Source organism: Cyclopterus lumpus, chromosome 9 (assembly GCF_009769545.1).
Source record: "Cyclopterus lumpus isolate fCycLum1 chromosome 9, fCycLum1.pri, whole genome shotgun sequence".
NCBI classification, from domain to species: Eukaryota; Metazoa; Chordata; class Actinopteri; order Perciformes; family Cyclopteridae; genus Cyclopterus; species Cyclopterus lumpus.
Genome location: NC_046974.1, coordinates 17,342,950 through 17,415,038, shown reverse-complemented (window position 1 = coordinate 17,415,038; position 72,089 = coordinate 17,342,950). Strand labels below are relative to the sequence as shown.

The following is a 72,089-nucleotide window of genomic DNA, read 5'->3' as shown; positions in this document are numbered from 1 at the left end:
TGGCCTTGGTGCTTCGGCAGAAGGGGGTGGGGAGGGGGGTTTGACCTCTGAACCATCTGTGGGGAAAGAGCTCTATCCATCCAGCTGAATTATTCTACGTGTCTGTTCAATAAATATTTAAAGACATGTAAGGGTTTTTACATCACGTTTGTTTCTCCCAAGGAAATAAAAATGATTGATTTGCCCCACACCCAACGTGTCGAAGGGTCGCTATATCGATGCAGTCCGGTCCTTCGCCGGTCCTTCGCCCAGGCAGCGGTGCGACCTCAAGCAGCCCCCCAGGCTCCTCCGAGAGCATCCACTGCGAAGGGCCAGCGGCATAACAAGTATTCCCCTCAAGAAGGGACCCGGTCTGACCAACCACCCCACACCTCCGCTAAAGGGTCATGGAGGAATAAATGACCAGTCCTATAGCCAACCTGGATGGGATGTCTCCATCCGGCCTTCGCTCACGCCAGCGGCCCAGTTCACAAGCAGTTCCACAGAGCTCGGTTCTACTCGGCGTTTGGACCACGGGACGTTGCCGGTTCCCACTGACCCTCAGTGGTCCCATTGTTCCACAAAATGCACCGCGGGCGCAGTTAATACACAAATAAAATAAAACCTTTGGTCCCTTATTCCCCAGAGGGAGTGACCCCTCTCTCGGGCATAGATGAACTTCTCGTGAGTGTCCCGTCTCACTCATGCGAAGTATCGAACAAGCGGTGCTACGTCCGTATGCCACTAGAGGGATCTCTAACTCCTTCTATGAGACTGGTCTGTCATCCCTCTGTCTCTGAGAACAGAGAAGTGGGTGTTGAGAACATTAAGCAGGGGATACAGGCTTCAATTCGCCTAACATCGCCACCGTTCAAGGGGACAATTCAGTCACAAGCCCCAGGCGAAGCCACCCGTTTTCTGCAGGAAGAGATTTCCTCCCTGCTAGAGAAAGGAGCGATAATAATTATTCCTCTCAAACGTTTCCCTTTGTGTGTGTTGACGTTTCAACTATTCCATGGTGTCCGTCGTGCTTCTGAGTCATTACCACATGTATGTGTGCACATACATGGGATTTGACTCGTACAATGATCATTATATTGACTATTGTGTTAGTTTGTCCAATTACTTGAACCTCTGAAAATGTGGGGAACTGTGTAAAAATGGCTCTAATTCCTAAACAGTCAATGGCATATTGTTGTTATACCCATTGAAATAAAGCTGAACGTCTACAATTCAACCACATATTACTGCTTTAGTTAAAATCCATCGCAGTCATGTAAATAGGACAAATTAGAAAAATTGTGTCACAGTCCAAATACTTATGGCCCTGACTCTACATTGACGGAACCAAAGGTTATAAAAGGGACCAGCTCTTTGTGTCTTGGGCAAAGAACCACTTGGGTAAGCCAGTCTCAAAGCAGCGGCTCTCTCACTGGGTTGTGGGGGTATTGCTTTAGTTTAGCCTATAACTCTAAGCAACCAGAGGGGCTGCATGCTCATTATACCAGGGTCTCTCTACCTCATGGGCCCTTTTCAGAGGGATCTCCATTTGGGAGATTTGTGTTGGGCCTCACCACACACCTTCACAGGTTCTACAGGCTTGATGTTACAACTTTCCTATTAGCCCTTTCGGTGCTTAGTGGGGCTAAACCACGGTAAGGCAAATTACAAGGCAGCCCTGTCGGTATGATGATATGGTAAAATAATTTCATAGAATTTAGTTCACTTATTTGACCATATATTGCTGCTCCAATGTGGACGGAGTTATACAAAACTTTATTCCAAATGTTTTAGATTTTAATTAACTAACAGTACATATTACTTTAATCTTTATTGTTTTTAAGAAGAATGATACACGTATTATTATTTTTACTTTGTATATCATATTATATAGCGACGGAAGGAACAGTCTGTTTGGGCCATGGTTTGGGTGCTTGGGAAAGGATAGTCCTCACATTGCCCTCTTGTGGTTTCATTAATACATGCATATCCTCCACGGGAAGGATGCCACCAAGTTTAGTTAATGTTTCTAAAACGCTAAGCAGCATTAAGTAACGATAGTACACGTCGCCTTTTGTAGAACTGGCTACCTCGGTTGTCGGGTAACAAAACATCCAGATGAAAATCTGCTGTCTGTTCACCTGGATGTGTCAAAGGATGCCTCATTTGAATATTTTCCTACAACATTTGAACGCAACACATTTGGACACGTGGTCAATGACGTCGGCAGAAGCCTTATTGGAATTGATGTGCACACACATGTAATCATTGCCGCCCGCCCGTGAAAGCTTCATTCTCGCCGCCACACTGCGAGCGGACCCGGGACGGTCATCTTCCGAGTGCTGAACAATCAACACCTTTGGACGACTTGGTTTTCGGGCCCGGGTGCCTCTGTGGAGACGTCGGTAGCTAACTTAGCTAGCTTAGCTGGTGAACTTTACCCATCGCTGCTGAGTGAGTGACGTACGACTTTATCCAACTGGGGAAGCTGTGGCCAAATACTAGGACGGGTTTGAACTCTACGATTTCAGTGTTGCTAACTGTCGAAGAGTTGCTACTGGCTGACCGGTCGGCCGACTTCCCCGCTTCGTTCGAGGTCATTCCGTTGCGTCTATCGAGCCAGCTGTTACCGGGAAGCTAGCGCGAGTCATGAAGAGCCTTCCGTATTTCAGCCGGGGAGAGGTCATCCGAGGCTTCGGGAGAGGAAGCAAGGAGCTGGGAATCCCCACTGGTGAGTCTGCCATTAATCTGTGTGCACTTCCGAGTAACGTTAGCCTACGTAGATGACGTCAGTTCAGTAACTTCGTGGGTAGCATTGGCAGTCTGCGATGTGACCGGAATGTCCGCCAGGCTCTACATGCTTTACTATATCGATGACGGTTGATCAGCCATGCGCGTTGCAGAGACGTGTGCGCACTCTCACTGGTTAAAGACGACACCTGTTTACGCAACAAGCACGCACTGTTTTTTGGGACTGTAAAAAGTGACGTATTCAGCCCCAGAAAAGACATGCAGTATAAACAGCTGTTTATAGGTGGGACCCTCCGTGCTAGAAGGCATTGCCCCTCATCAAATATGGGTTCAGACTATTTGCATGTTAAATTGGGCATAAGTAATAATATTGAGATGCGGTTTACATTTACACAATTGAAACAAAGTCAAACCGGTTCCTTGACTTGCATCTCAACAGAGATACATACATTCATGAAATGTAAAGAATTTGTAAAGACATTTTAAAGTAAATAATATTTGCTTTTAGGTTTGTGTCTATTCATGAGGAGCTTCCAAACGGTGGAGACATTGCCAAAAGTACTCAGGGTGTTACCCACAATTAATTTCTATCAATTTGAAGAAAATTCAATTTCTAGCCTTGGATATCTTAACAAGCTTCTCTGGTTTATAAAATCCCTCTCTTTCTCTCTCCCATCTCCAGCCAACTTTCCTGACGCAGTGGTGGACAATCTTCCAGCAGATATGGGCACAGGGATCTACTTCGGGTGGGCCTGTGTCGGTAATGGTGACGTCTATAAGATGGTGATGAGCATTGGCTGGAACCCTTACTACAAAAACACCAAGAAGTCCATGGTCAGTACAGGAAAAGCAACATTTACTGCAAACTGCTTGGAGCTTAATCAGAAATTAAGCGTGCACGTTGCAAATCTATTCATAAGTTGTTTAATAGTCTTTGACTGTATGGTCCCAAGGCCATGGTCACACTAGGAATTATATTTCCCTCAATTATGTTTCAAACCTGCAACTCATTTAGAGACATTTCTTGCAACAATGTTGAAGTTAAAGTGAAAACAAGTGAAATGAAGAATTTGTTTTACAAGTATTTGGCTAAGAAATGGCATGTCTTTTAAAAAAAAAAAAGTCTTACGGCTGTTTTCAACATGGTTGTACACACTTTCCTTTTATTTTGAAACTCCCTTATTCTGTTTTCATATCCCTTTAATTGCATTCTGGTTTGACACAAGCAGTATTGACCATTACATGTGACAGTTGCAGTACTCTTATTTGTATTTCTTTTTCTAGGAGACTCATGTGATTCACACATTCAAAGAGGACTTTTATGGGGAGATTCTCAGTGTTGTCATGGTGGGCTACATCCGTCCAGAGAGAAGCTACAGCTCACTGGGTAAGACACCCCTCCCTCCCTCCACTGTATTGGCATGACCATAACAAAATACAGCATTTCCAAAGCACTATACGAATGTTGACTATTTTTGCTCGCCAGCTCCTATATCTTGTCATTCTCCCCCCCCCCTCTCCTCTTCACTTGTTGTTCTTCTCTTTACACCGGCCTTCTTTTCTGCATGGTTTTTATCTCTCTACAGAAGCACTCATTGAAGCCATAAACAACGATATTGAGGAGGCCAAGATGAAGCTGGAGCTCCCAGAGCATCTCAAACTGAGAGACGATAACTTCTTCACCAGCGCTCCCAGCTCGTCGTCAGATTTGCCCCCCACCAGCGCATCCACATCACAGACTATTATGAATGGTCACTGACAGCTGGCTGTGACTGTAGCACTTTGTTCACACATCCGCACGCACCAGAACAACATCCATTAAACGACAAAGCCTCATTCTGAGCCATTATTGCTGCACATGGCCATACTCTAAAACAATCCATCTTTTTTTAAATTTTCTTTGTCTCAACTGTTTAACTTCCTGTATTGCTTTGTTTCAGACAGCCAATCACTTATTAGATGTTCATTTGTATATATCCACAGCAGATTGCCTCTGTATATAACGGAAGACACAAACGGTCCATGCTACACTCTAGCCAAGGCCGAAAAAAAGCTACTTATGTGACACTTTTTTCTGTATCAGAGAGAAAGTCTGGGCATTATTATCTGTAACAAAAACACTGGTCAAACTGTTAGATGAATATGCAACAATGTAGCTAAATGCAAGGCATGTGTGACGACGGGGACATTAAATTATTAATGTAAATTTAACGGTGTTAAAGTGTTTGTCGTCTCATTTCCCTCAAGAAAATGTATTTCCCATCTTGTGAGACACACACCCTCTACTGTTTATCACTGCCCTACAATGGATGACCCTATTACTTTGGACCAGAGATTGAGAGGGTGCTTGACTCGTATGCAGAAATAATAATCTCACAGGAATTAATAACTGTTACAAAATGGTTATTTATTGAATGATTGTTTTGAAGAATAGGATATTTTCAACGTGTTTGAGCGGTACTCTCGACAATCTCTTTCCATTATTAGTCAAGGAATGCAGGCTGGCTGAGAGAGCATGTTCTTATGCACATCTGTTACGTTGTTCATTTCTTTCTTCCTTTGCCTGATGCTCAGACCGACAGTCCACTAGTCTCTGTGGGTTTGTTACAGATAGTAAAACATTGATATGCTTGTGTACTCTGTGCTGATCTTTGCAAAAGGCTTTGAAATGTATAAACTCTGATTTCTAACATAAATATTTGAAAGGAGGTTCATGCAGAGTAACCACCATTTGCATAATATTCTTTCTTTATTCATTAGTTTCCTTTTTACGTTCATGGGGTCTTTTCAAAAGAAAATTTAAAAACATGATGGTGCTTTACAGGGTTTGCTTAGGTCGCTGTGTGCCTGCACCACTACATTTTACAAAGAAAATGACACCCAACACAAGTATGTTAAATTCTTCAAACCCTTGTAAATAATTGTTATTAAATGACATCTGAGTCTAGCTATGTAATTTAGGATTTGGTCTATTTTAAATTAGTGTTATTTAAGGAGAAGGATATGACTACCTTTCTATTCTGTATGGTAGTTTTTCAGAAGTTTTAACTTGCAGGAAAATGTATGAATTAATGAATACAGGAAGCAGTACATCACTAATCATGTCAAATGCACTGCTGTAAAAAGCTTTAATTTCATGCTGAATGCTACATATCCATTATATTCATCCTCTAAAGCACTTAATGTACAAAAATTGTACAATAAAAATGAATGTAACTTTGAATTGTGATGTCTTGATTCTTCAAACCTTTCGATGCCTTTAAGAGGGCCGTTTTCATTACACCAACACTTGTGATTGCACTGCATTGCTGCGGTAGGGTTGAATGTTTTCCAGGGCCATTTGTTGCACTTATTTATTCTAGTTTCCAGAGGAACCAGGGTTACTGCATGTTTTCATTTTTTTTGCCATCTAGAAATTTAATCGAATAAATTGTTTTATCAAGATAAAAAAATGTCTGGTCTTTTTTATTTGTTTTGGCAGCCGAGGGATCTCTTTGTGACTGACATCGTTGGCTGATACCTGCATACATATTGTTATTGTGCACACCATGTGAAGGACAGTGGCATATGTCCCAGAGTCAATGTTTTCTGTTTTTGTTAAGTTTTAGCCTGATTTAATAAACTCAAGGTAATAATCAGATAAATATTGTTTTGAGCGGATCTTATGTCATTCTCTTTTCAAACAGTTCTTCAAACATTCAGGGCCAAAAAAAAATCAATCGAATTGTAAACAGTAGTTTCTATCTCAAAACCATTTCCATACACACTTTAGATCATTCACATTTCAAAAGAGATCCATTTGATCAAAACAAAGAATTACAATGTCCCATTACTCAATCCGACGAGTATCAGATACTCTTTGCACAAGTGTCAATAGTCCAAATGTCCAAAATGGAGTTACTGATTATGTAGGTTCAGGGTTCAGGGTTGTGTGAAGAGTGTGTGCGTATCGAAGAGGTCAAGAGGAAATGTAATGTCCAACAGAGGGGTAAATATGAGACAGTTCTGTGTTCTTCAAGTGGGAAGAGCGGAGCAACAAGCAGTTCCAATCAAATATCACAGGAGCCAAAAGGGGTCAATAATCCCCCTCTGCTTGCTGGGGCTCTCCCACTCTCACTCACATGTCAGTAATCCTCTGCTGTGCCGTTAAAGAGCTGACTGTGGTTGTTTTTGGCTGGCTGCTACAAAGTCTAGAATGAGATAAGACACTGGACTCAACCTGCTCTGCTGGGGATTCAGGGTAAAGGTCGTGATCAGAAGGCAACTTCACGTTGATGAGTCATGAGTCTGGTGATGTCGGTGCTTAAGCAATTTAGAAATTAGAACAACTCGGAACCTTAAAAGCTGTCTTTCGGTAATTTCTGTAAGTAAGTTCAGATTAATCTCTAAAGGCTCTTCCTTTTCAATTTGTGTGAGAATACTAAATTACATAGAAAACAATAGTAGGGATGGTATGATAGCCCCTTGGGACAGATGAGGAACCATTAAACATAGATCCAAGAATGATTTAAAAGTAGTTTAGACTAATTCAACTCTGTCACGTAACACAATCACACACAGAAGCCAATACCAACATGTTACTAAGCTCAACAATTACAGGGAACAGCTCCCCCAAATCACTTCAACTCAGCTCGGTGCATCAGCAGGTACATTCACGACACAAATGTTCATCAAAAGTGCACTCAACTTTATTATGAAACAATAATTCAGAGCAAATTTCAACTCAACCAAGTACAGAGACCGATCTTAATTGTTTACTCTTTCGGTGGGTGGGATGCAGACCTCTTATTGTCCTGGTGAGACAGCAATAAAAGGCAAATGCAAAAACGTAACTGGTGGAGACCTAAAAGAACAATGTCCTGCTAAATTAATTTGTTTTGAGTATTATTCTGGACACATGCACAGACATGCAGATGCCAGCATTTCACTGTGGCTTAAACAAGACAAAACCAGTTGGAAAATATCTCTCTTTGTGTAAACTAACCCAAACAGAACCCCCCCAAGGTACAGATTTTACTTCAGTGAAAAGTTTTCTTTGTATATTTTGGTGACTCCTGCAGTGCGATACAAAGTCCAGTTTACAATTCAAACACAGAAAGAACTGACAGTAATGTTACGACTGATTCATTTGAGCTTCATACCAGATGATGCAGAAACAGAGGAAGTATATTACGCTAACATTCATTCCAAATGTTAACTGGGTTGTAATAACAGAATGCAATGTGCAATTACATGTAGTATTTAATGTGTCACTGTGTTGAACATTCAACATGCTAATTTTAACTAACATGAATGCCTTTTGTAAGCTTGCTTTTTCTCTTATATCAATGGAGAATGATTTCTATATCATTTTATGTTGTTCTTCAAATTATATTTGTTCGACAATAAAATGTTTTCTAGAAAATGTAAACAAACACATGAATATGATTGTCAGCACATATAGAACTTTCCCAGAGGTGTGTGGCTCAACAAAGAAACCAACTCTTCATACCAATCAAAGGAATAGGTTGCATCATCCAACAGGAAACCCAAATGATTGATGTTGAGGCTAGACCACTAGTAAGTCTACATCCAACTTGACCCAGCAGTCATATTTTGTCAGACGTTTCAGACAATGGTCACAGAACTTCATGACCATCATAAATGTCATAACATATTAACATATTGATTAGGAACTGGCTGGTGCGACTAAAGTGTCTTTGAAATGTAATATAATTGAAAAACATTGCTGCGAAATTGCCACCCTCCTTCACCAAAGACTGCTCCGCCTGCTGATTGTGCCAACATGATCTGAAGAGATCCAACTCTTAAAAAAATAATTAAATGGACATTACATGTCTGAGGAATGGGGAAAAACAACTTTCACAACACGTTTAGACTGAAATGATGCATCAGGCAGAGCTACTTCCCTGTCAATAGCTCTCGTCATCGTACTCTAGCTCAATCTCGTCCTCATCCAACAGTCCGTACTTGAACTTCCGATACACTGTCCCATCTTTTCCCATGTACACAATGTCATCATCATCTTCCTCATCTTCCTCACATTCAATGATTCGGTCGCTGTACTCCCCAAATGAAGAGGTGTGGTGTTGTGAGGCAATGCCCCCATTGGTGCCCAGTTTCTCATAGCCTCCCGCTTTGGTTTTGGGTGCAATGGCAAGTGATTTAGATCGAGCATTGAGGAAGAGGAAGAACCCACCGCCCACAGAGAGGATAAGCACAACACAGGCCAGGACAAGGAGTTTGGCGGTGCTGCCTTGAGACTCCATGTCTTCAGCATCTCTCATCACAAAGTTTACACCAATGATGCACTCCTCTGAGAAGAAAGATATAGAGCACACCATTAGGTTACTCCAAGTAAGAAATGTAATCTGTATACTGGGTTTGTCTGGCATGAGTGTCTTTTACAAGAATGTTGTTTTAGTTGAATGCTGTCTTGTCTTTCATGGCCCTAAGGCCTTTTTTGTAAAAGCAACATATTTCCATTGTTTACAAGTAATGGAATCTATGTTTGGAATGGGAGATGAAACTCATGTCTATGTAGTGGGAAGGCTATCAATTAGATCAATTACAAAGGGTGGTAACCATTGCCAATTATATGTCCTAAAGGAGGAGTGTGACTGATGACTCCCAAACAAGTAAAACACTATTGTGGGTTTCAAAAGACTTTTCTAGTGTGGGTTCTGGTTTACCTCGTGAGGCCTTGCAGTCACAGCACTCCCTGGGTATTGGTTGATCATCATGGCGTGTCTCATTTCCACAGCAGGACAAGCAGCGACCATCAAGCAGGATCTGGAGTGCGGGGCACACTGTGCAGCTCGACATGCTGGGACCACGGCAGTCAATGCAGGACGGGTCACATGCCTTGCAGTTTGGCTCATCACTCTCTGACTCAGAGCCCTAAAGCAACAGAATAATTTGTTACACTGCAGACTGAATGTCACACATTTTATCTCCAACTACTGCTCCAGGACTTAAAGAGCAGCCTTGATAAACTGCAGCTATATGTCCAATATATTATAATTTTTTCCCGAGAGCAAATTCAGCAACACACAAGCTTTCTCACCTGGGAAGTGGCATAGTAGCCTACGAGACATTTGGATAAACAGATGCCTCCCATAAACGTGTAGCCTTCAAAACAGGACTGACAGGCCAGAGCGCCCTTATCTGGAAGGAGATAATGTCATCAGATCGCTGAGCTGGAATTTACAGATTAAAATCATATCAATAGGTGCAGCAGAAGTTCGTCGTAGCTTGGTGGGAGGGTGTTGGCTATGAAAATAGTAGTCTAGGGGTCTCGGAAACTGTGACATTATTCATACTCAATTAAAGGGAATATTTTCAAAACACAGTCCACCACACAAAAAGAAACACGGCAGAAATAAGCCATGACAGGCTTCCTTTACCACTGCAGGTTTTGCAGGTGGGGTGACACTGGTGGCAGGTCTTGGAGCGGCTGTGTTGGTAGAAGCTCGGAGGGCAGCTCAGCAGGCACTGTCCCCCCCGCCTCAAGTAGACGTAGTCCTCCCGACAGCTCAGACAGTTTCTGTTACCACGACCCCCACACTGGCTACAAGAGGGGTCACATTGCTCACAAACCATGGTGGTGGTGTTGCCAAAGTGACTGACGAGGAGAGAGGATATCAGTTTAGTTTGTGATGTTCTTTGATGAAAAATAAGATAGCATTGTTTGTGTCCGTGTGCTCTTTTAACCTCTCTGAACAGGTTTCGACGCAGTTGCTTCCCTGCTTGAAAAATCCAGATTTACAGTTGACACACTGCAAACTGTGACGACCAACACATGACTTACAGCTGAAGTGACAGCGTTCACACACACGTTTGTCTTTGTCCTCTGCATAGTAACCCACAGAACACTCCTGCACACATGTGTTGTCTAATGGGAACAAAGTTACACATTTTAAAAACGAGAAGTTTACATTAGATGGATAAAAAGCTATTGGTCGAACTTACTCATTAGGAAGTGTGGCTCATTGCAGCTGAGGCAGTTGTCTTTGCCCGGTCCAGAACAGCGATGACAGAGTTTGTGACACTGTTGGCACTGCCCATTATGGTCCATATATGAGCGCAAAGAGCACTGAATGAACCACACACAGTGCCCGCTGGCATCTTTACGCCTGTGGGTATCGCAGCTGAGGCACGATGAGGGCTGATGCCCTGAGCAGGTCTGACATGACATGTCACAATCTAGGAAAATAAAAAAGCAATGAGACACAGGCAACGAATAAACCCTTAAATAATAGAGTAGAGCTGCATTTGATTTTTGCATGATTAATATAAACGTCCACCTTCCCTACCTCTGCATTCATTGGTAGTCGCGTCATAGTAAGTGCTGTTGGGACACTTAGCCAGACACTCTCCATTGTAACGGACAGCTTTTGGGTTGCGACACACATCACAGTCATCAAAGCTCGGCCCGTCACAAGAGGCACAATCAGCATGGCAATGCACACACTCCTGTGGCTTCTCGCTGGCAAAGTAGCCATTGGGACAATCATCCACACACTTACCCTCATGGAGGAAGTAGTACTGAGCACACTCTGGAAGAGAAACACATTGTAATCTCTTCATCCCCTCAGACAGCCCTAACTATTCCTCATACTGGCTTGTTCTTCTCATCCACTTCAATAACAAGAAGCAGTCATGAATAAAACACTTGTTTGTGTTTAACAACGATGCTAACACTACATACATAATCAAAAACTATATATCTAGGAAACAATCTTGTCATGTCAATTTAGGTACTACTACTAAAGATACGTTGACCCAATGTTTCCATCACTCTTCAGAGTCTTCTCCCAAATATCTCCTGTATTCCTCCATCCTTCTTCTCATCGGATTCTCCTCTGTCAATCTTAGATGTAAGCATCATGGCTGAACTATTTGTAGTCTAGTGAGCAGAGAACAATATCTCCTTCCTCCTCATATCCCTTCTCCTCTGTTCAGCTACTTCAACACTAAACTGAGTCACCTTTCAAAAATGCTCTCTTCAATCCTCCTCCATTTCTCTACTCTCCACTGCGACAGCCAGCGTACTTACTCTTACACAGGCCATCTTGATTGCACTCTCCACAGTGAGCTGGACAGTGAATGCATTCACGGTTCTCGGTTGCGTAATAGTCCTCTGGACAGTGAGACCTGCAGGAGCGGTCCAGCAGAAGATACTGTTTCTCACAGCTCAGACAGTGAGAGGAATTTCCCTGGCAGGATGCACACTCTGGCACACACGGCTGGCATACACCACCTTGAGAAAACCCTCTGGGAAGGAAAGAGAGAATACGGTATCATTAATATAGTATGATGGTGTGTGTGCAAGCCAAGAAATGTGAAAACAGAAGAAGCACCTCTGACAATCCACCACACACACTCCATTGTGGAGGTTAAGCCCACTGCGGCAGCGCTGGCACTGCTGGGCATCCTGACACATGACACACCCTTTTGAGCAGTCTTCACACCGGCTGGACGCCTGGTTGGCAAAAGTACCAGATGGACAACGGGGCAAGCAGGTCTGATGGGAAGTCAAAAAACGACCTGAAGGCAGAAAGACCAATCGCAGCACTGACAAAAGAAAACGAATGGCCACAAAGATCGTCAGTGGTCTAAAGCTTATTTAGATTTAAGGTAGATTCTAAATCATCTCGTCCTTCATCGTCTACTTCCGAAAAAACATATACTTGGATGGCAAGTTTGCCTAAAACATCAAAGAAAAGGCCACTCAACATTTAGTAGTGTCAGGAGCTAGTAGTGGCATAGAAGCAGCAAATGCTTACCAGAATAGCAGCTGTTGCAGTCCTCCTTCCCCGCAGCAGAGCAAGTCTTACAGGCGGCGTGGCACAGCTCACATTCGCCCTGACCTGATGGGCAGCAATAGGCAACCAGGACAAAATATTGACATGAATGACAGAGGAGGAAATGAGGGGATGACAAATAGACTGAAGTGTGTGTTGCGGAGTGTCTTATGAAAGATAGAAAATACAAATCTCCCTGCTTGCTTCACCATTTGGGTTTGATGTTTATGTGAGGGAAGTTGTACAAAGTCAGCGTCACATTTTACAAGTAAAGGAAAGGTCATGTTGACAACAATTAGTACTTTTCCATACTGTTTGTGAAGTGTGTCTCAGTGCAGGAAGAAAGCTGTCTGCCCTCTAAACACTCCCCGCTCTTCAGCATGAATCCCTCCTCGCAGGAGTCACAGTCATCATATTGTGGCCCTCCACAGGTACGACAGGTGCGGTGACAAGGCTCACAGTCCCGGCTCTCCTCATCCACAAAGAAACCTTCCTGACAGTGATCCACACACTTGTCATCTGGACATACAAATACACATTTTTACTTTCTCTATATACACAATAAAACTTTTCCTATAATAATAATTTGTCATCTGACACTTTTTCAAACTTGTGATGTTTGTGATCATAGACACCAATAGATGGAGAATTTTACTTTAATATTTACAGTTCTTTAAAAAACATATTAAAACCGAATGCCGATCACAGTTTCTCCAGTTGATATTCACACCACAACCCACAGTTATAAATGGTTCAAATGTTTACCAAAGCCAAAGAAACCCTCTTCACACCAGTAGCACTGGGACTGGTCGCAGATTACACATTGTTGTTCTTCACATGGAGTGCACATCATGGTGTCGATCACACTGTGGGTCCGATCTGGACAGGACTGATGACAGTCTGTGCCTAACCTGATAGACAGACAGAAAGACAGATGGTATCAATGCGAGGACATACCACTATGGGGGTGCAATTCAATGAAACTAAACTGAAGATACTTACTGGTAGTAATCATCTTCACATTTGAGACAAACAGTTCCCTGCTCCTGATCGCCTGAATCCTCTGTGATGAAAAGCAGAATTTAAACGAACCAGATCAGGCATATTGTGATGCCTGGACTTGGTGAAATAGCTTTGTTTGCTATCTCAAGGCAAGACAAAACATTTTTTGCATTTTTGATCAGCCTTGTTATCAGTTGTTGCAGCTTCTGTTCAATGTATATATGATGTAGCACTACTCTTTTTGCAAAACTATCTCACCATACTGAAAACATAAAAAAATATATATATAAAGACAATATTACTGTGGTGGTAAGTGTTAATTTTTTTCTGAACCCAGTTTCCTTTAACACCAGCAGGAGGCACTCTGACAACGCACAATAAAATGTTCAGACGCTGTAGAATCGAGGGGCACTCACAGATCAATCTTCAGCTGAATGTGACTAATGTAAAACTGTCAAACAAATCAAACCCAGAAGTCCTCACAAATGTAAAAGTCAAAGAGTTTCTACAGGCATTACAGTTCATTTATATTGTCTTATCTTCAAGAAGTCAGAAGTCTCATGCTGTCTGTGTAGCTTGCACTGAAGGTGAATTTTGCTGAATGACACAAAAACAAGCATAATGTGAGTGAGGTTATGGAAAAAACTTTTGCTGTTAGTGTATGTTTTTTTATTGGAGACCGGGGAACCTAGGCAGGGGATATTAATATGTAATTCAGGTGTGAGAGAGGCTGTTTTTGTACACAAAAGTTTCCTCCAAACTAATTCACTCCTGCTGTCAATCAAAATCATCCATCCGATAACCGAGGAAGAGCCATCTTGCCCTCCCTTAGTCCAATGATGTCAAAATATCTCCAAGGACAGAAGGAGCAGGAAGAAACGGATCAGACAGGAAGCAGAGAGACGCATAGTAAAAGAAATAGAAGGAAGAGATGGTTTTTTTTAAACCCCCTTCTGCAGACTTTCCCCAGGGACATTCATCCTTTCCATAAAAGCCTCCATCGACCCCCACACCCCATTCCTCTCAGTCTTCTTCCAGCACCCACAACTCAACACTGCACTGGTTTGCACTTCAATGTGGTCGACAAGCCCCTACCTGTGAAACCTATTACTCATACAGAGAAAGACTTTGACAAAGGAAAGGTGGGAGGGACAGATGAGCTGGAAATCATGCCTTCAGGCTGTGTCTATGAGAAGAGAGAAAATAGCTCCTGCATAAATATTAACCATGAAAGCCAGGGGAGATTTCAACAGAATTTAAACTGGCATACACATCCCAAGTATGCACATGTGGAATGTGCAAGCACTCATACACACGCATTTACAGTCTACATGTACTCACAAGCTACATATTACATTCACACGTACAAACAATCACACATCAAAGTGATTCATTCTCAGTCTCAGTGATAAGAGATGACACAGAGTCAGGACTGAGGATGGACAAACTCAGTTTTACCATCACCTCAAATTATTACTGCAGTTTGAGAAAGTGACATGTTTATTAATTGTTTGTGAAGTGGATTGCTGGTCGAGAAAAACAGAATATGTGCGGGTATAATGATGCAAACCCTTCATAAGAAAGACTCAGATATGAGCTGTACATATCACAACAGCAAGGATTGGAGTAATGCAGGGCTACTCGTGGTTCCTCGCGTCTTAAAAAGTAGGATGGGAGCCAGAGCCTTCAGTTATCAAGCTCCTCTTTTATGGAACCAGCTTCCACTTTCAGTCCGGGAGGCAGACACAGTCACCTCATTCAAGAATAGACTTAAGACTTTCCTGTTTAATAGTGCTTATAATTAGGGCTGAATCAGGTTTGCCCTGGTCGAGCCCCTAGATATGTTGCTATAGGCTTATAGGCTGCTAGGGGACGTTTTAGGATACCTCCTCTTCTCTCTCTCCTTTACATCTCTTCATTGCACATTACTAACCCTACTCGCCTCATAGGGTCCATTGGACCTGGATGTGTCTAAAGCTGGTCCTGGGTCCTGACCCCTAGCCCCTGCTTCCTGCATCCAGCCCCTGGCCTGGACCTGGCCTCCTTCCCAATGCCTCCTTCTCTGTGCCTCCTGCCTCAAGGGCCTGGCCTCATTGATCTGGCCTCCTTCGCGATGCCTCCTGCCTCTGTGGCCCGGACTTCTGCCATGGCCCCTGCTGATGCCCCCCTCCTCTCTTCCTCCTTCTGGTTCATAGATTGTGGAGGTCTGGATCGTGGTCCATGCCTACTACTAATTATTCATACATTCTGTCATATTCATTGAATGTGTTGTAACTCTGTAATGCTATTCATCTGTACACATGACATTTATTGCTTCTCTTCATCCGGGGAGAGGGATCCTCCTCTGTTGCTCTCCTGAAGGTTTCTTCCCTTTTTTCCCCGTGAAAGGTTATTTTTGGGGAGTTTTTCCTGATTCGATGTGAGGTCCTGGGACAGGGATGTCGTATGTGTACAGATTGTAAAGCCCTCTGAGGCAAAATGTGTAATTTGTATTTTTGGGCTAAACAAAATAAACTGAATTGGAGGTGAGTTGAGCTTTAGGTGCCAAAAGCCTCTGAGCAGAAAGACTCCAGCTCTGCAGTAAAGGAGCGAGATGAATACTTCTTCCCTGAAGCCAGTATGACCAGTAAAGGTCAATCGTAGTTGATTTTGAAAATAAGTAAACAAATCATGGTGCTATGCAAAGTATGTGTGAATCATCATGTCTTGAACACTGATGGTCAAAAAAGGTGTCAAGCAACCCTCATCAATGAAATGAAAAAAGTGTATGGAGCAAAGTAAAGGAAGTAAGGAAGTAAGGGCACAGATACCCAGAAAGGATGAACGTTCAAAGAAAATCTGAACATAGACGGATTAGAAATGTGTCAGCAGCAATGCTCCCTAACAGAGGAAGTCATGGAGCCATATGCCAAGATAATGAGGGCTTTTTATCAACTGGTGATTTTGCCAGCCTGAGCAACCTTTTATCATCGGGCTAAGTTATACAGAGCCTTGCAAAGTCGAGTACATTTTATTAATATAGCCCACTATCCCACATTTGCCTCAAGGGGCTTTACAATCTGTGCAGCACATAACATCCACTGTCCTTGGACCCTTGATCGGATAAGGAAAAGAAAACTTGGATTTAAAACATGACTGATCCAATTATATTATATTATATTATATTATGTTATGTTCACCCAAAATTGAAACAAAACCCCAACCTCAAGTGCAACTGTTTGGCCTCAGAATGCATGTCGAATTATTTTTGGTTTTGTTTCCTTTTTGGAGCAATGTTTGCATAAACATGCCCGAAAAGATAATAACATTTTGGGTTGAACTTCAAAGAATTGATTTAAGATCCACAAAGTAGCCCCGAAGAAAGTAGAGGGCATCCAAAACTGCCTCAGATGCCAAACATGTCTGACTGTAAATGGCAAAAATGTATCAAAAGCCTTGAAAAGCCAAATAAGGACAACGTGTAAGCATACACACACATATATTAATTGCCAGATCCTACACGTTCTGTTTCATCTTCACTTCCGCCCGTAGCCTTGCGCCACACAGGGAACAATCATCTCAAATATCTTATCTGCTGACTGGCTTGTTTAGCTGGCAGAATTGTGATTACTAAGAGCAAGTGGTGGGAGGGAGGCTGGTGGGGTGAGAATGGAGAAAGATATTCCACCTAGAATGCATAATGATATAATATTACCCGTCTCCACCTCAGACTAGTTCAGCACAGCAGCTTCCTATGGTATGTTGATAAGCATGAGTAGAAATGCGTCGTCTTTATGTGGCTTGTACTGACATGGTGAGGTGTAAGAGCACAAGCAAGGAGATTTATACAGATTTCATACTGTATGGTTTATTTCTCTGTGTTAAAAAACTAATCACAGTCAAAACACCATTCAGAAAAAGAGCCCATAGCGTGTTGTGTTGCTGTACACAAAAGTATGCTGATTTTTTTATATTAACAAACATTGTGGAGGGTTCCGGCATTGAAAATACAAATAATTACCAGAGGCATTTAGCCTGGAGCGGAAAATATTTTAGCCCTTTGTGGGATAGATGACGTGAATTAGATTTCAGGTAATGTTCCTTGTCGAGAAGATAAACATCAGTCTTGTGGCATCTTCTCCTGGTGTCTGATAATTAAGGAAATCTACAGCTAGTTAAGATATTGTCTTTAGTTGGTCCAAATGACTTCCCTAATGAATGAGGCTTATTGCAATATATACAATCTTCATTTCAATAACTTCTTCACATTTAAGTTAATTTATGACGATGTGTCTGCAGTGAAATAGAGCTTACTGTAAAGAGTGAGGTGCATTAACCATCAATGGCAGCATCATAAGTAAGTGCAAGCACCCCAACCTCACGGTCAACACACTTAGTACAGTAAATCCTACTTTATTAAGAGTTATGTTTATGTTACAAGCTTTTCTGACATGTCTGCATCTCACTCCTGGGGACTGAAATAATGTCTCCGATTCTGAAAACAGTTGAATTTGAGCAGTACAAGTTTTCTTATCTACAGCCACGTTGAGTAGTAAGATATTGCGGTGTGCCATATAACTGCTGCTGCTATAACTTGATTATATTTATATTTCTGCGCTTTGATCAATGTAGGTGAAAGAAGTAGGAGGAGAGAAAGTGAGTCGTGAGAGAAGATGTGGTGCACTTACTGCGTTCACATAGCTTGCAGCCCTCGTCACAGGGGACACAGTCCTCTTTCTCTGCATTTGCAACCTTACCTGATAAAAAACAGCAGATATAAAAATACATACAGTAACACAACAAGATGTTGAAATAACATGTCTCCAAAAGTATTGAGTTCATGTTAATTGCTCACTCCTGGATGTATAAAATAAGGTTTTTATAATTGAGAAAAATAAGCTTTATTTTCAAGTTTCTTTGTTTGTCACAACAAATGACTCACAGCTGTTTTTAGTGGGGTGCAGTATATCTTACAGACACTTCAATCAAATCACTACCAGTCTCATAAATAGCCATTGTAATGTTAATTGTTGTCATCAATCAAAAAGATGATGCTAGTTTATTTGTGCTGATCTTATTTTAGAATTACACTCTTTGCCATCTTTTACATTATCGCTTAATTGTTAAACCAAACAAGGACGAGAGTGCTGCCAAACTCAAAGCTTTAGATACAGTATGTTCCACCTACTCCAGAGTTCAAGCGGCCTGTGGGGCGTGTTTAGACCTGCCTGCTATATGATAAGAACTTCGTCTCATCCTCCCTCTCACATATTATATCCTCACTTAAAAACTTCCAGCATCTCAGTCCAAGCACATCAGCTCTTTCTCAATCCTCCTTTGGTTGGCATTCACATTTGACACAATCTCCCTGAGGACACTAAATACATTCAGCACATGTTCTTTAGTTGAACAGGAAGTAGAAGCAAGAACACATTTTGGGCTTTTTTATTGTCTTCTCTAAGAAAAATGTTGTTTCATTACACTGTATTGCTATAATTAAGAATAACCTAAAACACCTGAATCACCTCATGGACATATTTTATTTTATTTTATTCTATTCCATTTGTATATCCCTTATACAGTATGTGGGTATCTTGAGGGATCTAATATATATATATATATATATATATATATATATATATATATATATATATATATTTTAATGGGCAATGAAATATGTGTTGTAAAATGACAAATTAACCTTAAACGTTAACTTCAGAAGCTTAAAATCCCTCCTCTGATCTGCATATGTCACACCTGACTGAAATAAAAGCATAGTATCTTCTTATTTCCTATTCTTTGGTCAATCTATGCATAATATACAATACATGCAATTGTGGCTAGGAGACCTGGGGGTTTGCATATTTTGTATTTTAGTTTTAATATTTTCTTTAGGTCACTGTGCTACATGTCCCTGAGGTGATGTCTGCCACATTAAGACAAGCTCCGTGACAGTGCTGCTGAGCAACAGCTATTATAACATGTTAACCATGTTTATTGTTTGCTATACGTCATTACTTAAAGTAGTGGACTTTATCATAGTGACTATAGTAAATAAGAATGCTGCATGTCTGATGAGGCTCTACCAGCATCTTTCACCTGCACTGCACTCCAACGGGACGCACTGGCCATTTCTGGGCTTGTGTCCTGGGCTGCAGTGGAGGCAGTGGTCTGCTGAGGAACAGAGGATGCAGTCTGCGGGACAGACTTCACACCGTCTTCTTGAAGAGGGGAAGAACCCCTCTGGACAGACATCCCGACACTGACTCTGAAAGAGGTACCTGGCCACGTCAAACCTATCTAAATGGAGAAAGACAAGAAAATGCAATATGTAAAGGAAATGTTGTGAGGGACAAAACAGATATGCAGATGTGTTCAAGACAGCAGGTCATACACAGAAACAGCCCATAGACTTACTTAAACTCATTATATTAACATTGAATGGTCACACAGTTACAACACACAAAACACCTGAAAGTCTCTTTATAGATGTAGATTGTAATATATATATATATATAAAATGCAGGTATTCACAGTGAGGCATTGTTAAAACATTTTTGTAATTTGTAATTTTGGGCTATACAAAATAAATTGAATTGAATTGAACCAGTTTGTGATATTGCAGATATTGAAATGAGCCACTGGCATTTTAAATGAGACTTCACATAAACACTACATACATTGAGATACATGTTTTCAAAGTAAAATATTCCAATGATATGAATTAAGTGATATTTCAATTGTTAAATTGATCAATTAGGTATTCAATTGCTTTTAAGATTGAAATCCTTCTGGCCTGTCTTTGCTTCCATCAAATTTAAATAAACTTCTCTATACTTCTGTAATACAGTCTGTGTGACTGTATTTTCAGGCATGTCTTTGCTTGTGTGTGTATTTTAAAATGTTCTTTTTATCCTCCTTTTGTAGCACTTTTATTCTTTCCCCCCTTTAGAGACAGCAGGGGTGGAAGACTCCCCATTACTATCAACGGCCAGTGTCAGTAATTGTCTGCTCAATATCTACCAGTATACATGTGTGTGTGTGTGTGTGTGTGTGTGTGTGTGTGTGTGTGTGTGTGTGTGTGACTGGCCAAGATAAGAGAGGTTGTTTTGACAGAAATGACACGGGGAGAGACAGATGGAGGGTTTCTGCATGTTATTATTGTTATGTCTCAGTGAGCCTCAGACAGACCTGCAATTAAATGGAACCACATTTGCAAACAGTCTGACAAACTTGCCGGCTAATTGAGTGTGTGCGCACACGTGAGGGTGAGAGAGAGTGTGTGCAGGGGAAATCTGGTGTTAATCTTCTCCATGGCTGTCTGGTATCTTAAAGTGGGTGTGTGCGTAACATAATCTCCCCAGTGTAAATACATTAATTCTGACAGCCATAATACCGTCTGTGACACTGTGATAAACACAGTTATTACTACCACCTTCAAGTTGATATTTCTTCAGCTGTGAGCCTCTAACGGCGTCCGGTTTTATCATACCAATTGTTTCCTCACTGATGAATAAGGTTGTTTTTTTGTATTGGATTCACAAGATCCTAAAACAATTAAATAAGTAAGAACAATTCCTCAACAAACGTAGACACAGCTTGTCCTTTAACTGAACTAAAACCTGAGACTTGCAGTGACCTCTGCAAATACAAACAAATGACTGATTCTCCCTTTTAGCACATCAGCAAGCCTTGGATGAATTACTGCTTTAATTAGATTAATTTTCCTTTAGAGGATTGATAGTGGAGTCTGGCACAAATGAGCCTTGGCTTGATCCATGTGATGTCACAAAAAAGCACGATTTCACTTACATTCCAGTCACAGCTAGATCGATGGGTTTTTAAATGAACACAAGTGCACGCTTGCAAAATTCTACCTGTGTCACTTCAAAGGCTAAGAGCATGCCGGTTTGGGATGAAGGGAAAGAAAAAAAGGAAATTATTTAAATATGTAAGATAATTTCAGTTAGTCATTCAATTGGGATTTACTCATTGAGTAATATATAACCGTTTGTGTCATTATCGAACAAGAGGAATAGTGGCTTTCAAATCTTGATCTCTGTTAGTGTACCTCTGTCACAGCTGGTGCAGTTGTCAGGTCCCTCATCAGTACACTCGTGGCAGGTGTGGTGACAGAGATGGCACTGCCTCTCCATGGCGTAACGCCCTGTCTGGCAGCGGATGTCACAGCGTCCATCATCAAAGAACCTGCAGGTGGGAATGTGGTTAACAATGAACATGCAAAAATAGCTTTCGCTAACATTTGTTAAAATAAGAAGCAGTGCAAAGTGACCAAAAGCTAAATAAACTATGGATAGGTCACTCATTTTAGAATAGACATGACATAAATTGCAGTAACAAGAGTTCTTTTATTAAGCTGCTTTCTACATTTGTTAAAAAGGTTGTTTGAACTATCTAGAAGTGTGACATCACTACTAGTAAGTCAGTGGTTCTGACCGTGTCGGAGGGCAGCTGGTGCAGTCCTCACTCTCTGGACCACTGCACTGTAGACAGGTAGCATCACACAGGTGGCACTTTCCATGACGACTCATGTACTCTCCTACAGACGGATAGCGATAGTGAATGACACATTTAATCATGAGTGCTTTATTTCTATTTGTTTACCTGCTTGTGTATGCTCACTTTTTTTCTTTTTACTTGAGTGACTAGTTGCACCAATTATATCCAACAGTCAGTTGTTATTGTTTTCATTTCCTTGAAGGTCCAGCTCATTATACTCTGGTTCCTGACATCCCGCACAATAACAGTCTTATCTCGTTTTGTTATCTTCTGTATATGTGCAAAAACGTTTCACGGGTTTGAAAACATCTTTGAAAACGGCAAGTTTGAAAATGTCAGTCAGGCATACTTTCTAATTGCGGAGTGCTTTTAGAGTAGTAGACAGAGATATGATTTGGATCTGAGATTGTTTTTTTGGCCCCATATGAGCTTGAAGATGAAGATTACCAAAATAACTCAAGATGTAAACAAACACAGATTATGACTGATTTGAAAAAGTCACAAAAGTTCTACTCCACAGATAACAGAAACATGTAGCCATATATATATATATATATCTGAAGTAATCTGACAGGACCATTTTTGTTGTGGCTTTCATAATTTAGCTTCACAGCAGAAAGTTCCTGCATGAGTTCAAACCCTTTGTGTGGGGAGTTTATATGTTCTCTCCATGTGTGTGCCGATTCCTGCTGAAGTCACTTGCTTGTTTTTCACTCAAGAATAAAATGGCTACATCCTCCACTGTTGAAAATTATGAAAACGTGTGTAGGTTTTGTGAGGTCGGAAAGTTTTTGTTGCAAAATGGAGTCCAGACTGGAAATTGAGTTTTGGGTGCCAGAAATCTCAACACCTGGCAAAGCAATTGTTGAGTCACTGACATTGATAGAGAGCATTATCACACTCCAGGTAGCTACATTATTATAATTCCACAATATGCAGAAATAGAATGTATACTTATTAGACGTGTAACATCATAAACTAACCACGTTTACCAAATAATCATTCCTTATGCCGCATGAATACGTAAACTTCGCTCACTTTCACCCTGGACACACACAATATGTATATGAGCTTTGTGTCCAATGTTGCCAACGTATTGAGAGAGAAGTTCCAAAAAACCATAAACCTTCAGCTTCACACTTAGCAAGATTGAAAAAGTCCATAACAAAAGAGGCATAAACTTTGTCTACTATCCCACCTTTGTATTAGACAAAGGTGACAGACACAGGCTCAGGCATAAGGATGGAGCTGTGTGGTTTTTATGTGTGTGAGCATCCTTCAAGGAAGCAGCGAGATTGTCTGTGCTCTCTGGCTCTCTGTGAAAAGCTCAATTGTTCCTTTCAAAACAAAAGAGCTTCTTTGTGTACAAACACAACAGGCGGTGGCTTCCTATTCAGTAAAGCTCTGCTGAAAACATTCAAACAGCCCCCGAATAAACGCTGTCTCTCACACACACACGCACACACAAATTGTCTCCCTGACTTTCTGTTTGTTTCCCCCTCACTCACACACACAAACAAACAGGGAGCCAAGTTCTCAAGGGACGGAAAGCCGCACAACTCCACTCAGCAAAAGACACTTTGGACTCCCACTGCCAGATGGGAGAAGAATGGAGAGGAGAAGAAAGAGAGCCTGTCACTCAAGGGAGTAAAACTGTTCCTCTGTTATAGACTTAGCTGACCTTGTGAGGACATTGACAGTCTACTCTGTCAGGAGAGAGAGAAAGCTCTGTTGCCAGATATCACACTGACATCCACCACACCTGGTCCTGAATAACAAGTCACTGGCCCTTCCACCTCCCGATACCTGCACATACTTGGTCAAAGAAAGTTGGGGAAATGATATATTCACTACATCACACAAGTAGTCAAGAGAATATAAACCACATGGTGTATCTCATATTGGGTATACATTAACACAGGTACGTGTTTCCTGTGCTTGACCTGTGACCTCAGTATTTCAACCGGCCAATGCCTTGTTCTAGGGCAGTGTCAGGATTATTACCAAATAATGTCTTTTGGGGTGGGAAGTACCTTAAGACAAAAAGCCCACACTGATAACCACTGAGCCACAGTGCTGCTTGCCCATGAGTTACAGCGGGATAGACTAAGATATCACATGGCCCCCCACATGATTTAAGGGCCAGCTGTTGCCAGAAATTGGCGGGATAATGTTATAACTGTGGTGACAATCAGCACTGGAGAGAGCTAAAGTCATGACAAGAGGTGCACTTAACAGAAACGATTGTTTGGAATTTGGTGAGGATCCAAAACAGCATTTATGTGCAGGATGAAGAATCATATAACATTATAATTAATGAGCATGCAATGCAAGTCCAGAAGGATTTTTCCTTACACAAACTCTATCATGCAGAGTTTGTGTATCAATAACACTGGTCACAGTTGGCACTGGCACGAGACACCTGTGTATACCCTGCGAATAACGCAGTTGAGTCACTTACACTTATTCAGGGTGCAAGAAATACAGTGTAACCTTCACAGCATCAATGAGCTCTAGACAAGAATGATCCCAACAGAATAGACTAAAATGTGTGGGCACCCCACAGCCCTTATACATTAAGCGTTAAGGCACCGATTATAGAGCAGCAAAAGCTTGGATCGCTGACCGGCTTTTACCTTCCAGCCAATGTCAGTGCACGTCTCCCTTTAAGTGCCCTGCCCGGGGCATGTGGAACTTTCTTTTAATCAATCTGATCGAGCACTGAAAAACTGAAAGTGTCTGAAAGCAGAGATCTGAATTTCAATTATGTTATCCCTTTCAATACTGTATAAAAATGAAATTTAAAGAAATAGAGTGAGAGGAAACCTAATGTTTTGGAAAGGAAGTGAGAAATGGATGAATGGATATGCAAATAGATGAAATATTACTGATTAATAAAAATAAATCAATGAAAACTGAAAACAAAACAAAAACATGAACAGATTAAACATTTTAATAAGAACACTTAAGTAAAAAAGATTTTCAAAACTAGGACTTTGAGTAACATTAATAATGCATCGTCACAGATATGTCACAGGTAAACAATAAAAACAGCTTTTATACGAGGGGTGTGTATGTGTGTGCATCTACGACCACACAAACTAAAGTCAATTCAAGTCATCTTAAACAATGACCAATAATAAGTTTTTGTTAACCAAAACAGGGGAGTCATCAATCTTTATTACAAATCATCAGGAACCATAACCAGTTGACAGTACAACAATTCATCTAATACTGTAAATGCTCATGGTGCAGGTGTGAAAACCCACACAATTAGAATAAGAGTCTTAAACATTATATTTGCGGTTCTTTATCAGAAACCAGCACCACCAGAATAACCTTCTAGTTTCATCAGGTACGGTTCAGACAGACATACAGACAGACAGGAGGAGAAACCAGACAGCTGAAGGCTGTTGGCTTGAACACGAGTTCAGTTGTGGCCCGATATGATTTAACATTTCAGACACATTCCTGGATCCGCAGTGATGCTGTCAGTTCACTTTCAGTTCAAACAGATATAATGTAAATAAGAAAAATTGATTGACTTGTTTGTTTTCAGATTTTTCTTTGGTTGAATGAACATAAAGTTCTACTCCCAAATGCATTTTAATATCTACATTTTGAACCAAATCCCTTTTCTGAAATAAAGCAAAACTGCCAGAGCTCTGAACATCAGTTTACTGTCCGTCTGTCTGTCGGAGACCTTCAACGTTTACATGATAACGACCGATCACTGACCTTCTGTGTTGAAAGTGTAGAGCAATACTTCAGTTGATATGCATTATCATCAATAATGTAATGGATAATGGAATGACGAAAACTTTATTTGAGAACAGTAAGCTGTAGGGATGCACCGATACAGATCAGATAAAACTATTGGACAAAATTCCCTTAATCAGGGTTACACATGGTATGTGGAAACCAACAAACACATTGAAGAATTGAAGTTCCCTGTAACAAATATGATTAATATTTTTATTATTTGATCTAGTGACAACAAAGATTTCATTGTTCTGTCACAGTAATGGATGGAGTCAATAATCCGTTTTGGGCAAATGTTTAGAATTCATAATAATTGGGCATTGGTGCATCCCCAGTACCACAAATTAATTGTACCTCCCTGCAGCGTATGTTTCCCTGCAGAAAGCTCCGGAAGGAATGACTATCGACTTGTCTTCTCGTACCTCTGGAATGAATCAATGCTGTCTGGGCTTACATTAAGAATTAATATCAGTCTCCTACGCACACCAAAAAAGACAAACACACACACACACTATTCAGAGGGCAGGTTTATGTTTTTAAATAAATGAAATTAGGCGATTTTGGTTAGTAATGTGCATCAGTCTCAGGATACGGTGACACTGGAGTATCTCATTTTAAGTGGTGGCTGATTTATGTGTCCGAGTTCATGTTTATTCTATGTGTGTGGTGCATATGTTTCTTTGTGTGCACGTGAGTGTGTATAAAACTATGCGTGTGCATTTGTCTTCCCTCCCCTGCACAGCCAGTCAGCCCAGACAGACATTATTTTCACATTACTGAGTGAGCTTCTTTTTTTTTTCCTTTCTTTGACATATATTTACAGGCAGAAAAACCAAGGCCTTTCCTACTGTATATTCACTTTCCATCTGTTTATCGTTAACACTGGAAAGAGAGGAGGAAGAGGAGCCAAAACAAAAATGCACACAGACATATTCAGAGATTCACAGGCTGATTGGCTCCCATTTTAAACTACGTTTCCTACACTGGCAAAAAATGAAGAAGGTTCAATTATTTTGGCATCGATGCTTTGGTCACAAAATACCGACACTTTTATTCTTTTGTTTGTTTTCACTTTTGTTTTCATTTGCTTGTTTGTTCTTGAAATAAGTCCCAGTCATTTTACACTCTGACCACATGTGCGTGTGCCAATAAGTACAGAAAAAAAAGGTAGGTTTGTTGTAGTCCTGTCATCGCACCTCTGATGCAGTCCCTTTAAGGAGGCACAGATTCTCTTATAAATTATGTGACTGTGAATGAGTGGGCAGGGGGGGTTGAGAAGGAGGGGTGCCCCCTGTGCCCCCACATCCCCCCCGCACTCCCTTTACGCCCATTGAGTACGTCCCGTCAACCTTTTTGCGAGCACGTTCTGCAGCACAGTTGCTGCAGAACTTTCCTCTGGCAAAGATTGTTCTTTTAACGAGCACGCAGAAACTGCCTTCCGCCCAAGATTCTTCATTTGCTTTCCACAGACCAGGACGAAGAGATATAAGGGGAGTTTGGAAGGAGGGGAGGGGGGAAACATGCACATACACACAAATGCATGTGGAAACACACACAGGGCAGAACCATTAAAAGTGATTGAATGGCCAGTAGAGCAATGTGATTGGTCAGGAGAGGGTTCAGGTGACCGGAAGAGTTTTTTTGATCCAATCACAGGTGATGTTCATCAAGGTGGAAAATGATTGTTGTCCAGGGGAGAGATTGGATCCACGTCGGGGGACAGGGAAATAAAGTAAATAAAAAACAGAGAGAGAGAGAGAGAGAAAACAAACGTCACACAATTAGCAATTTGAAGATTTTTGAAATTCACAACTTGGTGTATCAAAAAAAAAGTAAAGTGGACCACCAGTCTGCAAAAATTGTAAACCAATTATTTTATTTATTAACAGCTTTTAAACATACCAGCTACTTCTGAGCTTTGGTTTAAGAAGGTTTGAAACAGACTGAGTGTGCACTTTAGGTAAAGTAATCATCATCAACAGAAAGGTCTTACAGTAAACACATTGTCCTCAGAGCTTTATCTCATCAAAGGGTGGAAGACTTGTTGGCCACGGGGTCATTTTAACTAGAAGATCATGGCTCAACCACACACACTGCTGTCGAAGCCTCATAATCAGACCATCACCTCAGCCAGTTAGTGAGAAACGGGAATATTTACGCTACAAGAATCTGATGCCAAAAGAGAAGAACATAAAGGAAAGACGAGACCATGAAGCACAGTAATTAAATAAAGAAAATGCAAGCAAAGAGCAAGTAAAAAACAGAAAGTGAGTGTAGATGAGCAGATTATATGGTACACAAAGACCAACGTATAAGAGTATGTCGATGGTTCAAGAAACCTTCCAGACAATTATACAAAGAAATACAGAAAAACCAACCAAGAACAGTGAGTTTACATCCAAAAAAACAAAAACAAGAATGAGTGAGTGAGTTTGTAGTCCCAGAGAGATTTTAAATTAGTAATATTTAAAACATGAATGATAATGTTAAATAAAGCACACAAAGCAACAGCCAGGACAGACTACCCTCCTGCTTTCAGGCAGTTTGATTGAAGAAGTTAGTACGTAGCAAAACAAATGATAAAGAAGGTCATTGGTAAATCCTTAGCATGTACTTAATAGAGTTATCTTCTGCAATCATTTGTCATACCCTGTGGGATATAACAATTTAATTTATCTGGAAATGAAAAATAGTCTCAGGGAGAGTTGAGATGTAAATGTAAACCTATGAGGCCTTTGGCTCTTTGACTGGCTGAGATTGTTTAGACCACAATATGTGTACTTATGCAATTATTTGCAAACCACTGTTGTGAATCCAGTTGCACTATAACATATTTATTCTGCTGTGAATCTGTCCAATTCAATGCTCTTGCTGGTTTAAGCCTTTGCAGAGATTTCCCTCTGGACCATACGAGTATGCATTATGACTGAACGCTGCCTATGGGAGGCAATGCAAGAAGTGTGAAATAAATTGTGGCCATCTTGTAGATAAGAAAGCTGTCAAACTCACCATCTTTGCAGATGGTGCTGACCACACAGGCTCCCGCCTCCAGATTGTAACCACTGACACAGCTGCTGCAGTTCCTTTCACCGGGCCCCGAGCACTCATAGCAGCTATGGTCACACCTGTTGATGGGTGTATAAAGATTTAGATACCAGTCTTTGCAGCATTATACGGGCTCATATATCATATCCATCTTTCACTAGTTTTTGCCCTTTCACCAATTTTATTTTTTTTTTAAAGTCATGTCTTTTCCATTTACGGTATACACTCAAACCACAAAACATTTTGCTGCAATATTAGACGTGTTATTTTAGCAAGCGTGAGCTCGCATAACATTCAGTCATATCCGATATTGTGAAAATATCAACTGCAAGAGAGAAAAACATTTGTGTCAGTAGACATTAAAACATGTATGATATTACGTCATGGTGTGCATCATAAACTGTGCAAATGTGTAAACACAATCAGGGACAAAAGAGCGGAACTACCAAAATAAACCCACATGAATTGGTCCATTTGTATGTATATAATCGCACTTATGTAATCAACATCAACACAAAATACTATCTGCTTGAACAAATGTATACTTTTCATTGCTTTGGCCCTTTCAGTGTGTGTTGGTGAGCAGTGTTTGCAAATAATTGGAAGGTATAAAGTGAAGAGAAACTGGATAGAAACATAGCAAATAATATTCTTTTGGGAGCAAAACAGTTATCACATTTAGTTTGAAAATGGGGAATTTGAATTGGAAATTATGTGACCAGGAGATGCCTTAGGAATTAGGAAATCAAAGAAGGTAAAAAGTCAAGTTGGGAGAAAGACATATCAGGGATGCAAGTTAACCTCAAGGAACGATAAAAAAAGCAGACTAGATGTCTGACTCTATGGAGGAGTGTGACTGTGGGTCTGGTAGGAGGAAAAGAAGTCATCAAACAGTCATCACATATTGCAATAAGAGTCTGTTTACGTGTTCTTTCCCTCCCTTTCCTCCTTATCCAGGTTAATATTGGTGAAGAGTAAGAAAACAGAACTGTGGGAAGATTGCACACAGCTTTAAGATAGAAACAATGACTGCAACACAGGGCAGTTCTGCAAGGCTGTTTAAAATGTACAAGTTACAACAGTGAATCTGTGTCCACAAGCAGCTACATTGTTGGCGGGTTGCTCAATCACTTGTTGACGTAGTTATGATGCTAAATAGCACTGGGAACTGGATAACAGCATTTTTTTTGGGACAGATAAAGAGCAGGGTGAAACAAAAGCATATGGTTATTTGATTTACTTTTAAAAATAGTGTCTGATGAAATTAATTTGAGCAGTTTCTGTTCAAGTGCTTGTGGATGCAATTCTAAGGTAAAACAGGTATTTCAGATTTCTGACTACTTTTACCTCGGCCAAAAGTGAGTGGAGCTGATGGACATAGTTGGCCATGGCTAATTAATGGTGCAGAAAATAGCTTAAAATATAATATTCATTCACTTTAAATCAGTCAGCCGCAGCTGAGCTTGTTGTAGCTTTAAATATCCTTTTATGGATCCTACTATAATATTATTTCAACACAAGATTCACATTTAAACATAGAAAGTAAACTAAATCAGTCAGTTATTGATTCCAAATTGTAATACATGTGTTCAAATATGTTCCTGTGCTAGAAAACTGTTTGGAAATGTGCCCTTCCCTTGCTTAAGCTCGAGATTTCCTTTGTTTTTGTTTTTAATCTTTATAGACTGGAGATCCACAAGTTCACTGTGGTGAAGAGGTGTTGGCAGGTGTACTGACTCACTTCTTACAGGACCTCTGCACCTGCCCGTTGTCTGAGGTCTGCTCTGACAGGTAGTAGCCAGTGCTGCATGTTAACACACACCGCCATTCCTCAAGAAAATAGCTATCTGCACACTTTGTGCAAGCCTCTATACCTGTGCCTGAAAAACACACGTCAGGGATATTGTGAGGAAATTATAAACCAAATGTTAGTATTACAATTTCTGCTGCTTAAAAGGGAAGTACATGCTGACACACATAATAAAAGTAATTCTAATCAATCGTATGACTTCCTACCTGCGCAGGTGGCACAAGCCCGATGACAGGGCTCACAATTCCTTCTGTGGCCATTGTAATAAGTCCCTGGGTCACAGGTCATCTGACACTTGTTTCCTTGAAGACTAGAAAGAGAAAGAGAAAAGAAAACACACACACACTTGTATCTTTATAGCAAATACCAGGAAAATAATAACAAACATAAAATCCATTCCGGTGGTAGCTCAAGTGAGTTTCAGAAAAGTATAACGTGTGAAAGCACTCTCATATCCAAACCGTTTGTTGAAAATGTGTTAAAGTTTGTCTGTTAAAAGCCACCTGCTATAGAGCAATTTTCTTTAAAAGTTTCTTACTGGGCAAATATTTAGGAAGAATGAGAAGAAATACAATTGCAGCACCAGTGATATCATGTGCATGTTCACATTAGCTGCTGTTGGATGAACAGGAATAATTCATCTTCTAGATTCAATTTTGAACAGAGATTTGGCCAGATGCCAGATACAGGGGCAGAAGTAAGTTTGCAGGTTATAAAGTCAGTTCTGTGAAGTCACAGTGAGGACAGGTTGGTGAGCTTGCCGCAGTAAACTGAAAAACAGCTGGTCTGTGTTAACGTTTCCCAGAAACGATCTTGTCTGGTCCGCTCTTCCTCCTCGTCTCCTAACCGACCATGAATGGTGTACTGAAAGGAAGACTGTTGGCGTGTGAGTGCGTGTGCATGTGTGAACATGTGTCTTACTGTGGTCTCACTGGCATTCAGAGGAAATTATGGCTTACTAGTGTCCCCACCTCCACCTCTGGCTACACTGAACACTTAAAGCTGGGTTCAAGACCGCAATATGTTTTAAGTGCTTCACAAGTGTTTCCTTCATGACCTATCAGGAATTCCAGGAGTTTTAAACGCCAAATCCTTTGTCAGGTCAAGTGTAGCCGGGGTTTTTTGAAGCTGTGGAAGTGGCCAGAAAATGAACTGCAACATGTCTGCATGGATAACAACATTGCTAAGATCAGAGGATCTTCAAAGTGAGGACCACAACAGCTCCACTTATTGTGGGTCTCCGCATTACATGAGTGTCTGTGGGCTTTAATAATCCTGGGTCACAGGATGAAACTCTATTTACTCAGTTTGGGTCCCAAGAGGCAAACAGTTGGGAAGCCCTGGTTTCATTGGTTAATGCCTTGAAGTCAAACCACAGCAAAACACAATGTGCTGGTCTAAATTAGCTACACTGTACTGTATTTGTGCAGCGTTGGAGTGGATGAACACAAAAGGATTTCATCCTGAAATCACAAAACTGACATTAAAGCCAAATTAATGCAAAAAGCCCAAACCTGTGTACTAGTACAACTGAGGACTTAGTGTAATGGTAGATCTTCATATGAACAAGCTGTGATTAATATCAGCAGGTCTCATAGCAGCAGGGTCACAATTATATTGACTGTTTAAGGCTTTTCCAAGCCCAGATCCCCATAACCACATAGACACCATGTTACTAATATATTTTTTAATATCATTTCCGAAAAAGGTATTTGAGTGATTCATTTGGTGAGTTGCATCTGAAACCACAGTGTTCATACACATGGGGAACATTGAGGCCAGCTGTGGCTCAATGGGTTCGATCCCCAGCTCCTCGTGTTCACATGCCGTCCTGGGACAAGACACTGAATCCCAAGTTGATCCCCATTGTTAGGTCAGCACCTTGCACAGCAAATTGTGAGTGTTTTGTATAAAAGCATTGTGTAATTGCTTGAAGGTGGGCTGAAAAGTCTGCCGTCAAAGTAAGTGGTGAAGCAAATCATTCAATCTGTTTCTGCGGTAGTTTAGAGGAAATGCAATTATTAATTATTCATATTAAGCACTTCTAACTATATCATTACTATCAACACACTGCAAGTTATAAAAGGTGTATAATCACATGCATACGTCTGCAGCAATAGACAAAGCAAGACTGAAATATCTTTGTGTCAAATGACCAATGCTTTAAAACTCTAATCAACAACAATCAATACCGCATGACTCCCAGTTTACCTCATCCCAGGTTTACATTCTGTGCAGATGTTGGAGGTGGTGCACTTCTTACAGTTCTCTGGACATCTCCGGCAAATGTTGGAATCTGAAAGACACCAGGTGAGCCAGTGACACAGCGGCTAAAAGAAACAAGAAGTCTGGCTGCATTTGAACTTAAGGGAGCTGAGGATGAAGACAATATTGAAGAGGAAGACAATGGGTGAAGTTAACGAGGAAGACCAGTGAGCACAGGAGAGAGAATAAGTCGAAGAAGCGGAAGATGAACAAAACAGGAGGACAGACAGGGAGAGCAAAAATGTCAAAAGGCTAAAGCTGCTGCGATGAAAAAGCAGATTGTCGGGTTGGGGAAGGAGGATAGGAATGTAGATGAATATTTCAAAAGGCAGACTAAAGGCAATGACATGCTTTATCACAATGCACATGTGCAATTCTGCTCTCAGCAGTGATGAGGATTGTGAAAAACATTCATGAATAACATGTTTTATTATTCCTGGGAAACCACAGAGTAGACTATGACTATTAATGAAAACTATTATTTCTACATTTACGATAAACCTTGCTCCTGTACACAGCCATTATGGTTTTCTTTGGGAAGTCACATGGTCAGAGGTGAGGGGAGGAGACAGAGTAAGTGACGATTGTTGGTGAGATTTGCAGGAATCTGAAAATCCTTCCAGGCTTGAGGAGGTTTGTCGACAGGTCACACAAATGAGGGTTGAAATGATTATTGAGTTTATCAATTAGTCAATCAAAATTTAATCAACTATGTTGATGATCAATTATTTGTTACTTAAGAAATAAACATATATTCACAAATGTGAATATGTTCTGCTTTTGTGTGGAATTCTATTGGATTTTAGACAGTGTCATACACAAAACAAGCAAATGTGAAGACACCACTTGTGGCTTTATATATATATTTAACATTGTATTCACTAATTGATAAAGCTTTTAATCCAGAAATAAAAAAAAGACTTGATTCAATTGATAACACGCATAATATAAATCTTGTGGCTTGCTTCACTTTGTCTATAATTAGTCCGGCAACTAAAATAAGAACTGTTCAAAGTTTAAATGTTGTTTGTTGAACTATAAAAAAACGGATGCAAAAGAAAAAAAACTATATTGAAGTCAGATGCAAATCCCAAAAGGTGGGACCAAGGAACGATGAAAGAGTTCTGCAACAAGTTCTTGACTGCAGAGTGTGCGATCATGTGTGCACTCATTAGTTTTTTTTGATATTTCAGAGTCAGTTTGGCCACCGGTAAAAACGTACCATGGTCGAGGTAGAAGCCGTCGCCACAGTTGGCTCCACACGTGTTGGAGCCCTCGTTTAGGTGGAAACCAGTCCTGCATGTGGTGCACTGGTCACTACGGCTACCAACGCAGGTCTCGCACAACGAGGAGCACTTCTTGCAGCGCTTCCTATCATCATGGAAAAAGCCACTGGGGCACTCCGACACACACATCCTGGAGAGAAGGGATTTAAGGGAGATAAAAGAAGAAGGCAGGGTGAAAGAGAGCGCCACAAAAAGCAAAAGAGGAACAAAAAGAAGGCACGATTTATCTCTCTTACATATTTAGGTTGCAGTTTATGCCGACTGTGCAGTGAGTTAAAGAGTCCAAATTGACCTAATTTTTCCACGATTAACAACCTTCATCACACAGCATCAGTATAATGTTAACAGGCAATAAATGTAAAACATATGTATGGCAGAAAACATGCCTCTTATGTAGCGGTACTATTGGAAATATATATCATGTGCAATTATAAATATAAACTTGAGAAAAATATAGTTTTAAAAGAGTACGGCAGAATAGTTCTTCGTAAACTTATTTGTCATTCATAAATAGTTTGGAAAAACTGAAGTAGAGGGACCAAGTGTGTGCGTGCCGGTGCTATATGGTGAACAGGTGTAACATCTGCTGAATAACTTCACAGACCTCCGTCACCCCCTCATTTCACCCTGAGGCTCCCTTCCTAAAGGTGAAAAAGATCTCCAAAATCCTCAAAAGTACAAAATAAACACGCGCGCACACACGCACACACACACGCGCACGCGCACACGCACACGCACACGCACACGCACTCCTTGAGCCTTCATCACACACTCCAGAGTTTTCTGCCAAGAAACACACATTGCATGTGTGAAACACATAATCCACAAGTGCACGTACACTTCCATGTGTTCGTTCTCCAGCTTCAATGAAATCATTATTTAACCAATAACGATTGTAGAAACCCCTTCAATGAACCGTCTACACCAAGGATACCACTAAATGTGAGAAACACTTTCAACTGCATTTTCCTGACCAGAATGTCAGATCTGAGTGAGTCCTTGAATCTGTAGTCGGGTCAAAATATGGTAAAAGAAACATAAAAAGAAAATGTCAAGGTTTTATTGGGTCATTATTCCTATCAGTTACAATATGTTTCAGTCACCAAATACATAACTAAGATCTGAGGATGTCGCAACATTTGCTTTAACAGGGCAAGAAACACGAGTTGTCAGACAACCACAGACACTTAGGGGGGAAGGGGAAACCAAATGCGGGCACACTCAAAATCTTTCATGTCAATAAGAAACCGATATATTTAAAAATGTAGCTAATTGATGAATGCATGAAACGGATTCATACGCTTATGCACACGCTCCCACAATTACAGTGCTTTTGATGAGGACAGGTCCGGACTGGAGCTACCACTGAGGAGGGTCATACCCACATTGTGCGTTTCATGCATTGTGTCGTTTACATTTAATAATTTAAAGTTATACATAGTGAGTTAGAGAAAACACTCTTGGAAACATCCTTTATCATGTGGAGAAACTCTTTGCCAAACTATTAGACTTACAATCTGAATATTTCAAAAGGTCTGTCAATGAGCCTGTGTACAATACAATGCACACATACAAAGTTTCAAAGACCCACACACCTTTTGGTTGGTCTAGACCATCAAACACATATGTAGGGATGTAATTATCTGAACATTAAACACCACCACCATTCCTCCTCCTTCCTCCCACCACTCCCCCAATCTTCATTCATCAATTGCTCCCTGTGGTGGCAGAAAAAGGGCAGCACACCTCTAAAGTCGGCTAATTATAAGGCAGCGCCTAAGCTTGCACACTCTCATGCACCTGCATCGGGTTGCCTTTTATTAGTAGAGACCCGCCGACACAAAGGCAATTAGAACAGACTTTGATCCTAATGGAATCCTAAGGGCACACACAAATGTTCACACACACATATACGCAAATTCACAGTCACACACACACACACAAGCGTAAATATACTTTTAAAGGGGGGAAGGGAGCGACTGGATGCAATATGACCGACAGGAAGCAGCATCTGTGCGATCACACTGGCAAGGTTAAACCTTATTCACATTAAGCTCAACAAATAACAGGGCAGCATTGACCTGTGACCTTAAAAAGGTGTCAAAATGGAAACTCCAAAGGATCCAGAGTAAATCAAAATAAGAAAATCTAATTTTGTGACCTAGACATGACAAAGTGCCAGAATATTACAATAAACTAGATATGATGTAATGTAGTTGTTACACTGAAAGAACAACATAATTGAATGCATTTGAAGTTGTGGCTCCAACTGTGGAAACCTTTGAAAAGCAGCTGAGGCGTTTTACACATTTTTTCTACACCGAATGTCATTATTTTGTCTTCTGTTGTGACGTGTGATCAAGAAAGGTGCTACAGTGATTATTGTAAATCATGTTGAGCCTTTGCCACCTTTATGTTACAAACATACTGACATCATCACAGTATACCGAGCATTCTTTAACCATAGTTAGCTAATTATGTCAATATTAAATGTTCATGCTTGTTTTTGCCTCTCTCCACTCTGGAAGGTGTTTCTTACACTTTAAAGCTATCTATAACCAAATAGATACCACAGGGGTAAAGACCCTTTATTGGCATGTCGAGCCATCACCAGTAATGTGGAATGTCTCATTAACATAGCAAAAACATGCACAGTAAATTGCTATCAAAATGCTGATGATCAAATTTAGTCATGCAAACTGGGTTAAAGAAAGCTTGGGAACCCGATTGGAATATAGCCTTGAACTGATTACATTTAAACAAGTTATCAGCGAATAGATATATGCCAACATTCACTCAGGAGACCATCAGCTAATATTGATCCCTCTCTTTATTTGGCAGTCACTTAACTCCCAGAGGAGTTCACACTCTTAAAAACAATCAGATGTTGACATCACATATGAGACAGACATGTAGCTCAAGTGCACTTTTTAACTTAACTGCTCTGACTCCTCAGACATCGTGCCCAGAGTCCTCTGCCACTAAGAGTGAGGTGCTCTGAATAACCCACCAGTACATTCAAGAGCGCTCAGAGCTGACGGTCCAGTTTGTGACTTTTTATGAAATGTATATTGCATTTAAACCTGCCTCGTAATAAACAGATATAAAAATCTTCTCTTTTTTTTAACATTAAGGGACCTTTAAGCATTCTGACCTGGTGTTGTTCTTGAACTTAAGAAAGTAGTGGAGGCAGTTTATGCAGTGATGAGGTCCAGGACCTTCACAGCCGTTCTCATTGCATTCAGAGTCACAGGGGCCTGGAGACACACAGAAGGAACATATTTAAGAAATGATGACCGAACGAAAAGGGTTTATGGTCTTAAAACGTTGCCAATATCAAAAGGAGTTTATGTACAGTTTATGTACTTACCTTCATTGTGACAGGGCACTAAAGAATGATGTTACTTTTCAATGCTGCTGCTATGGCAAACCTTTCTATGTGCGGCTGTGGACTCATCACTTACCGTTGTACTCCTCTGTGAACTCCTCCTCAGTGGGCGTCAGCATGTCTGTGGAGCGGGGCTTATCGCTGCGCAGAGATGAGTATGGGTGCACAGAGGTGCCATAGAGCACCAGTGACCACTCTTTCAGCTTGCCTGAGGAAAAAGAAGGATTGTAAACATCTTAGACACTTCACTCTGTCCTGATGGCTACCAGCTGACTATACTATCACAAACAATAGCTCAATAGATGTGTAATGGCAGGCAGTTGTACTGCAGGATTAATATAATAATTTTGTCAACCATCTTTGACCATTCTTCTATATTTCAAAGTATTGTGAGCTACCATAAATAGATTATATCACATTATTTTCTCTTAATAACACACATGAGAAAACTAGGCACACGTTACATAGGATTATAGTGACTGCTACTCTCCCTTTGAGACTTTATTGTGTTGTTAAATTAGTGGGTCGTTTGAGCAGTTAAATTCACTGCCTGCATAGCAACATGTGTGCTCCTGCTGTACTTCCTCCTGTTCCTTCCATGTCTACAGTCTCTGTAATTAAACAAATGGGTAAGTAGACGGATGATTCTTTTTTGATTAAAGAAATTAACAACACTGTCATACCGGGTACTTTTTGGCTGCGGAGTTGAGAAGGTGAATCATAGATCTCTAGGACCCAGTCGCCTGCTGCCTTCTCTCCCCAGCAGTGGGTGGTCATAAACTCCCAGTTCTTAAAACCCTCCATGGAGTGATCAAACAACCTGCAAATCAACAACACATGCAGGCACACACGTGCGCGCACACACACACACACACACACACACACACACACACACTTAAATAATGGATGAGGAAACAACTCAAGTACTGCAAATACCAGTACAAACAATCTCAACCACTCAACAGAGTACAATCCTAGTCTCAAATTTACCGTGGATGAACAGGGCTGTGTTTTTTTTTTTAGGTGAACATGGACTAGGTACATTCAGCGCTTATGGTGTTTCAGCCCAAATTTTTTTTAAAACAGCATAGACAAGTGACATTTTTGGCGAAATCGAGGGAATTAATTTAAATGGACAGGAACACCTCATTTAGCTTATGTAAGTATTTAACCCCATGAGTCCCAACATTTGTAATTTAAAAGTATCGTCAGAACTAAAACTTTTCCGTTTTTTTTAAATATATTTTGCAAAAACAGTCAATATAATATATCCCAATGTGAGTTATTCTATTTTAAGACCACATTTTGACAACAAATTATCAATTTCATTGCAGTTTATGTAGTATTACATCGCAGCTGGCGTATCACAACTTGCTTTTTTACCTGTTGGCAAGCAGCTGAGACTTGGTCCCTGAGGGTGAGGTCAGATTGATTGACAGGTCCCCACGGCGAGGGTGTGTGATTGTAATACGTACGACCACGTGCTCCAGGTAGATCACATGGTGGTTGGGGTTGTCAGTGCATCCTGTTGCCTTGTACACCGACCGGACCACATGCTCGGGACGGATAGTTCTGCAAGACAAGATCAATCAAAAGGTAGACAAACTAAGACATAAAAACATAAACATATCCAGTTTGATATTTATTGGAGAATTGACTCATTTAAATTTAACCAGATAAAATCCATTGAGATATCTCTTTTTGCAATGCCGATCTCGCCAAGAAAACAGCAAAGTTAAACGATGTGTAAACGTTACATTCATACATACAATAAAACAAAGCAATATATTACACAGTAATACACAGAAGAGGATGTCAAAACACAGATAGTGTATGATACATGAAGACAAAATGGCAACAAGACAACATTGTAATATTAGGAGGAAAAGATGTACATGTCATAGTTATTAAATACATCTGGCCAATATATTAGTAAATTAACAGATTACATCTTTTTCCTAATAAAGTGTTTTTCAATGATGTTCTTAATTTGTTTGCCGGTAAGAACAAATTTAGGCAAGAAAATATTTATGAATCCTGGATTTGTGTGTAAAACGTTTGTACATACTTAGGATATGTTAGCGAATGAGGCCCCTTGTCTTTAATCTATGTTTAATGTTATCATTCAGTCCACTGAAGGAAACAAGAAAGTCCACTTTTAACCAGCTCCACTGACAAAAAGTGGAAAAGCCATAAAACACATTTTTGGACATTGATTTTCTGGGTGTACTAGTACATTTCATTGCAACAGAGATTTTTTTTAACAATCAAACATCAACAACAACAAAGCAAATAGAAATAGGATATCAGATATTAGAGAAGAGCAGATGGCCAATCAGATTAAAAGCGTGCAACATAGATAAGCTTCAAATCGCTTAAGATAAAACGTGGGCTCTGATTACAGTAGCTTCAGAAAATATACTTGTCTTTCAAAATGACATATCTTTCCTCTTTACAAAGCTGTGATACACATTTTAAAGTTAACTTGTTTACATCTAGTAATTAGCTTATACTGATAATGATATTGATCCGATACAGGCGCAAATAACTGGATCAGGTATCATGACAATGGTCTGGTATCAGATACCCTTATTTAAAAAAATACCAGTTCAGTATCTATATTTGGGTATTCATTTGTTACATTTTCTTTTACAGCTTATTGATTTACACTGGTATCAGATCGATACTTATATATCAGCCTTTGGTTAAAGTTGAATTAATCTGGACATGCTATTCAAAACACAGGATTGTGCTGCTGAATGTAACTCGGCGTGCCCTCAGACATAATGTACCTGTAGTACCGTTTGCTCAACTATATGTTAGTGAATGATGCAACACTCAACATCAAGCTTCAATACATGGAGGCACCTCTCAAAGCAATCACTTGTACTTTGATTTAACCTCCTCAAAAAAACAAAGATCACGCACAAAAGTTTTCCATTTTATAAACCTCGACCTGCCAAAGAAACAAAGAACCATGAGCATTATAAGAAAGACAAAGAGCAGTAAAAAAAAAGGGTCACATGTTGCTGCTGCTCAACATGTTAACTCACTGGCTGTAGTCCTGGTTGACATGCAGGATTTATTCGCTGGAAACTTAAATAGAGCTGGTGAATGACACTCGCTCGCAAAATAACATATAAAAGGATTACTATCATTATTATTTGAAAGACAATTAATGCCAGTGACTAGTGCGGTTTGATCTTGTATTGGAAACAGCGTTATTTCCCCCCCAGTTGTCATGGGTTACAATGATAGTGATGACATTTTTAGGGCCAAAGTAAGAGAGCACAGATGTTGATCATTAGGAGGAAAATTACCCCAAGACAATAATTGGCTTGTAAAGATTGCCTTAAGATGTGCAATGAAGATGAAGCTTTTTCTCTTGGAACAACATATTACTCAAACTTGCCTGAAGAATGAATTGAGACAAACAACACACTGATTTTGATTATTTAAAAAACAAAATGTTTGCCAATCAGACCACATAGTGCCTGTCAAGACCCACAAATATTTTAATTACAGTCATAAATACTTGCTTTAATCATTCTGAAAATCTTTTTTTTTAAAAACTAATATAGGTGATATTGTTGACCTACAGTCAGTGTATGGATTGTTAATTACGGTTAAATATACCAATTTGTTTGTGAAAGGCCCAAACTGTCCGGCAAGATTAAATTCAACAATTTCAATTGAGAAATGTGGTGGAAACATGGTGAAAACTAATTCTACTAACGCGGTGAAAACAAATAACATGGTAAAAACAAATTCCCTTCTCATATCAATTAAATCAGCAAATTATTATTAAAGGAGTCAAAGTGGTTCATTTGTATTTATAGCAGCGCATCATGAATTGTTTTTCTAGAATACTGGCAGGTGAACGATCCACAATTTCTCCATTTGTCCTTTCACTCCATCTCTGATAATTTTTAGAATTATTGAGGGACTTTAATTAACATTAAAACCACTGGAAACTGAAATACACAAGGAAGTGGCATGAGCTCAAGCAGTCATGATGGAATGAATAACAGAGAGAAAACACTGATTGTCTCTTTCGTAAGTAGTTGTTTGGAAAGCGGACAGCAGTAATGGCTGGGGAGTCGAGGGCTGATATCACAGCTTTGGCTTCTCCATGACACAACACAGAAAACTTAACCGTACGCATGGGACCGAGCAGAGCAGATGCACAGCTGATTAACACAATCCTGATTGCACACGGATCAGGCAGTTTTCCTGGTGCGTGCTCCAAGTGGAGTGAGGCGAGCGATTGCATACAGACATTACTAAACACAGTCAGAGAGGCCAACCAGAGGGTATGTGGGAACATACAGCAGAGAGATGATGACTGCACTCATGCAGAAAGTCAGCAGCACCGCACACACACACACACACACACACACATACTCTCAACAACAAAAAGAGACACATATAGACTTGCCTCCAAAACACATTACCACAATCTATGAAAACACAGGCACAATCACACATTCATGACACAAGTGAGCACAAAGTCATTTATAAATAGATTTTTACTCAATAAAGTGGTTGGTTAAGGGAAAGAATGTTTCAGACATTTTAGTGCAGTTTTGTAATGTGTTACACAATAAAATGTCATGACTTTCGTTGCCTTTGTTCCAAAACCAGACCAAACCAAACAAAATAAAGCCTTATGTTTCCTAGTGATTGCCTACTTTTATTTCGCGAGCCTGTCATGTGGCTGGATAGACGAAGGGTAGTTTCTGAATAAGGCTTACGCTCCCAGTAACTACACAAATGTTTGACTGACCACTTCACACATCTAAGACTACTCATAAATACACTACACATGGAAAAAGGAGGCTTAAACGACAGGGTTGTTTTTATTTCATTTACACAACAAACAGTGGTAATCTCTCTATGAGCCAAAACACAATCCATGAGTACAGAGGGCTTAGCACAACTGCCTCGGACACAAGCTGGACTACATAAGCCTCATATGGACTGACTTGTGCACTGAAGCAGAACAGACAGAAGGACACTGATAATGCTGCAGTTGCTGGCCACCGAGCCTGCGACTGAAAGCAAACCAGGGCCCGAGTTCAGCCAGCCAGCCTAACACAGAACAGTGCTCAGGCTTCCAGCTGCATCAAGAATAACAAGCTGTGAAGCCCTGGCTCTCATTCTGTGTGTGTGTGTGTGTGTGTGTGTGTGTGTGTGTGTGTGTGTGTGTGTGTGTGTGTGTGTGTGTGTGTGTGTGTGTGTGTGTGTGTGTGTGTGTGTGTGTGTGTAGTAAAGGTCTTATGTGAAAACCACCCTGCCAGAACTAATGCTTGGCCCCTATCAAGGTACAGCTTGCACAACCGCACTCTCAAACACATGCTGGTGCATAAAACACTAGGGAAGAAGAAAAAAAATGCGAGACAAACTGAGAAAGAAGTTTAGTCACATATGTTGGTCTCAAAGTTGACTCACTTATCTGGCTTTTAACTTTAAACTATGATAGTCTACTACAGTTAATATACCTGTGTAACTATGGAATGGCCATACATTATTGAGGAACTAATTGATGTACACACCCCTAATCCTTATGCTGTTGGTTTGGCCCCTTTAGGTCCAATTAAGGGAAATCCTAATGCTTCAGCAAACAATGACATTAGACAATAGTGTGCATCCAACTTTGTAAAAACAGTTTGTCAAGTTGAACAAAGTGAGGACCATGGGGAAATAGTTGTCCAAGTCTGGTGTGGAAGAACTTGAATTGCCTGCACAGAGAGGTTTACCAAATACATATTGGTATAATATCTAATATAATTTTGGACATTTAGTATAAATGTTCAATGTGATTTCCGGTGAATGAAATTCCTCATTGTGCTCAACAAGTTGCCTGACCACTTGGAAGGGCACTGTTGGCACTGGAAATACTGTATAACACCTGTCCTGCAAGCTAGTATTTCATTGTCCACATTGTATTGTGGTAGTGTGTGTGTGTGTGTGTGTGTGTGCGTGTGTGTGTGTGTGTTCATTCTACCTTATTTGTCGGTCTGCACTCTCCACACAGACGTGCTGAGTAGGGACTTGCTTCCATCGCTCTGCCTCCTTCACCATCGCCTCAGCATCCATTAGACCAAAGCCGTAAAGGTGGCTGACTGTAGAAAACAGTGATAAGTCACAGCTGATCAGACTACTCCAATGCCGAATTTACCGTTTCTCATACTAATGATGGTTTACTCAAAATCATCCTCTTGAAAAATCTGAAATCTGGTCAGAATAAATCCTCTGGACAGGTTTGTAGCTCTCCTTAAAAGGAATCTCGTTTTGTGCAGACTGTTATCGATGTATGTGTCAAAAAGATTCAATATTCTCTAATTTCGGTGTTCTCTACCAACTGAAATGCAAATACTGAGGATATATGGTAGTTGTCTAAATATGAAAAGGAAAGTTTAGAAACTACTTAACTTTTGGGTACAACAGCTCAAATATGAATTCCTTTCATACTTCTCCCACCCCTCATTCCCTGTTCTGTTTCTCTTTAGTTCCTCTTTGAAGAAACAGTCACTTGGAAAATCTCCAGGCACACTGGGCCTGCAGCCTGGCTGACCCCTAGTTCTCACTGTGTTGGTTTCTCTCCCTCGTACACACTCGCATGCGTGCACGCTTACACAAAAAGCAACCCTGACATGGACCCTGACAGATGGCAGCTGGTAGTTCAGTAGTTAAGCAAGAAAGAAACAATTTTTGATTGGAGAAAACAAATTCAGGCGTCAAAATACTGCATGTTTAATTCTCCAACTGTTTGTAGTATTCTTTATAACACACTATATCCCACTATGAATCTTAAATGCATCAGTTGCTTAATTGTTGTGTTGAGATAATGGAAGAATAGATGGATTCAGATATATTGTGTGTGTGTGTGTGCGTGTGTGCGTACCATTGTAACCAGCAGCATTGGTCTTCCAGTCAGGGGCGCTGAGATGTCCGGCTCTTGAGGTCTTTACAATTATGTGCTGAACATCTCTCCATGTTAGAAGAGGACTAGTGGAAAAAACACAAACAAACACACATTACATTACGTACATTAATATATTTATTATGTAAAAAAAAAACCTCAGAGGACAAATCTAAGCAAGAACTAAGTGAATAATAAATACCTTTTTGCTATGCACATGCTCAAACACACAGACATACGCATACATTTTAAATAAAAAAATGTGAACATCTAGACAAATTCACATCCATAAAAGATCCGGTCAAGCTGCACTACAGATTTAAATAACAATTCATTATGTTTTGAAAGGCAAAGCAAAACACAAAGAGAAAAAACAAATGACTAACAAGGGGGATAATGAATGAACAGCAAGATATGAAAAGATAGCTCACTGTTCATTCTGAATACATTCAGAGCATGGTGGAAGACATGTGGAAGATATGTGGGTGAAAAATAACCATAAAAAGTTTAGGATTAAAGGGGAAGGAGGTTAAAAAAACTAAGTGCAAGAAGGAATAAAACAGATGAAATGAAAAACAAAGTACATAAACCGTAGTAATACACAGTCGGTGGAAAATTACTGAGAGAAAAAAATGACAGAGAAGCATAGATGGAGAGCATAGATGCGTGTTCATCCGTCCCTAGTTTCTCTGATCTCACGTGAGATCCATTACAAGATGGCATTCATTTTCCTCAAGTGCTTTGATGTACAAATGCTACATTAAAATGGGAAAAAAAACAGGAAGAAGTGGGTCACCAAGTTTCCTGGGATTCCCTTCCATCTCATATGCCGGCCAGATGCTCCATTCCTTCCCCTCGTGTCACTCCCTCTCCATCCGAGACCTCCAGAATCTGCACTACTTTGAATCAGTTGACCTAAAACTAATATTTAACGTTTGCAACCCAACATTTAGATTAAAACATTTAAGAAGATACGCTGGTAGGATGTGAAAGGGAGAGAGAAAGCAAAATGAGTCTGACCTGAACACCGTGCTTAAAATCCTTAACATCTGGGATATATTGCATTATATATTTAATGGATTTGATGTAAAGCACATTGCGTTTACATGTAATGAAATGTGCTTTACAAAAAATGCTTTGTCTTTTTCCGAAGTTGCACATATGGTGAATGAAAAAACAATTTGTTTTGAGTCAGATCTATCCCTCATGGAACATTCCCAGGTTTATTGCCGAGTGTGGTGATCGCATTCAAACTAGTTAGTCAAATAAAATCCTACGATCACAACCGTTAGGTCTTTTTTTAATTTCAACCATTTCATTCCTCGTTTTACTTACATTAAGAGTAGAACAAAGCTGACCATCTATCTCTGGCAGCACTAGACTGCTATACTTTTCACATTAGCCGTCTATCACTCCTTGGTTTGTAAAGAATAGTAATCAAATGTACTTAATGGAGTTTTGGGTTAGCCTTTTGCAGTTTCCAGGGTTATATTCAAGACTGCTTTCTGATCCTAGGGATGAGATCAGGATTAGACTAAACAAGGACATATTGGAAGATGGAAAGAAAATGTCTGCACTTGCAGTGAACGTGAAATATCAAACCCCTTTAATGCCCTGAAATGTCTTGTAGCATTTAAGCCATTAGTTTACTAATGGCTTAAATGAGCCCACTCTCGTCAAAACTAACTGAAGAACATATACTTACTAAAAAGTTGAAAATAAAATAGTAAGTAAAAAAACAATAAAAGGATGGTAAGTCATAATAAGTACTGTACAGATCATTATTAATAGGCTTAGCTGCCACTGTATAATTATGGTTCCATACATGTTTTATGGTCATTAATTAAAAGTGACTTTGGCATCGTTATCTAGGCCATGACACCCTTCCCATAAACAAGCCAATACTAATTAATGCAGTAGCTTGCATACTGGGGAAAACCAGCAGCAAAAGAGGTCATCTTATATGGGTTTCTTGGTGCTTCTTTTAAGCGTAAATATGGATGAAAACATCTGCAGGAATGAAGGAAGGAGGAAAATGAAGAGTCAAATAAATAAAGCCAATAAAGCTGAAAAAGTCAAAAATGTCCATAGGCCCTCTCCATCTCACCTTCGTTCCGTTCAGGGATGGTAGATTACCTACTGAACTATAATCATCATTTTTCAGTATAATATCTGCTTCTCTTGCTTGAATTTTAAAGCAGACAAATGTAGAAGAAATATAGTTTAATTTTACCTCTTCTGTCCCTGCTTTGGTTGTTAAAAACCTCCAAGTAGATGACATCCTTATGTTAGGTTATCCTTGCTCATTTCTTGTTTATCCCTCCTATATCCCGCATTGAAGAGTCCTGTCTCCATGTTCAATCACTTTACCATGTCTTCACTCAAGGACAACGGAAGGGGGACAGAATACAAGTTTCTGAAGCTCTCAAAGCTTGCAGTTTGCTGTGCCAGACTTATAAAGAGATAAATCATGTGCTGACTTAAAACATCTTAAACTTGGCAAAATGTACAGAGAACGAAGCATGAGACAGTTTTCCGAAGCAACAATTTCCAATGCACTCTCATACCAAGGGTAAAGACCTCACAGCACAGAGTAAAAAGAAGTCTCGGCGTAATGGCGTCTTGACATGTTTATCACAGTGTTGCTTTCATTCACCAGATAAGAGCTGATACAATCAGTATTGCACGGTTTGTCTAAACGTGTGTCCCTCTCCCTTTCATCCTCTCCTCATCCTCTGCTCTACTCTTTGCAGGTTTATCCGTGTTAGAAAGGGAACAGAAGGATCGAAGAAAGGAAAGAGCGTTTGCCTTGGAGGAGGAGGAAAAAAAGGCCATCATGACAGTGGCGGAGGCACAGCAGAGCAGTACCAGAGAGAGCAAGTGAGAGCTAGAAGAGAAGAAAGCAGGCAGGCAAGAAGCAGTGTGTAATAACCTCATTGAGGAAACAGGCTTATGTGCCCAGCACTGCCTGGAAACCGAGAATATTTTCTAGTGGAGGATTTGGATTGGATTATCCAGGTTAAATGAAGTGACCTCAGATTACCGAGCCGCTCAACATGTGATGATGTGGTGAAGAGCAATTCACAGTCTCTGCACTCACTCCAATTAATTAATTAATTATAAATAAAGCACACCAACAGGTTCCAAAGAGAGGCAGGCTGGGCAGGCATCTGCAGTGTCTCACAAAAGAAGCTACCAGAGCATCTAGAAGGCATAAGGGGGAAACCGAGCCATTGAAAATAAAATTATTTTAAAATCTGGTTTGTTTTGTCATCTCCGAAAATGCCAATATTGAAATTGGTACTCCAGAAACCCTATAGCAGAATTGCTTCGACATGTTAGCACCTGGCCACAAATGTCTGTGGGGTAGCCCTGCTTTTTACAGACAGCACGAAATTCTGCCACAAAGGGCATCTTGAAACCAAGATCTAAATTATATGTTTGAAAACAAAAAAAAAGGGAAGAATTGGGCTTGGAATCAATAATCCCAATACTTTGCCCACACTAATGATGACTTCACTATCTCGAGATAACAATCTGACTCATAGTAATCAGCCTATATCTATTCATGATATTGATTGATATTGTATAGACAGCTGAAATTAAACATTTATTGTGCCATGTGCCCTCATTGGAATAGCCATATAATAGCAGAAGGCAGAACAGTTCAGAGTTACTATGTCTGCAGTAAAGGATACAAACACCTCAAGTCTCAGGAGCAGACAAGAACCTGGAAAAACTGTAAAAAGTACTGTATTCCAAAATAGACTGCACATACACTTTAGCTATAGTTTACTGAAAAAGGTATCAGCATAGTGCATCTTTATACCCAAACTCACCTTAACCCCTCTCAGAAGGTGCACTGGAGGAAAGGATTAATCATACAAAGTTTATATACCTGGACAAATGATGGTTTGTCAGTCACATCAACAAACTATCCACTATTGATGTTGGCCTGGCATCCAGAACAATAGTTAAATATTATAACAGCAGATGACTCCTTTAATTCATCACCACAAAGCACCCCTGCCAGCTGCAGATGTAATCAGTAAATGTGAATACATCACGCTATAGGAGGCAAGTTATTTGCAAGTGGTGAAAGTCTATATGTACATGTACTCTTCACATTACATTCTCTCGCCCACCATCCAGAAGAACATTTACATTTGTTGAACTGCTCAGCACGATGTACTTGTGAGAAAAATGCTTCACATGTTCCCCATATAGATCAATGAGGCCAGATGACAAGAGGGCATTAGAAGGTAAACAAGGGGAAAGGGGATGAAGAGAAGGGATGAGGTTAAGTGGATCTTACTTTGCCTCCAGGGCCAGTGCAACAATGGCAGCAGCCATGGGAGCCGAGGCCGATGTCCCTGTGTGACTGTCTGTACATCGATGTCTCAGGTCTGTTGTGATCTGCAAACAGAGGAGAAGAATAGGAGAGTGAAGACAGAGTTAGACAAGGGAGGAAAGAGAGATGAAGAGGAATTACAGGAATGAAGACAGAAAAAAGGGCAGGAAAGAGATGAGACACAACCCAAAAGAAAACAGTTGAAGAGGAAGAGTAGGCCGTTACAGATGTGGAGTTAGAGGAAGAGAAGATAAAAATAGTGACAGTATTGGAAAGAGGAGAGGGAGAAAGAAACAGATACAGATATTGAAGTCATGAGGATCAGAAGGATTTAGACAGACCTAAAACTCGCATTCCAGCCTTAATACACCGCCTCACTAAAGTTACCACACACAGATATTCATGCACAAGTACACAAATCACCAGTTTTCCAGAGAATTAAAGGAAACAATTCAATACGGAAGGAGAATCCAAGGACGACTCAGAGGGTAAAAGGAGTAGTAAAGCATGTTGATAAAGTGCTGTATGTTCGCGTGATTGTTTGGACTTTAAACAGCCAACAATTCAGAGAGCTTGACAGTCAGTCAGGCAAGAAAAGCTTGTCTAACTTCTAGTATGAGCCCTCATCAAAGGGCCTTTCCTGGACCAAAAGGTTTGAGGGATATCTGAATACACACAGACAGAATCTGAAATGGTTAAGTCAGAAGTGAAATTAGTCCAACGGCATTAAATAGACAGAACAAGTAGATTAGACTGGCATTCACATATATGAGGTTCTACTGTACTAATATATACACACACATATAGATAGAGATAGAGATAGAGTGTGTGCATCAGAATGGGGAATGTAGGCAAAACACTGCCAGACAAGCAACCTCACAGTGGACAACTGTCACTGTCCGATCCCAGTAGAGCATGAGAGTGATTTGGTCAATGTGGGTCAAACCACCCAGCCACACACACACACACACGTTCTAAAATTTACCATACACACAATGTCCTCACAATCTTTCGGTCGTAGTTCTCCCCGCTGCTGTAGGTGGTGGTCAGTGTGGACGAGCATTCCTCCAGGTACCATGGCTTGCGTCCGCTCTCAGCTGTGCTGGAGATGGAGATGGTGTAGATGGAGTTGGTGTAGCCATCGCAGGAACAATGGTCTCTACTGCGCCCACCGTTTCCTGAAGCCCACACGAAAATAGAGCCACGACCCTTCCTCCCCTAACAGGAAAAGATGCAGAGAGGATACAGTAGAGGCTGCAGATTTGTTTTAGCAGTAAGAGGTGATCATTTTTCATCAGGCTTTGTTTTTTTAAATGTTCTCTTAATGTCTGTCAGAGTAAAATTTATGTGTTCAGGTATGCAGAAATCACTGTATGACAAAGATTTATTCTATCAGCAACAGTCAGAGGCAGAAAAGACCAGTTGGCAGCAAAGCCTGAATACAAGTCCCCAGCAGCCTGTGGATGTCTCTGAACTGTGAATTGATTGATCCCAGTTCAATAATTATAACTGGGCAGAATACAATGGTGTTTTCTTTCCTTTGAAAAGTTGACATAGTTGAGTGTCATGCTGTGTGAGTGAGATTTTGCCTTATGTCAGTGCCACACAGGTTACAAAGTTACGAGTTAATTTACTGACTGACATCAGACTTTATTACTAGAATAATGTCATAATAATTAGTATAAATTAGATACAGAAACATTGCCTTAAAAAGATGTTTGTTTTGTTAATAATTTAGCAACATTATTGCATCACGTCTGATGTTTGAATTTAGGTTTATTTTTTCACATTGGTTTCAGCAGTAAGATTTCTATATCAATATCGTTTGAAAAGAGTAAAATCATGGTTATGCGTTATTTTTACCCAGTTTTATTTTGTCTAATATTTTTTGTTAGTTCGGTGCATGTCAGTGAGTTTTACCTCAATCTTTTTAAGCATGTACATTTTTGTAAATATTGCCTAAACAATGCCCTGCACTTTAAGAATGCATCAAAATAATGTTATTGATCGTACACGAATAGGAAAGCAAATCAATAAAGCCACAAATATTAATAAAATGACAAAGTTTTTACAATGACTCATTGTACATGTTTTGCATTTGACCACATTTTGGCAGAACATTGTACACATATGGACATTTGAGGAAGTGAGGAACATTATATGACCAGCAAGGCAGCTCTTTAATATTAAAATCCAGGTTTCCAGAAGATGTTACACAGTATATCTAAAGAAAAGACCCAGGCCAGCTCAGAGTGTGCCTCAGATTGACTAAAACTGTGAATAAAGACACCAATTGATTAACTAATAAGAGTTTGCGGTCTCAATTCTTTTTTCAATTTGATACCTCCTCTGGGCAAATGCTGTTTACTTTTCTTTTTTAGACATTGTACTTCTAGAATAGAGTTGAAAATGACCTAACTCAGGCCGACACACTGAGCTAGTTACAGTGCTGGTGATGTCCGACTGAGGTGTCACACCAAAGTACAGCCAGCAAAAAAGGCATCTGAAAAACTACACCACACACACATCACACACACACACCACACACACACACACACACACACACACACACACACACACACACACACACACACACACACACACACACACACACACACACACACACACACACACCACACACACACACACACACACACACACCACACACACACACACACACAACCACACACACACACACACACCACACACACACACACACACACACACACACACACACACACACAGCACACCCACACACACACACACACACACACACACACACACACACACACACACACACACACACACACACACACACACACACACACACACACACACACACACACGACACACACCACCACACCACACACACACACACACGTTTTTTCAAAAAGGGGGCTTCTGTCAAGCAGTGATAAGGAAGTGGAGCCCCTGTTGAGTGAGGAGGCCGGATCAGACAGGAGGCGAACGCTGACAGATGAGAGCAATGGAGAGCAAGAAAGGAAGGGACAAAGAATGAGAACAGTGAGTAGAGAGAGGACGAAGGAACGAGGAGGATGAAGAAACACAATATGAAACTGATGCACAGCAATCGTCATCAAGAGATCGAAAAGGAGAGCAGAGACCAAAGAATAAACAATTAATTGGTCAAAAGAATTTCTAATTAATTAATTTGTCATCATGAACAGTTTCAGTGATTAATTACTTATTTAGACAGAAAAAATGACAGCATTCACGATATTTTTTGCATTTCTCTACTTTTGTCTTCTTTTCTAATATCACACACACACCTTGCCTGTATGCACCTTTGTTCCTTTCTCTTTTGTCTTTTTGGGTAACATGCCAAAGGCAGTCAGACTTCAAGTAAAGGTTTCAGTCTCACCCTCATCAAGGGGGCTACATCTGTTTAACCAAATGGCAGAACACCAGCATAACAAACTCTGTTTGTGTCTGTGTGTGTGTGTGTGTGTGTGTGTGTGTGTGTGTGTGTGTGTGACCAGTTAATGACTTCACCCCTCTTAACCTTTTGTTATAGCTTTTCCACTCCACCCGGCCAACAACACAGCGGCAGATTGTCGTTATGCAAAATACGCTATGAATATGTAGATGAATATATGCTAACAGACCACACACACACACACACACAAGAGTGTATTTATATCTTTCCTAATCATATGAATATCAATGCCAAAGTCTTGGCTGAGCAGTGAAGCATATGTTCATTTGTACATTGATCTGTATGTGAATGTGTATGCATGGTTGCATATGCCCACCATGCGGATGCCGTTCTCGAAGGCCTGCCTGGCCAGAGATGCTGGTCCATCCACGGTCTTCCCGTCATCATCAGGTCCCCAGCTGGCGCTGTAGATGTCAATGTGCTGCGGCTGGAGGCTCAGAGACTTTGCCTCCACCATATCGGTTACATCGCCATCCAGCATTCGCACACCTAATACATATACACACACACAAACAAAGAGAAATAATAGCATGCACAAGCTACTTTAATCTTTGCTCTATGCATTTCATTCCAGATGTTTAATAATATGCATCTACCTGCTTAATGTTAAAATAAATGTAACACACTCAGACAAATAAAGTATTTAATTAAGCTAATCAATTTAAGTATCACAATGTGCGTGTCCCACAGAAACACCATGTATCATTAGAAGTTACACTTTAATCAAATATGTTGCTCCTCTTTAATATGCAAATTTCTACAAGAACTCTATAATTCAAGTTCTTATCACATGTTTTTTAGGTCGAAGCAGTCGTGCATCACCATGACGGCATCTCAATGGTGTGTGGGTCATAAGCACATGATCAATCAGTGAAACAAATACAACCTAAAAACACAGAATTGATGAAAGTTAAACCCTGTTGGTGGAATAATAATCTCCTCATCACTCACCTCCTATTCTGGCATTGTAGGCAATCCCCACTATGCAGTGGGAGTTGTTTGCGGCTGCAGCAACTTCGCCTGCACACCGTGTCCCGTGTCTGAGGAAAGATTGAAGAATGAACAGCTTACTTTACAAATTTAGAACACACCTACGTACACAAGCAGGAGACACTAGGCACACTAGCAGATACACATGCAGCTTTTGAAGTGGAAACAAGGACTGAATGCACACATTTTCACAGATAGATGTGCACATTCATGTTGATGCAATCCGTAACAAAATTATTTCAGAATAATAAGTGTTACAATATAGCAAACAATATAAATATTGGGGTCATTCTAGCTTTTGCCTCACAGGCCTAAAAGAGAACAGAAAAAGAGGTAGTTCAACATTCTCCATAGCTAATGCTCCCCAAATGAGCAAATACACACAAACAGAGGCCTTTGGGACCTTTTTCGACATGTCATTGGAGTCAGCAACAAACAAACATAAGAATGTTTGTGTTTTCCGCCTCCTCAAAAGCATCACTTTCTGGATCGCATCAACACACTCACACACCACCTGCAGAGAACATCTGCATCACAACACCCCCCGCAAAAAAGATCTGACCGCTGCCATGGAAACCCAGCATCTAGCTGTCCAACCCCCAGGAGAAAGACACAGGGAAGTTTTAAAGTCCAGGGACTCGGTTTACAGCAACTTGATGATTTCAGGTAAACATTTATTTAGCAACATGATCAAAAGGTTTACAATCTATCACTACACATCTTCACTGTCTACACTTACCTACGGTGTATACAGCAACATCCATGCTCGGCAACTTCATCAAAAACGTTCAGAACTAAAACTTATATATCTCCTATTGGAGAAAACCCCAATATCGCAAAACAAATACTTTGTAACAAAACTGTCAGGAAGCTCGTTTTAACAAAATGACATCCAACTCGGACATAACACGAGTTTCCATAAGTTGTTTTGTCATATTGTCCTTTTAGATGTGTGGTGGATGGGGAATAATAGTTAAGTCTGCAGACACAAAGAACTTCCCTGGTAAAGCAATAAATGCTGGTGCATCCAATTATGTTACTTCTTATTTGCTTTTTTTCCCTTGCTTAAATTCAAAGCACAGATGTCAGCACCGCTTGTACACAAAAGTCAGGTTAAAATCCACAAGAGTTAAATCATACTTGTTGCTATACAACACATAGTTTGACCATAAATAAGGTAATACCAATATTTTAAAATGTAGATAAGCATTGCATGGATAATTATAGATCAATATCCCTTCTTCCTCAATTTAAAAAAAAATATTAGAGACACAAACGAGCAATGCGCATCATGAATAAGGTTAATTACTACTCATGTTATGAAATGTAATGATTTGGTATATTATAAAATAATGCAAACAATGTACAGAGCTAAAGCAAAGTCACTGCCAGACTCAAAAGTCGTTTTCAATATATGGATGTAAATAGGATTTGAGAGATGTTTGTAAGTTTACCTTACAAAAAGCAAAAAACTAGATTAAAAGAAAAATGTATCTCTGTTGTAGGAGTTCAATTATGGAACAATGCTAACCATAAGAATGGTCGACTCATTTTTGGTTTTAAAACTATTTTTGAGGATTACAAGTGTGAATGAATATATATATATATATATATAGTATATATATATATAATATATATATTTTTTTTTTTTTCTCTTCTAATTATCTGATTTAATTCATAATAATTTAGGATACGAATATATAAGCATTTATGCTTCTGCCTAAACCTTTTCAGTCATTTCTTTTTGTATATTAGATTGTGGCTTTACTTACTGTATGTAATGATTTACTGAATAAAACAGACAATACAAAACCACAATCGACAGTTTCCCAGATGAAGCTAAAGTTAGCTTTATTCCACAGAAATCTAAAGCTGACGTAAACACGGCGCGTCGTCTGTCCACCCACATAACATCATAAGCAACATGAATTCAACCTTAAAAAGAAAAACAGCTCATTAAGCTGCATCTGTAGGCTCATGTCTCTTTAGACAATGCATTACCAGCAGGGACTGAGACACTGTCAAGGCACTTGGGCCTCAGCAGCTAAACACACACATACACAACTAAATCTACTCACTAAGCCAAACTGGCACCTGACAAGAGCCTCTCACTCACTCACTCACTCACTCACTCACTTCACTCACATCACTCACTCACTCACTCACTCACTCACTCACTAGCACGCAGCAAACATAGACAACCAATTCCTCCAAACAGAAGACCCACAACCTACCCACAAAAGTAACAATCAAATACACTAATGTAAATCACCGCACCCATGATAAGGTCAAGGCTCAGGAAATACAGACAGTGAGGCAAAGAGCTTCTGGTAAAAATCAATCAGAAAAACATGAGGCTGACTCTAACCCCAAAACGACATAATATATTTTACCTGAACCATATTTTAACAGTTAAAATAATATTTCTCTCGTCGCTCATCATTAGATCTGCTATAGATTGTTTTTCTTACTTGTTCTCATTGGTGCGTCATATCGAGGCATGGGATCCATATCATTACCGTTGACATCAAAGCTGGCTTGAGGATCCTGCAGGAGACAGAGGTCAAAACTAGTACGTCAAACACCAAAATGACAGTTGCAATAATGATTGGGGAGAGAGAAAACAACCAACAGGCAAATTCATTAGAAAGGCAAGTCCAACACTACTGTGTGTGTATGTGTGTGTGTGTGTGTGTGTGTGTGTGTGTGTGTGTGTGGTGTGTGTGTGTACGTGTGTGTACGTGTGCGTGTGTGTACGTGTGCGTCGGTGTTAGATCTTTAGGCCACCAAAAGCTTCTCTAACCCGAATCAAAACAGTTCACATTGCATCACTCACAACGGTTTTAATAAATCGAATGTAATCAGGACAAATCAAAATCTGCGGCGCCGCTCGCACCTTCGGCATAAACAAATCCAGGGCATAGCTATAGTAGCTAATAACAGCAACGCAGGTGCTGTCAAACAGAGTGTGAAACATTTTACATTTTATCTGCACAGTTGATTGATGGCCTTACCTGCTGCCTCAGGCCATGAAGTTGCTCTAAAATATCTGGCCATGGTCTGAGGTGGAAATACCTCTGAATACAGATTAAAGTATGTAACCCACAGACAAATAAACATGTAGAACACAGCACATCTGCACACCCACAGGTTTGAGGAAGTTTTTCTTTGAAAAGTAAATCCATGAACCAATGAATATCTGATCTAAATCTCCACCAGTATTGCTGTTTAGTTGATTATTTGGCTTATTATTTCTTTTTTGGCTAATTAATTATTTATTTTAGTTTTTGATAAACTTAGTCTTTAATATACAAAGATTAACACTTTTTAATGAAATTGCACTGACTGGTCAATACTCAACGTGCACACACACACACACTGCTGCTCCTAGCCGCCTACATGCGCATACATACACACTCACGTAGTTCTGAAAGAGGTCTGGGTGGTTCCTCTCGATGCCATCATCTAGTATGGTCACCACCACGTCTTTACCCGTGTAGCCTCTCTTCCATGCCCCCATGATGTTCATGTCCGACTGACAGTTATGGACGTCGTCGTTACAGTGCTGGAGAGGTGGTGGCAGGAGGTGGAGTGAGAGAAGGTGATAAAGGGGGGGGGGGGGGGGGGGGGGGGGGGGGGGGGGGGGGGGGGGGGGGGGGGGGGGGGGGGGGGGGGGGGGGGGGGGGGGGGCAAAAACAAACAAAAAAACACATCAGCATCATTCTGCGCCCAACCTAATGAAATTGTCCATTTAACCTACAGCAAGTGTGAGCATTAGCATTTTTCATATAGAGCCAAAGTCATAAAGTCAGTTCAAAGTGTTTGAAAAGGTCAGATGGTGCATTCCAATACCCATACTACTGTACTATTTAGCATGCCAGAAAAGATTTAGTATGTTCCCAATACATAGTAATATACAAAATACCAGGATGTCCTACTGCATCCAGACAGTATTTTGCCAGCATGCTTTTGTGGCTATTCTGTCCCAAAATCCTCTGCACAGCAAAAGATATATAACTTCAACTGAGCCACCGAGAGAGGCACAGGCAGATGACAGCCTGATGCTCATTCACTCGATATCACACACGGCTATATTAGCAATACTGATTTAAGTTAAGGGCTCAATGTAATTAACAAAGTATTAGTCTTAGTTGTATGCACACTGCTCTGTGACGACATATTTTACTACAGAATAACACTGCAATTTGCTTGCAGGTTCAATGTGATTAAAAGTCATGTCTGAAGTCGCTGATACTGGTTTATCTCATGCGTCTCTTGATTTATCTTTAAAATAGATACAAAAAGATACATATGGAGCAACTACGGATACATTTCACTGGCAGAATTGTTTCAACCGTAGGCAGGTACTTAGAAATGACTAGAGGAAGTCAATTTCTAAGTAAAAACACACAAGTTCAAAACGTTCTGTCCTACAGCTCACAAATACATTTAAAACCTCTGGTCAAAGTATTAGGAGTTATTTCTACTAAGTAAACAATTGACAGAGTAGAGGACACAGACACACACAGACACACACGGACACACCTGAGGGTGTATGCAAACACTAGTGATAAGCGAATCTGTGCAATATGAATTTGCATGTCCTGTGTTTGTGTGCGTGCGTGTGAACACTGCCAATCTCTGAGATAACGATTTTGAAATGCAGGAACACAGCGTATATAATACACACAGTATGTGCAAACTTATGAGTAAACACAGAATGTTTCAGCTTGGCCTTAAGAATGTCATCTCTATTGCTTTGTTATTTAATACAGTAAAAATACACACAAATCGCTTATCGCCTTGCAGTAATCAGGATCATGCCATGGCCTCGATTGACCTTTGACCCACAAACTCCAAAAAATGTAGAACGAAGGAGAATGCATACAACAGCAGTGGAAATATATGAAGATATTGGCCTCTGAACTTGTGATATTCTTGTTTTGGTGTCAGTAGTCATGGCGAAGAAAGAGAGAGAGAGAAAGAAAGTATCTGGTTATACATGTACTCACAATGTACCACATGCTGCTCCACTTGGCGTCATTATAGAATATGTTTGTTCTGGGCTGGGTAGCTGTGGGCGGGGCTAGTCAAAGAAAGGGGCGGGTCTGGCTTGTAATCCCTCTTGCATCCTCCTCTTCACCACCTGCTGCTGATCCCACTCCACCTGAACACACAGACACAGATAACAAAAACAAAAGTAAAAAATCAAGTAATACCACACAGTAGCCAAACTGCTTTAACGCATAGTACAAATCAGTCCACAGGTGAAATATCAAACTTTTTTTTTTTTAGAATCATTGTATTTGGAAAATATAAGGTTCTGGGAAAACAATGGGGTCCTTCTTAACAAAGTCTTCAATAAAAAAAGTGAACATGCAGTGCCATTTCTCTTTGACTTTTATGACCATCCCCAGAGGATATGGTGAGTATACGATGGCGCCCGACAGCAAAGACAAAACATTAGAAAGCAGCAGAAATGGAATTACATTTTTTGTGTTTGTGAGCAATAAATGCAGATAACATTGTTAACTGTAGGAGGAAACATTACTGAAGTAAAATGGTGTTTTCATTTCAAAGAAAGAACATTTTAAAAAAGGTGACAACACTCAGCTGAAAAGTAATATTATGAATATGAATCATATGTACATAACTTCAGGCCCTTTTTTACTTGAGGTCTCCCTATTTAATTGTGGATTAGAGCCTATAAATATGCAAATAAGTGATTGTATACAAGAAAGCCTTTGTTAAGAGGAATCTTGAAATATGATCCTTTTCGCCATCTAGACGTTAAAACTCTATTCATTCCAGTGTTAGCCTAGAAGAGTTTGCACTGGAGTCAATTCTTTTCTCTCCATCCGTTTATTTATCCTCGTCTGCAAAACGAACAGACTACATTTCTATACACAGACATATGCACTGTGGACATTATTGTCTCTCAGGTAACATCAATTTCTCAAATGTTATGGGCTCGCTTCAAAGCGCAAAGGCATTCCTTGGCACGTATCATGGAGACGGAATTTTCCGATTTCAAAATCACCATTGCTGGATCTGAGCCCTGGTCACCTCTTTTTTAAAAACCTTCAATCTTATGTTTAGTCTAGCTGAAGTCCTGCAGACGTCATCTGTCTAAAAGGACTGAGATGTTTACATTTGCCAGCTATGATGACAACAAACATTTTAATATTAGTGGGCATAAAACTGGCACATCATGTGTCAAGCTGTATGAGAGCATCCTGAGATGTAAATATTACTGTAATACATCATTTGTGGATTCTTCAGACATGAACATGATTGTGTGCCAGCTTACACAGACTACAGTAGAATCCTTTCAATGTACTTCAGGAATACACCATGTTGTGGAGCTCCTGCTTATTTATTCAGTTAATAATGTGCACTCCTCCTGAAGCAATCCACACACCATCTACTGTGATACAATAGTGTCTACCCATAATGTACAACGGAATTCCAACAGAGTATTCAAAATACTCGCACTGAAAAAGTGTGTTGTTGCTCAGTTTAGCAGATCCAGGAGTCTGAGGCCTATGTGAACAATATTTGACTGCAAAGACAAAACGTTTCTCCACATCAATACAGCTCCAGCAGACAGAGAGGAGAGAAAGCTGACATAATGACTGCAGAGTGATTATCTGGTCTCATGTACTGCAATAATCTGCCTGGCTTTCTGGAGAGTTTGGGAGAAGGAGGCAACCAGACGAGATAGAACGGAGAAGTAGAGCTGAAGAGGAACAAGTCCCAGGAGAGTCAATACGAAAAGACAGAGAAATGGAAGGAAGTGAAAACAAATAGCAAGTGAGAGCAAAAGACAACAAGTGAACGGAGGATGATTGATTTTATTAATAACTTTGATTCAATAACTTAAGTATGCTGCTCTTTATATATTTCAAAGGAGGGAGAGCAGTACAATTATTCTAAGCGAATGACCAAATTGAATAACTCAAGAGTGGAGATCTCCCTTTTAAGAGAGTATATGAATTATGGGAGAAAGAGAAAGAAATGGCAAACCTGGGAAGAGACAAAGAGAAGAAAACACAGCGAGATATTTTGTTTTAGCCTTGTGTTCCTCGGTCTGCCAGGTCTCAGCTCATTTCCCTCCAAGTTCTGTCAGGACCATCAGCTTCAAAGTAACCATTTACACAGGCCATTATCCCCAAACAACACTCATCAGGAATTGTGCCATGCATGTCAACGCAAAAGCGCCGGTGTATCTTTACAATTAGCAAACATTAGCATAGCATCAACCTCAATCTTTGATCAGCAGTGTAACTCAACTGTTCTTGTGTGTAACTTGGTTATTCAAGAAAGGTCTGATCATCTCTGCTTCTCATCTCACCACAAATCCTCAAACGATTCTTCTATACAGATGGTGAAAAATAGAAATGATTTTGCTGAAGTTGGATCCCAATTAGTGGGTAGTTCACCTCTGATTTCTCTGATAACTTTGAGGATTATTAAAGACTTTGCTGACGTGTCCTAATGAACGAGGGCATCAACAGTGGAACCTGAAGTTTAATGTATCTGCGTTCTGGGAAGTATCCACTCTCCTGTAGAGTCTGTGAGACACTGAATCCCTACCACCTCAGTCGGGTGCTGCTCTGTAGTGGATGATGACCTCCACCGTCCCAACGGAGGTGGTATGTCAAGCATTGTTATTGCTATATACTTCCTATCCGGCATACTGACTTAATGCAGTGAATACAAAAGGGTCTTAAAGCAAGCTTCTAATGCATTGTTGTATCAGCAGAACCAGAAACACTACATTGTTGAGTATGCAGTTTAATCCAGACAATATTTGTTTACTCATTAAGCTTTTATCAGCTTTAGTGACACTTCCTGAAAATGAAACTATTCAACCAAAAAGAGTGTTTTTCACATTTTACAACCGAATACTTTAAAAATGGTCTGAAAACCATTCTGATGGTTATTAAGAAGAAGTTTGGATATAATATTTGTAAAGCAATATGTTGCCAGCATACATCCAAACTAGTTTGAAACAGAATCAGCAGGTCTGCAGCTCTGGGTGCTGTAAGAATCTCCTATTGATCATCAATGTCATCCTTGTAACACCTCTCCTCCTCACAAACAACATTTTCTGTTTCATATTGGTCTTAAAAATATTTTTTTTACATTTGGTTCCCTACTTAAGACTGCTATTGCTAACTTATCACAGCTTTGCATTTCTTTATATGGACTTTTTTCTTTTATACACTTTTGTCCTCTAGTCGCAGGATGGCCTGAGGCAGATAAATGATAAACAGGTTTTCTAAAGCAATCACGAGAAATGCCATCCTTTGTTATCTCTTCTAAAAATCACTCAATAGTATCTGCATCAATTGTGTCACATTTGCCAATCCTTATCCAAACAAAGACAATATTACCCTCTATTATTGCCTAATAAAACTTGCCAGTATCACAGCCTTTAATTCTGTACCAATTTGCTGGCAGGCTCTTGGGCATGACGATTGGATCCATATTTTAACTCAAAGGAATGATCTTCTAGCACCTGTACATCTCAGTCACCCTGCTTTTTTCTTTTGTCCAACTCCCTCTTCAATGTCACTCTTTTACTTTTCTCGTCTCTCTCAGTCATCTTCTGCTTTCTCGATGACTTTCCGTTGCATTCCAGGTCTTCTTTCCCGCAGATGCCCATTTTTCCTTTGAGATCGTCTGTCTCCCTTGTTCCCATTGCAACCCCCTTCCTCCCTCCTCTCTCTCATTCGCTCTCTGTGTAAGGGTTTGCAGGTGGCTTTTGCTGGCTGGGTCAGTAACCAGGGGAAACTGGGGAAGAGTTCACTTCAATAGAACAAATGGGAACAAATTGATCCACTTTCACTGCTGTTTTTGAGATGCTGTTTGAGTTGCAGGCAAAAGAATTGAAAGCTGTGAGTTTCAAAAAAGGTCAATGGCTGGTGTAGCAGAACACCCACAACTACCTTTGGACTAACACGAGAAGCCAGTTCTTCTGCTCTTTTAAGTGAAACGCGGCGCCTCAGCCCAAACACAGCACACAGTCCCACAACTTTTCACAGAGTTTGAGCCAAGTGGTGCTGTGCTGGCCAGCTGTAGGTGCTTCTCATAGGGCGTCAACTTCGTAATGGTGCATCTGTTAAACAAATTCAAGGCAAAAACAGATTCAGGAGTCTATTGCAGAGAGTCTCACAAGCATCCTGGCTTTATGGAAATGTATACCTGGGACTGTATGGAGACTCGTGGTACTTGTGGGAATATGAAATGACTTCAAAAGGTCCTAACAAGGCACACAAGTTCAGTCCGTGTTGTCTCCTTGATGCTGTGTGTGTCCTCGTCTTACACACATGTGGAAAAAGCAGCTGGATAATGTAATAATCTACCAGCAGATATTGAGCAGACTTCTGTTTGAAGTCCACTTAATAATTTGGATTTGAGCTCATTCAAGCGTTTTATAAATGTTGTAAAATATCTTCTTTATATAAGCCTTATGCAACACTGAAATGTTATTTTGGCGTCATAGCCAGTCTGAATTTCAGTGTATCCCGGCGAGGATTCAGCTGCAGAACACACCTGGCCCTCAGTTTTCTTGCACATGTCTGGATAAATGACTTTAAGTAAATAAGAGTCTGTCTTGCAAAGTGAAACTCACTGGATACCACTGTGCTCCTGCGACAGATCGTTGTGGACAGACAACAACATTCAGCTGTTGTTTCCCTCTACTAATCTCTGCACAGACATCAAAAGAACATTATTATAAAAAGAAACAACCACCGTAGGACTCTAATTGTTTACAACAAACTTGAAATAGCTGGAAATAGATTTCAGATTTCAAGCAGGCCGAGTATATTATATACCAAAAACTAATAACAGTGCGGAGCTACAAGAAAAGAAAGTCTGTGGCCGTTTAAATTCTCTTGGAAGTCGACGTATATAAGTTATGAGCATACGTCTGCAAGGTGCAAGCCGAGTGCTGCTTAAGACCCAAAGAGAAGATGTCATCACTAACAGTTTTGTATACCCCATTTTAATTGGTGCCGTAGCATATATCTTCTTTCTCAAATTGCTTTACAGGGATTGTGATACACTAAAGGGACAGCTCAACTTCAAAAGAACATTTAAGATGTAACTGGCTTTTAAGTTCTGTTACCGTAAAATTACTAATAATAAAGAGTACAAACATTCTATAAATTCTTGTGAGAATACGCTAATTCTATTTAAATATTTGAAAGTAAAACTAAATTGAAAATCCACTGACTTCCATAAACACTGATAAATATATATAATGAACCTGCAACAGGCTAAACATATTGCATCTAATATTTGAAAAACATAAAAGGAACCAAAGGAAATGTCGGCGACGTGCATCAGAATGAAAACACTTTCTCTCTCCAGGCCAGTGGCCTTGGCCGAGTCCTTCACCATCCTGGAAAATGCTCTTTGACCTGAGAGGCAAGTGACACTGCAGTTCGGCGGATGCCATAAAGCGGTAATCTGTGCTGTGCTGCATCACCATGGTAACATGCGTGCCAATGACTACTGTGGATGGCAGGGTGCGTCTTGCATGGCACCGCTACACCCATCTGACTCACTCGCACACAAACACACACGCTGTCATTATTACAAAACATCATTAGTAGTATGCCAGACTGCGCTGGTGCCAAAGTAGCCATCACATTGATCCCAAACCCACAGACAGGTCACAGATTATGATGAAAGCATAACGAGTCAGGGGAAAATACTCTTTCCTTCTCTCTTCAGCTGCTCCTCACTCTCCTTCTGGTACAAGAGCTCCTTTAACCTCTCCTCTCTGAACAAATCCTCGAAATTCTCAGTCTTTCAGCCAGCTGGCATAAGGACACAAACCTTCCTCCATTGTGGCAGAGTGTCAGGCGAGCAAGAGAACCAACAATGGAGGGAGGGAGACGACTACACTGAAAGCAACAGTGATAACTGAAGGTAGGAGAGGGAGTCTGAAGAAGAAAAAAGAAAAGAGTCGACAGGTAGGACAGCAGGTGGACAAAACAAGCCGAGTGGACCAAAAGAAAAAGATAATTGAAGAAACAAGGAGATAGAGGACAACAAGATAAATGGATGACTGACAGGTACTGTCTTGTCTTTTCTTTCCGTTTCACTCTCTATTTCATCCTTGTTTTTATTTTATTCCACTCATACATCATTATCATTCCTCAGCAGTCAGCTTGCACTCATGTGCATGCACAGATACAAACAAACTTGCATGTCCTTGAATCCATTCTTCAAAACACACAAACACATTGCTGCTGGATGAAATCCCTGAAGTCACAAAAAGTCAATATGTTTCAAAATTGACATGAACGGGATATTTTAAGAGTCACTGTAATGGATCTAGAGTTTCATGTTGTTTTCTCAGGATCAAGCCCCAGCCTGCTTGATAAAGTTACACACATCATCAAACGTGCAGACAACAAGTAAAGTTTTCTGTCAGACACAAATATGACCAATAATATTCTAGCAGTAGTCAAGAATGGGACATCTGCACAAACTGCCGTGCCACTGAATCCCATTTACAGCTATCTACTTCAGCACTCTATACACATAAATCTAAACAAGACGTCAGTAAAGGGAAATGGTAACATCGTGTGCTCCTTTTGTACACTCCACTAACTCGTTGTGTGTAATTTGATGAAATTCAGGCTACAGCCACACTACTACATTTCCATGTTAAAACCCAAGCTTTTTACTGAGCGTTCACCTTACTCTGGATTTTTAGGGCACCGAAAACAAAAGGAGTTTAGAAATGCTACCAAAGTCGGGTATGTTCTTTTCTTTACACACACATGAAATGTGGTCTCTGCAGTTAACCCATTCTTAGGAGCAGTGGGCTGCTGTGAAGCACCCAGGGGTTCAGTGTCTTGCTCAAGGACACTTCGACATGCAACTATGGGGAGAGCGAGGTTCGAACCTTGTGATCTCAAGACGACCACTCTCTCCATGAGCTACAGCCGCCCTGGTTTGTGGATTTGAGGAGGGTGATTGACACAAAACGAAGGACTTTCCTTTTCTTATTAATGCTTTTTTTGTTCTGTACAACTATTGAGAAGTACACACAGAAACTGTAAACAAACAAAAGCACAAATGCGCTCCAGTACGACAGGGACTTCAGCCACCCAGCACAGCTACGAATGTGAGAACAGACAACAATTAAACGAGTAAGCAAAGCATGTTAACCAAATGTATTAATATATAATCTAGTAAACTTTGATTTGTAAGGGTTCGTTTTAAAAAAAAAATGTTGTGTTAGTGAGAGATAACTAGAGTAAGATTTTAGAGGAAGATCTAAGTATCAAGCACTACCTTTTATTATTAAAAATTACTATAATACTTAATATAATATTTATTTTCTGTAACCAAGCAACCAATTTACTTTCTGTTTACACAGACACCCGCATGCCCAATATACGTGAATAGTCATGTGACATTCGTTCTCCCCATTGTGTTAGTATGGACGGAAATCATTTCACAAATCGGAAATCGGTCGCCTGTGTGGACGGAGATCGTTTCTCTTTTAAAACCTCAATTTTAAGGGAAAACGTAGTTGTGTGGATTAAGCCTCAGAGTGGGATGAGGTTCAGACTTTATTAATAATGCAGCCAGGGAGTGATGACCTGGTGCAGTGATGAGAGGAGCACTGACAGGACAAGCGATGGGTTTACCTTTGGTCAAACTTTAGTTTGAAGGGCCAGTTCACACACATCGCACACAAACACATATTGTTCAGTTGACTAAGACACTTTCCATATTATATTATAAATCAGGCTTTCCTAACAGGAGTAGAAACCATACCAAAAACATATTTAATACATTTTTATTTTTCATATCTCTCTTTTTTGCAGCCAGTAGTTTCTGGAACAGGACTTTTCTAAGAGCCACGTATATAAATAGTAAAGATTGGATTTCTCAGAATTTTTACATATCATATTTGTACAAGAACATATCCAATTAACTTGCCAGTCCTGACCACACCACCATGTCCAAAATTATGTGAATTTTCTGGACACATTTCATGGCAACATTATGTAAATAAAAGCTGAATGTGTGCAATCTATGAGTTTTTCTTTTTAAGTCTGTGAGCATAAACCTAAAATAAGAGGGAATAGTCTTTACAAAAAATTGAGGTGCAATGTATTCGCATTAAGAAGCTGTTGGATATTGCTTTTTTATTTGAAGGACAATTATATTTATATCATGTTTAATCTCCCACCTCTAAACGTATCCATCAACCCTTACGGTAATAGGTTTGTGGAATAGAAAAGTAGCAGAATATGTCTCACTTATCACAATTCATCTATCAAGATTACTGGTATTTCCCTGCAACGTAATAGTCCCAGTTCTTATTAACACTCTGTCCATGCCATAATCCATTTGTGTGCAAGTTTTGTCTGAGAAAACCAGAGTCAACCTTGTTGGTGTGTAAAGTGGCTTACCTTGGGCTCCATGGAAATAAAACTGTGGCGTCCGCGGCTTGACAAAGTCGACCTCTTGATGGTTCGGCTATGGAAGAAGTGATAGTGGTCTTTGAGATCCCCAATCTGCAAAACACATATGGAGACTTAAGAAACTTATTTATTCTTTCCATAACTCTTTCTACCTGAACATAGTTCTGGAGAAAATCCAATATCACATTTCCATTATCATATTTATTCTTGTGGATTGCATTTCACAGTTGAAATAGATGGGACACATAAACTGGTAAACACATCATACGTTCACACGACAAGCGTTTATGACATGAATATGGTAAACTCCTGTTGAGAGTAAAAGTACATTTAGAGAAGTTCCTTTTCTTAAAGTAGTAACGTTACAGTTTTCTGTGTTGTTGTGTTAAATTCCTGTTTTTTTCTGTATATATTATACATTAAGTTTTTTTGAGTTCTTAAAGACGGTCAGTGAAAGAAAATAGGCAATAGGGACGACAAGGTGAGACGGAAAAGGCAGAAAGAGAAATGTACAAACAGACAAAGACTTTGAGTGACAGAGACATGAGGGCAGAGGATCCGCAGACAGACAATGATAGGGAGATGGCCAGCTGCATGACGGTGATTAGTTTTAATAATTGATAAAGACCATACAATCCCTCAGATGTACCCTGTCATGGCTGCCAAGGGTCCTGTGGTGCGTCAGTGATCCATGGCTGAGCTCCACTGCCACAGAACCCATTAGATCAGCTTTCAGCTCAATGCTCATGCACAAACATACATCTTCTAACTTCCAGACTGACAAAATGCAAAACAAGAAAGTGCCAAAAGGCCTTGCTGGATCACTTTTTAGCAAACACCAAACATTAGTGTAACATACAGCTCAAATCAGATGTCTTGGGTAATCCGAATTAAAAGCATTCTACATAAATAGTAACAAAATGTGCTCCCATAATAGGCGGCTACCACTTTGGATGCTTCTCATAGTGTAAACAGGTCTCAACATATCGGGCCACCACTGCCTATTTAATCTACTCATCTGCACTGCCATTAGCAACCCCCTTCTAGGAGTGTCTGCAAATGGAAGCTGCTGGAATAGCTCTACACATTGAATACAATTTTTTTATTAAACCTTAGCCCAGGTCTAAACTTCTGCCGCACTGCTCTTTTTAAAGCAATCTACCGTCTCTCATTGGCTAAAATCACCCATTTATTCCAATTAAAGTGACATTTGGAAATTAGTTTCAACTCCTCTTCAGGTTACTACATCTCATTTTCAATGTGCAGTTTCTCAAACTATTAGCTTGAGTTGCGACTGCTATGACAACATGTGATCAGATGGACATGCATCAGATTATATAGTCCACTTACCTTTCATTATGATGCAATAATCCACATAATGAATCACAGGTTCAGCACAACCTTTGGTTTACTGGAAATTATGTTGTAACAAAGTTGTGAGGTGAAACCACCTGCACTTCAGTGATTCATGATTTCTTCGTAGACTTTTTCACTGGCTGGCATTAACACTTCCATGTCACTTGATACAAAGTCCTACCAGGAATCGCTTAAAAAGGTGATACAAGTTTTTCTCATGGAAGTTATTCTGATTGTGTCATAGCTGAACTACCAACTTGAAGGTCAGGTTTTGCCTGAATAAGTGTAGTTTAGATTACGTGCATGCTGGCCATACAAAAGGACGGGCATCAAATAAGATGATCAGAGCTCACATGCACTTCAAGATCCTGCAATTGCTAAAGAAAATATGTCTACAGACGGTCGCGAATGGAATAACAATATGGATGTTTTATAAACTTCTTGCTACATGGTGCAGATGATGCAGTCCCTTTACCTCTACATTGTATAAAGTGACAGCAAGGATAACAATACATCAATTGATTTCATTTCAATTCACTTCCATAACCTTGACCTCAACTGGCCCAAAATGAGAATTAAAATATTTAACTGAGGCTTATTCTGCAAACCAAAATGTATAATAAATAAAATACTGAACATTTTATTCGTCATCAAAGACACTGGTATGACTAGCGTTGAATCAAAATGATCATCATGAACGGAAAACAACACCCTGTTGGCCTTATGCCTTTAAGCACTGATTTTTCAGTGCAACCTGCTTAAATAATCGTAGAACTTGTTATTGCTGTAACCGCCTCCTGTCCAAGTCTGGCTACATCATCCCCCTCCCTCTCAAAGGCTCCAACTCCTCTCAAATCTTTGAACAGATATCCACGTCTAGGGTCTTGTCAGCTGATTTAGACCCAATTTGGGCCACTGTCTTAGTCTGGGAAGGGGGCTCCATGGTTAAGAGGATTACCCAGAATTCCCCAACGAGGGTGCTCTCTCACTCCATGCCAAACTCTTTTTCTTCCATCCGTCCATCTATCGTCCCTTCTTTCGCTCCCTCCTCCCTCCATCTCCCAGTGTTTTATCTTTGTCTGTTTTCCTCTTTCCAGCCCTGTCAAGAAGACTATATTGTCCCTCTGTCACATGTTTTCCATACCCATCCCCCTTTTCCTCTCCAACTCCTTTGCTTCCCTTCAAAACATGAAACCTCTACTCTTTTATCAGTCATATCCCCAAATCATGTATCACAAGCAAGCACATCCAAGCAAGTTTACTTGAATAAACTTGTATTGTATCTCTTTGTAATCTACAGTAGTGTCAAACTGAAAAAAACGTGCAATAAGTCATCCCACTTGTGTTTAATTGTATTCACCATTTACATTAGTACGGCACTGATATTCGAGGGAGGGGGTTGATAATGGGGATGTCAAAGTTCACATTAGGAAACCAGAGTGTGCTGTTATCTCTCCCATGGGAGCGGCTTTCAGCTGACCCCAAAACCAGGAAGTGAAGTAAAACTCTTGTCTCTGAGGTGTCAAAGTCCAATGAACGCTCCATATTGACATGGAAATTAGGGCGAATGGTGGGGGTCGAGGGCGACACTGCACTCCACAAGGGAATTCCTATGGGGGGCTGGTATGGAAATGGGGGGAGGACTCCACACATTAGTTCCCGTCAAAGAGAGGGGATAAACGAGGCCATTAAGGCCTGCTCTCTGGGGAGTATAGTGGGTGGGCGGGCTGGATAAGGCGAGGAGGAAGGAGTGTGGGGGGGTGGGGGGGTTCAATAGCTGTTGACTAGGCTACCCCACAACAACCTGTCAGAATGCCCCCCTCTGTTCCACGCTGTCTTCACGTTGAGCACTGGCAAGTGCAGGCTTGAACTACCCACGCATTTCGGTCACAATACTCTAAAGTATGTGTGGGGTCCATGTTTGTGTGGCCTATTTTTTTTTTGCCCACAAAGGACACAGGATTTCCCTTTAAAACATTGTCAAAACACATTTTAAGTGACCAATTAAAGACCTCCTCCTGGACCTGTGCAGAGGTCTGTTGATTGATAAAATGACATCATGTAAAGAGAGACAGACACATCCCACACAAGTGTTTCCCTTCTCTGTATGTGTTTTTTTTTTACAGCGGTGGTGGGATATATTTAAGACTTTGGTCCCTACATTTTTCCACAAATATCAGACCTAATGAAAATAGCCTCTTACACTGTAGAAGTGTGCATTGGTGATTTAAAAAAAATGTAAGCTTTAAATATTGACCTTTAAAAATGCAAAAAATGCAAGCCATTCTCGTGAAATACGACGTGCCTATTGCAACATGTTCTCTTGTATTGGTGCCTCATCCGTACCCAAGAAACCCAGTGGAAACACAACTAATTCTGTCAATTTTGTGAATACTGACAAGTATGGGAGCATCGACTCACTAGTGTATCCTAAGTGTAAGTTAATGTTGCCAAGTCAAGCATTGACCGGTCAGGGGAGGTTTTGCACAACAATTGTACAGTGTTAAAAAAAGACTAGAAATCTTTTGATGTCAATTTCAAGAAGACCACAAAGCCAACATCACTATGTCTCACTTGTGTGTCGAAAAGATCAAGCACACGAGACCGCTGTTGCTGCGAGGCTGGCAGTGAGCTCACTAGCTCCAGCCCGCAACGTGAACACGATCCGCGGAAAACACAGAGAGGAGGCACCTGTTGTGCCATCCTGCTCTTGATCTTCTCGATAGGTTTTCTGCCGCTTCTCTCTCCTTGTGTGACATACAGAGAGCTACATACACAAGGACTGAGTTAGAGAATCACAGAGACGGTGCATTGCTCAGGTTTGGACTTCAGACCGTTAACGTTTGACTTCGTATCATATGTCTACTGGTAAATAAATAATAACCCCCATGCCATGCCCGACTTTTGTAAGAGTTGTCAAAAACAAGAAACGACAACAAAAAAAGGCACACAAAAAGAGGCAACCGTTGATGGAGCAATAGGCGACCTACCTGTCCCATGTTCCTATAGCCATATTTATCCGCTATCCGCTCGGCTACATCGGGTCCACCGGCTATCCTGACTGCCCAGTGGTTGGTGTAAATCCGAGCGTTGCACGGCGGGGACGCAAAGCTGAGACAGAGCGCCAGGACGCACAGCGAGCTTCTTCTCCAAGCGGCGTTGCGGACCATCTTCCCCCACTTTTAATCCGACTCTTCTCCTCCTCCTCCTCCTCAGCCGACCTCAGAACTACCAAACTTCTCTTCTCGCCGAGCAAGACTCTCATAGAAGCACAACTATCCAGCCAAAAAAAAACAGTAGAAGAGGGAGAAAGAGAGGGAGAGAGGGGGAAGGAACGGAGCCCGGGAGAGGAAAAAAATAGACCTTATCCTCAAACCTCTGCCTTCCACATGGGAGAGTTGAAGTTTGCGTTTCGAGTGCCCTCTCTGTTTTTCCACAGTGGAGGAGGAGGAAGTGTATGTGCGCCGTGCGTCTTTGCGCGCGAGTTCGTGTACGTGTGTGTGCGCGCGCGCGCGGAGCTCCTCAAAGCGGATTTCTCTTCTCCACGAACAACTCGGATGTTGGTTGTTCAGCGCATCGGGCTTTCATGTGGCGAAATGGCTACAGCGCCTCCCCACAAATAACTAGCTGACACTCTGGAGAGTAGAAACAACTGAAGCCGCGGGGTTTCCCTGCCGAGCTCCGCTGGGTCTTAAAGACACTCCACTCAGATCCGCCGCTGACCGCCCGTCTACCAGACACAGACGGGGGTCAAACTGGGGGCCATGGAGCCACTTGGGGGCAGCTTCAACTGCTTACTCCAGGAGATGCCTTGGGTAAAAAGAAGAACAATTTACTTAAAAACAAACTGTCTGTAAGTTAGCCTTGTTAGACTATATTAAAGAATAACTCTTCATTTTGATTGTCACAATGCTCAATTGAACGTATAAAAGAAGAAACAATCAACAGTGT

At 40.5% G+C, this 72,089-nt stretch overlaps 3 protein-coding genes across 3 annotated transcripts; 1 reads left to right on the top strand and 2 right to left on the bottom strand.

The window, feature by feature from the left end:
* The first annotated feature begins 2,189 nt into the window (after window positions 1-2,189).
* rfk (riboflavin kinase) lies at window positions 2,190-5,953 on the top strand. Its single transcript, XM_034542355.1, has 4 exons — window positions 2,190-2,710; window positions 3,413-3,564; window positions 4,015-4,117; window positions 4,317-5,953. Exons 1-4 carry the CDS (start codon window positions 2,629-2,631, stop codon window positions 4,487-4,489), a joined length of 510 nt encoding a protein of 169 aa, XP_034398246.1. The 5' UTR covers window positions 2,190-2,628; the 3' UTR covers window positions 4,490-5,953.
* A 1,535-nt stretch (window positions 5,954-7,488) lies between these two features.
* Window positions 7,489-22,059, bottom strand: LOC117735932 (proprotein convertase subtilisin/kexin type 5-like). Its single transcript, XM_034540851.1, has 17 exons — window positions 21,975-22,059; window positions 21,589-21,725; window positions 19,604-19,817; window positions 18,206-18,274; window positions 13,539-13,599; window positions 13,302-13,447; window positions 12,849-13,055; window positions 12,519-12,602; window positions 12,093-12,279; window positions 11,789-12,006; window positions 11,046-11,288; window positions 10,702-10,935; window positions 10,444-10,624; window positions 10,137-10,354; window positions 9,797-9,897; window positions 9,423-9,630; window positions 7,489-9,046 (listed from the first exon to the last, which is right to left on the bottom strand). Exons 1-17 carry the CDS (start codon window positions 22,057-22,059, stop codon window positions 8,643-8,645), a joined length of 2,997 nt encoding a protein of 998 aa, XP_034396742.1. The 3' UTR covers window positions 7,489-8,642.
* A 4,979-nt stretch (window positions 22,060-27,038) lies between these two features.
* pcsk5b (proprotein convertase subtilisin/kexin type 5b) lies at window positions 27,039-71,771 on the bottom strand. The gene is given in 25 exon segments (XM_034541264.1): window positions 27,039-27,214; window positions 27,217-27,258; window positions 28,809-28,924; window positions 30,586-30,724; window positions 30,861-30,964; window positions 32,866-32,950; window positions 34,142-34,335; window positions 37,360-37,462; window positions 37,670-37,801; window positions 38,277-38,413; window positions 38,977-39,165; window positions 43,601-43,718; window positions 44,501-44,604; window positions 48,834-48,934; window positions 49,875-50,087; window positions 52,643-52,815; window positions 53,278-53,366; window positions 55,788-55,800; window positions 55,803-55,863; window positions 56,738-56,881; window positions 58,329-58,400; window positions 58,402-58,443; window positions 58,445-58,483; window positions 66,771-66,875; window positions 71,129-71,771. Coding segments are annotated over 25 exon segments (2,766 nt in total). The 5' UTR covers window positions 71,309-71,771; the 3' UTR covers window positions 27,039-27,143.
* Window positions 71,772-72,089: the final 318 nt, after the last annotated feature.

Coding starts and splice junctions, on each gene's coding strand:
- rfk (XM_034542355.1), top strand. CDS start 2,629: ATGAAGAGCCTTCCGTATTTCAGCCGGGGAGAGGTCATCCGAGGCTTC. Junction 2,711..3,412: donor GGAGCTGGGAATCCCCACTG/GTGAGTCTGCCA, acceptor TCCCATCTCCAG/CCAACTTTCCTGACGCAGTG. Junction 3,565..4,014: donor AAAACACCAAGAAGTCCATG/GTCAGTACAGGA, acceptor TTCTTTTTCTAG/GAGACTCATGTGATTCACAC.
- LOC117735932 (XM_034540851.1), bottom strand. CDS start 22,059: ATGGAAAGTGCCACCTGTGTGATGCTACCTGTCTACAGTGCAGTGGTC. Junction 12,603..12,848: donor TGAGACACACTTCACAAACA/GTATGGAAAAGT, acceptor GCTGCCCATCAG/GTCAGGGCGAATGTGAGCTG. Junction 10,936..11,045: donor GACTACCAATGAATGCAGAG/GTAGGGAAGGTG, acceptor TTATTTTCCTAG/ATTGTGACATGTCATGTCAG.